The sequence below is a fragment of the Lepisma saccharinum genome, chromosome 19 (assembly GCF_977018435.1).
Source record: "Lepisma saccharinum chromosome 19, izLepSacc3.1, whole genome shotgun sequence".
Lineage (NCBI taxonomy): Eukaryota > Metazoa > Arthropoda > Insecta > Zygentoma > Lepismatidae > Lepisma > Lepisma saccharinum.
In genome coordinates, this window is record NC_139247.1 from 5,278,759 (window position 1) to 5,350,847 (window position 72,089).

At 39.0% G+C, this 72,089-nt stretch overlaps 1 protein-coding gene across 1 annotated transcript; it reads left to right on the top strand.

The window, feature by feature from the left end:
* The first annotated feature begins 15,129 nt into the window (after window positions 1–15,129).
* On the top strand, window positions 15,130–55,038 carry LOC146002760 (uncharacterized). Its single transcript, XM_083140695.1, has 3 exons — window positions 15,130–15,800; window positions 22,811–22,946; window positions 54,934–55,038. The coding sequence occupies exons 1-3, from the start codon at window positions 15,130–15,132 to the stop codon at window positions 55,036–55,038; spliced, it is 912 nt and encodes a 303-aa protein (XP_082996821.1).
* The last annotated feature ends 17,051 nt before the right edge of the window (window positions 55,039–72,089 follow it).

Sequence of the window (72,089 nt, forward strand, 5' to 3'; positions counted from 1 at the left end):
AATTGCACATTCCAATATCTACCGGTATCGTGGGTATTTCTTGTTGCAGATTTTTGCGAGGTGGAAGATCTCCAACGTTGCCAGTTCTCTTCTTTTTGGCATCTTCGCTGTCATTAGGGGTGTGAGGGGAAGATTTTTTTGGGTCGGACGGGAATTTTTTAAATCCCGATATTCCCTGCATTCGGGATGTGAAAAATTAGCCATTTCCGGACTAGTCGGGAAGTGATAGAAATTTCCCGAACAATTTCCGATAATTTTCACACACTTCATTTTAAAACGACCATTTGGCATTTCTCGACTGCTTATAATAACGAAAAGTCGGGAAATATTTTCCCGAATTCGGGATCGGAACGGGAAATATTTTCCCCGATATCCGGGTCCCAACTTTTCAGGATCCCGCACACAGCATTTACATCATTTGAGGAATGTGCGGGATTCCAAAAAGTCGGGACTGGGATCGCGAATAAAATATCTCTACAATGTCACTATTCGAATTACGTTAATTCTTTCCAGATATCTCAGGGGAGGCAAGTGCCCTCCCCCCCCTGCGGTCACCCATGCATAATGTGGACTTTAATCAATCAACCATGCATGCTAACGGGTAGATATTAGAATGTGCAATTGCTAATTAATGACGCATTAGCTTGGTGAATGCGAAACGAAAATATGCTGGCAGCACCCCTGTTCAATCCCTACGCTTTTGATGGCCAATTGTTCTCCCATTTAAATACATAGGGAATTTGATGCAGAGCGTGATTCTATTACATTCATCTTAACTTTAGAAATTATGTCAGATCATGATAGACGATTAATCAGTGCTGTGACACTAAGAATTTTAATGAGACAATTGTCAACAGAACAGACATCGGAACTCAAAAAAAGCCTTAAATTTTTCACAATTTAAGGCCGTACTAAAGGCAATTTTGTGGTAATTTTTCGCTTACAGATGGCAGCACCGTTTGCCATGGCTACCGAGAGCCATGTTGCCAGATCTCCGCGTAAATATAACCAAGGTAGATACATACAGGTTGGTCGATTAGGGTACTCGATGTGAGATGACGCCATATTGGTTAGAGGTGAGTTAGTGGATTAAAAAATAGTAGTAAATCAGGGAAATTGATAATCATGATATTTTAGTTATATGTTCTTCTTACAGAAATATGCAATATCATTAGTGGAAGGTAGTAATAGTCGAAATATTAAAATAAAATCCGTTGTTTTATATTAAGTATTTGTTTTAATATTTAGAACGCAGAGAAGAAAATGCAATAATAAGTGTAGTTAAATATTAATATAAAATCCGTTGTTTTATGTTCAGTATTTATTTTAATATTCAGAACGCAGAGAAGAAAATACAATAATAAGTGTAGTTAATTCAAACACGAAACGGACCAAGTAAGGACAGTAATTGAAATAACTGAAAACATTTTGTGAACGCGTTTGAAGAGAATGCTGCGTTGACTCAGACACGTATCCAAGGGGGCGTTCAGGCGGCTAGAGCCCCCCCCCCCCGAAAGTTTTCGGTTTACACTAGATAAAATGAGTCTTTTGGGTTTCTTGTGTGTGTGACGAAAATTTAAGGAGAGAAATAATTATCGAGGCAAGGTAAATTTTTCTACAACCCTGTAATTGATAATAGCACGTGTCCAAGGTGGGGATAAGGTGGGTCGACCCCCTCCCCAAGAAATGTTTCAGTTTACACTAGATAAAATTAGGTTTTTGGTTTCTTTAAAATGCGACAATTTAAGGAGAGATATAATTATCGGGGCAAGATAGAGAATGTTCCATAGCCATTTTATTGATAATAGCACGTATCCAAGGTGGAGATCAGGGGGTCGAGCCCCCGCAGGAAATCTATCAGTTTACACTGGATAAATTAGTTTTTTTGGCTTCTTGAATAATGTGACGATAATTTAAGGAGAGTAATTATCGAGGCAAGACGGAGAATGTTCTATAACCCTTTCATTGACAATATTGCACGCAAACGTTTCTTGCGCTTTCAATGTTGCCGTCGCAGCGAGAGCGATCATTGTGTAAAGATTTGTCATCATTTGGAAGCTGCACAACAAAGCGTGCCACGAGTAGGACTATTCTTTGTATTACTTATTCTTTGGAAAGCGGGAAAGGAAACGTTCTTAAGTAAGAGGTGGAGTCGAACTACTGGTAATATTAATGAAACGTTTTATCTGCGGAACATTCTAGAATATAATGAAGACATAAATACCTGGCTTCAATTTCTCGGTTGATCAGTACAACAGAATCTGTTAGTAATTCGAAAATGAAGAGAACTAGTGACACAATTTCCCGTAAACTACCGAAGTCTACTTCTAGTTCGTGTCCAAAGTTGAAGATATGGACGTCTGTGTAGTGTTGCCCACGGGACGAGACGGGACAGGCTTTTAAAAATTCGAGACGAGACGAGATGGATCATGTGTCCCGAGAACAAACGAATATTTTCGAGACGAGACAGCATTTCACAGCATTTCCACGAGACGAGACAGGCCAAAGTCTCGTCTCGTGGGCAACACTACGTCTGTGGAACTCTAGGAGACTCAGTGTAGTGCTAGTTCGGGGCATGAGCCGAAGAATTGAATTGAATTGATGTTTTAAGTCCACTTTATGCACAGTAAGGCTAATTGGGACTGGACCTACAGTTTAAAGTGGGATCCGAACCACTACGTGCCTCCACCGGGTATCGAACCCGGGACCATGAGACGAAGAGATCGAAGGTCTAAAGTGAATATTTCAGGAGTACCGGATATTGGGGCGGTTTATTAAGACATAAATAAGTTGCACAGATCAACTGTAATTTTATTTGTGCCCCAAAAGGACTTTTATTTAAGCCAACTGGGTTCGACACACACTCAAACACTTAACCACTACAAAGGGACAGCCGAAAATTATATGAATGTCGAGAAGAGAAAGCAGGAAGATGTTGCATATGTAGATATTTTAGCGGAATTTTCAGGCTCTGTCAGGACCCGAACCAGGGTCTCTGGCATTGGCGTAGCTACGAGGTGTGCCGGGTGTGCTTAGGCACACCCTAAAGGGCTGCTTTATCAAAGAGAATTAGAGACAGATATTTCAATAAGAGAGAAAATAAGCGGCAGTTTGTAAGGAGTTGAAAATGTCATTACTTGGTACAAACGTGTGCATTATCGCTGATGAAACGGGTGTCTATAGATTTTCGATTTTTTTATGTCATTGGAGAAAGAAGATATTTACTGCATTCTACTCTGTACTGCAGCGCCATTATTCTATACCTGTCACAAGCTGCACGTGTGAGAGAGAGCTTTCTCCAAGCTTACCCAAGTTAAAACTAAATTAAGAGCAACTCAGAAGCAGGATAGATTGGAAGCCCTGTTCTTGCTATTTGTGAAACAGGAAAAAGCTGTCTTTTATATTGATGTAAATGATGTTATTGAGGAGTTTGAGAACATTGTACCTTTTGACAGACGTCTCTTGTTATAGATGACGTGTATTTTAATGTATTTGTTTGTAACATTTATGAACATTTTGTGTGTGTGTAATTTCTATGCAATTTGATTTTTCTATTACATATATTCAGAAATTTTCAACACTGTCATTTAGTGAATTTATATTCCTTTACAAACATCAGTGCAGTTAAAGAGCAAATGATTGTGTTGCAAAATATGTTATTAGAAAGGTACAAGAACTCATTTTTTTTTCTTTGTGCACACCCAAATAAGAAAGTTCTAGCTACGCCTATGGTCTCTGGCATGTCGTGCCGTTGCGCTCTACTGGCATACCTAGGATTTTCGAAAAGGGGGGGGGGGGTACGTATACTTTTTTCGGTAGTCAGTCCTCATTTTGCCATATTTGTCTGCCTTTGACGTTCATTTTTTTTTAGAAATACTGGGCCAAAGGAGGGTTATGACCCCCGTCACGCCACTGGAGATAAATGAGTGAGCATTTTATCATATTGAAGTCGAAACATTAGATGTGTTGGGAACGGAAGGGTTTTCACTGTGCATTAGCCTAATTGTTTCTCGATGCAGCTGTGTTCGAGAAGACTTCCTTTGTTTCGTGCCGATATATTATGACAAGACTGTGGAAGCTGTGTGACGGACAATTTTGAACACTTGCAAGTGCTTAGGCCTGAATATGAACAATTTGGTGGGTTTCAGCTGTTATAAGAGCTGCATACATGGGAAGACAAGACACATTAGTGGTGTTCAGGCTCGAATCAGGGAGAACTATTCGAGAACTATGTGCGTCCAGTTCGCAGCCCACAGTTTGAATCTCACATCGTCAAGTGGATTGTGTGAAGAGACTTGCTTTCGTTCGCTTGGTCCAGCGAAGTTCTTTTCTTGTGTATGTTGCGACCGTTCAAAATATTCTTGGGTAGAACGCAACGCAACGCACCGTGCTTTCATTGTTAAAATGCCATTTGCAATTCCGCACCCTGTATTAGTAAAATGAAATTAAAGATAAAACAAGTTTTCAATTTTTTTAATTATAAACATTGTTGGAAAATGCTTAAAAGTATTAATGTTAATTTTTCCACAAGGCCGTAAATTTCAGTTTCTTAATGTATTATTCTTGCAGAATTCCAATTGATACAAAAAAGTGTTCCATTTTCTCAGGATGATGATAAGACCAAATAATCTTTGCTTATTGTCAATTTTGAATATTCGTCTGATGAAGACCCTGTTAGAGGGTGGAAACGTTGCATTTTTATGTATATTTTTTATACTATAAAAGCTTTCCTTCAACATTTTAATGACATGGAAACAAGGCTTAACAGTGTTACAATGGAAATTAAAGCTCAAATTACTATACTTTAAGCAAATTATTTTTTTGAAAACCTTGAATTGATGATTTAAGTTCTTTTTATGCACAGATAGGCTAATCAGGACTGGACCTACAGTTTAAAGTGGGATCCGATGTTTCCTTCTTCCAACATTTACTGGGATTCATTATTCTCTAGTAACTTGGTTTAACTTTCACAATTTCGAAGCACTCGCATTGATCATATCGTTAGAAAGCACGGAGTGAAATCTCGGCAACAGTGTTGGCTAAAATCTGCACCACGGACTAAATTGCGACGAAACGCCACTTCAAAAATTTTGATGATAAGCACTACTCTCTGAAGGTCCGAAATGTTTGCATTTTTTCACATAGAATTTCAGATGCTTGGGGGAAGAAAATGTGATCTTTGTTTCACCACGAAATCTTCCATACTAGTCATACAATAAAAAATGCACCGGTATTGACAAAACTACCACTTCAGCGCCATCTGTACGCAGAAGTTTGAACATGACGGAGACTTTTCTGTTATTTTCTTATATACCTTCAATTTTTACAAAAATATAAGGCTCACATTTTTTAGTGAATAAAACAATCTTTTATATCGGAAAATTTCTTCCTTACCGAATCTATATTAGTTGTACGATTATATTTTGAAATTTGGGCCTATGCTTTAACATGGCTTTAGAGCCCCCTTAAGTGCTTTATTCTTGTGAATCTGGTAAATAATAATACATAATACTTCCACGCGACTGTATTCTTATTTTTATAGTTGTTATTTCGTAACTAACTTTTTTTAACGTGATATCATACTTTTCCCTCATGACTAGTAAATATGGTTTTCTATTTTATACATGCACATTTATAGAGAAAAGTTATTGCCAAGAATATTGTATATTCTGTTTCATGTCTCGCAATCTCTACCGCTTTCTTATTTACAGGAACTATAATTTTAAAATTGTTGAAACCAAAGAAATATAGGACGAAAATAGGAGGGGAAAGAATTAATATTATAATATCGGATAGGGTACAGTGTCATAGTGTATAATAATAAAAAATATCATGCGCTTACGCACTTAATACATTTTCGTTTCAATTTTGAGAAGTATATATCAGATTCCTACTTCCGCTGTTGAATTAGTATTCGCAACCAGAAAAAGAAAACATTAGGCGTAGTGTAAAAAGTCTAACTTTTTTTATTTTCGACCCATGGCTGCTAGGCAAGGCCCAATTACATCAAAGACCTATGCATATTCTGCAGAGAGAGAGAGAGAGAGAGGGGTAGGTGGTGGAGGAGGGTTATACCATAGAAAATGGTTATACCAGGCTTGATGACATTGGGAAAGACGCGCGGCTTCTTGAGCCCATTGTGCATTGGGAACTCCAACATGGGTGTCCCATCTGGTGCGGTTTTTGTCAAAGGGGAGGTAACTGAAAACTGGTTACAACTAAATACGAATGTTGCCACCCACACATAGGAACAAGTTTTCCGTTTTATGGTAGTGTTTATTGCAACTCGGATAAAAAGGGAGTCCACATAACGAATGCAGCTAAAGGTTATGGTTACAAAAGCTCTTAGTAAAATGTCGATTGATTGATTTGGTTTATTTTACTTCGCATTTCTGCCACTTTTGGCTAATCGCGAAGACGAGGATGAATGATGATATGATGAAATTGATAAAGAGATAACCGTGCCCAGGCCGAGATTCGATCCCGAGACGGCCGGACCCTGGGGTCGAGTTTTTAGCACATCGCGCTGCGACGCCAAGGGTCCCGGGTTCGAATCCCGCTCGGGCTTGGTTGTTTGTGAATGTCCATTCATCAATTTCATCATTTCATCACTCATCCCCATCGAATTTGCCAAGAAGCACAAAACGCGAAGTAAAATAAACTAAATCAATCAATCAATCAATCTGTGCTAACTACTCAGCCACGGAGGTCGGCTTAGTAAACTGCTGTTGCAGACTTATACCTATGCTTGTACGTCGCAGTCTCTTAACTTAGAAATAATAGTTCATGTTTTTATTTAAGCCATTTCTGAGCGTAACTGCTACTACAATTGTTCTTATGTACCTTTATACTCAATCAATACTGTGGCGGTAGAAATTCTCTTTCCCGATTTTATACCAGATAATCCTCGAATGCAAAAGGCGATTTAATTAACATTTACATTGTCTGGAGTGACTGGGAAAAAAGTTGAAGAAAAAACCTGCGACTTGTCTGATACTGGTTTCCGGGTTCGAATCCCGGACTGGCATGGGTGCTCTTTGTGAGTGTCATCAATTTCACATCTTTATGATTAGACAAATGTGGCAGATGCGAAGTAAAATAAACCAAATCAATCAATCAATCTGTGTAATACTGGTTGGTTACCTTCCTTGATTGAAAGTAAAATTTTAATTGAAGGATATTTCGGGGGTTCAGGCATGATAGCCCTTCTCCATTACCATCAATGCGAGTATACTTTGAATGTGTTGTTAAAAAAAAACTGTGGGCGTTCTTACATCCTCTAACTTTGTCTAATTTTAAATAAAAGCAAGCTAAGGTGTTATCAGGTAGAGTAATTCAAAAATATATCCCCGAATGCGTAATGGCTGAAGCTCTAGTCTTAGTTAACACAAAAATCACGAAATGTTTCCATAAACTTTTAAACGCCAAGTACATAAATCCATGCACAGTCACAACCATTTATTTTAGAATATTTCTGAGAGATGAACAGAAAATAGAGGTCGGATTTTTTCCAGTACTGTCACTTGCACCCCCTCTGTTTTGGCACTCGATCATCGCCACTGGTTGGGGGAAACTACCTTTACCTTAGGTGAATTAAGGGGGTGGGGTTATCGTACCACTTGAAGTACAAATTCATAATAAAATTTGTAGTAACATAACAGTATTATCTTTTGACATCTAAAATTAATAATTAACGTTCAATAATGATAGTGGGAAGCTTTTCCCACTCAACCCCCCCCCCACCAGAACGTTGATAATACGCTATTATTAGTTCTTCTGATTTTTAAGCAGATCTCCTGATTTTTCAGGGGACGATCTCCCGATTTTTGAAAATATGACCTGGCAACGCTGAGAACAACAAGCAAGCGACAAGCGAGACGTGCACCTTCGGTTTGAAGAGTTTGCTGTGAGCAAGATTTCTGCACACCAAAGTTACAGGCGACAAGCGACACGAGTCGTTTGGAAGCGAATTTTCAGTAGTCAATGAAACCTTTCGAACAGAAGACACACGAAAAGCTGCACGTGTCTCTTGTAGCCTCGGTCCGTTGTTCACGGATGCGGGGTGAATGTTTTCCTTCCGACTGAAGAAGATTGTGTCGCTTGTCGCTTAGGTGTGAATTATACGTGTCACTTGTCGCTTCGGTGTGAATTTCCACAAGATAGCTTTCAGGTTGAAGCGACAGGCGACAAGCGACACAGGGTTTTCACACCAAAGCAACAAGCGGCAAGCTCCTTTAGGGAGATTTCAGACCGGAGCGATAAGCGACACGCGACACATGTTGCTTTGAAACGAGACAATCAACAGCAACGTTTCACAGCGTAGGAGCATGGCAGGCAGCACAAATCTGCATTCGATTGGTGAAATCCTGAAGCGACACGTGTTACGGGTCGCGTGTCGCTTCGATGTGAAATCTCCCTTAGTCTATAAGCAAGCTTTCGCTGTGAATTCACTACCAACAGACAGAGGCGACACAATGCAAGCTATTAAAAAACTGCCCAGTCCGAACGCCACGCAAGCGACAAAGCAACGCTTGCCGGTCTAGTCGCTTCCGTTCGGAAGGTTGCATTTATTACTGTGGGTTCATTTCCAAGCGACACTTGTTGCTGTCGCATGTCGCTTATTACTCCTATGACTTCATGCAAATTTTATGTTCGTTACGTCAAAGCAGAGTATCTAATTGCACTAGATTTTTAGAGCCGCGGTGGTGTAGTTGTTAGGGCGTCTGACTGCCGGCGGGAGACCCGGGTTCGAACCCCGGAGTGGGTGAATAAAGGTCGGAATTATTCCGCATTGTCCCCGCATAAAGTAGCTCCGGGGCTCAACAGCCTCATATCAATGGGTGCATGTGGGCAATCCTGGAGGGCAAAAGCGGCCGGAGTGTGATGGTGATCACTTCGCCTCCAAAATGACCTTTCCCCCACATCCCGTAAATATGCCTTCATGGCACTGTGTTATATGCACTTGGAACTTTACCTTTACCTAGGTTTTCAGTGCGAAATCTATGAAGTTTGCAACCAGCACTCGAGGCTGCTGTGGATTTTGAGAAGAGGGTCACAAATGAAAGAAGGGTCTGTTTGGGCGAGAAATTTTATAACGATTGTCGCCAGTATGGCTGGAACAGGGCCGTAGGAAACAATGGCAGTGACTACCTCCGGATCGTTTTGCGCAAGGATGAATGGAAGAGAGCTCTTGGGGTAGCAGATAGTTGCCAGATTTAAGGTATTCTGAGGAAATTTCAGTAGGAAGATACAGAGACACGAGGCTAAAGTCTGGGCAAATTCGTTCCGGACAACGTGCGACGAATTAGGATTTTTCGAGGGGGAATTTTACAGATCTCTATTCCTGTAATAGAAGCTGTTTTGGGTTTCCAAGGAAAATGCTTTATTCCGAATAAATAAATATTTGCAATTGATTAGTTGTTTTGTTTATATTTTTTCGAGACTTTTCAGGAGACGTCTCGTCCCGTCTAGTATCTCGTCTCGAAAACGAGACGAGACAGGTAGTCAGTCTCGTCCCGTCTCGAATTTTAAAAAGCCGTCCCGTCTCGTGGGCAACACTACAGAAATAAATGCATTTTTTTAAAAACCGAAGCGACACGACAAACTACACGTGTCGCTTGTCGCTCGCGTGTCACTTGGATACAGTCGCTTTTCCAACATCATGCGTAGTGTCGCTTCGTTGTGTTGTTTGCTCAACTGCGGTAAATATTTTGCTTTGGGAAGAATTTACACCGAAGCGACAGGCGGCACGTGTCGCTTGGGTACGAACCAATCAACAGCAACGTTTCACACTCTAAAGGCGTGACAGGTCGCACAAAGCCTGCCTTCGATTGGTGAAATCCTTAAGCTACACATGCCGCGTGTCGCTTCGGTGTAAAATCTCCCTAAAAGCAAGTATTCACCGCGCATGCGCTACAAACAGACCCAGGTGAGACGATATATGTTATTGGGAAAACGGACCAGTCTGAGTGACACATGGAAGCTTGCCGTGTCGTTTCCGATCGAAAAGTTGCATTGATTTCTGAGGGTTTGCTTCCAAGCGGCATGTGTTTGTCGCTTCGGTATGAATAGATACAATTTCATATCGAAACAACAAGTGATAAGTACCGCTTTGAGGATTTCACCAATGCAAGCTTCTGCGGCGTATCTTGCCGCTGAGGCAGGCTGGTGTAAACGTTGCCAGGATCGTCCCCACGTCGCGTCTACATTCGATCTTAAAACACCATTATTAGAGGCGACAAGCGTCACAGGCCACTTCGGTCTGAATAAAAAAAATGACCATGCATGTGCCACAAACAGACCAAGGCGACCCGATGGACTGTTGTTAAGAAAATGGCCCAGTTCGAGCGACACGTGCAGTTTGGCGTGTCACTTCAGTCCGGAAGGTCTCATTTATCTATGACATTTGGTTTCCAAGCGACACGTGTCTCTTTTTTCATGTCTGAAGTCTCTTTGTTGGTTACGAATTTACAATCCACATAGTTCGGAACATGTATAAACATTCGCAATAGTTATCTTTAGGAAACTTGCGAACGATTTTTGCTATTCCAATATGTGGTAATTTTTTAATTTATAATTTTATACATACCGTTAATAATAATATTACTAAAAACATCACAACAGAAATGCGTGTATAATAAAGGTAAATATGTTTTGTAAGCATGTTTATCTGGGAAACGTAATCTTCTTGGACCTCTAAATTCCTTTAAAAAAAAAAGTTCTTGCAACGTCTGTTGTTGCATCCGAAAGCTCCGCAGAGAGGCATAGCTTCTTATTTATTGTTTACTCTCAGTATCATTGAAATGTGCAGATATTAAGCCGCGTCCACATAGGCGTAACAGAATACCGTTCCGTAACCGCATAACGCATCAAGGTTGATACGGGGCAAGGCAATGCACGCGCCGATGTTATGGCATGAATGTTTTTCAATCCGTACCGGAGTCCGTAACTGCAACATTCTCGAGTTTCACCAGTTGAGTGTGTACGAACATGGAAGTCGCTGCAGCGTACATTTACATGCATTACGCATTGAAAAGGAAAGGAAAACAGATATGTTGGTGGGGGACACCATTATACAAACGTAGAACTAAATATGGAGGTTCAAGGTTTGTGCCCCCCCCCCCCCCAATCAGGGGTCAGCGCACGCCTATGTTCGGCATCCTCGGCCGACTCCCGCAGCCCCCTAGCTATGTATCTGAACTTGACGAGACTGAGAAAAGCAGGTATTGCGAGCGAAGCGAGCAAGAAAATTTTACGAAATGTATTCTTATTTGCATAAAATTTGAAATCGAAGGGGACAATTGTTCCTCTGTGCCTCCCCCTGTAGGTGCCTTTGACCATCAATAATTGCCCCCTTCCTATTTGCCCTTATAAGGGCGCACATAATATCACGGGGCGCCAAGGCATAGTCTCTTTGAAAACATTTTTTTTATTAGATCATTTGGAGTTCATGGCCGCCGCCCTCTAGCTACGGATCTGAACTTGACGAAACTGAGAAACGACATTGGGAGCTATGCGAGCAAGAAAAATGTTACGAAATTTATCTTTACTTGCATAAAATTTGAAAACGAGGGGGGGGGGGGTAATTGCTCACCTGTGCCCCCTGCAGGTGTCTTTGACCGTCAATGTTTGCCCCCTAGAATTGACTTCCGTCGAAGGTTGGGGGAGGAGCAATGCCCCCTGTGGTCGCGCCACTGTTCTTGGGTGTCTCTCTTCGACTGTCACGGAATGAGTGTTACACGTCTCTGTTCTATGCACGTCCAGACTTGCTGCAACTTAAACGAGCTCAGTGGCGCAGGAACGATGGGGGGGGGGGGGTTACATTGTATCCCCCTAAATTTTTCAAGGGGGGTACTGTACCCCCTAAATCCGTAAATCTAATTGTACCCACTGTATCCCCTTAGATAATTTGACAGACGCAAGGTGCTACTGTTAAAATAACCTATTTTCAATTAGCTCAATAAAAGAAGTTTAAATTGTTTATAACTTATAACCATTATCTTCCTTACCACAGAAATTCAAACCACTGTAAACTTATTTTACTACATTGTGCTTGCTATGATTTAGTTCATTGACCTGTGTTCTTGGAAACTTCTTTAAGGAGATGAAAATTGTTTAAAATGTGTGTGGAACAGTGGAATCAGGTAAAGTTTAGCCTACTCTCAGAAAATCACTCTGCAGGCGAATGCTCTTTTGCTTAAGGGGAGTACACTTTTCTCAAGAAACGGTCGCGTCTATTCGAAGATAAGATATAAATCTTAGTCAGAACTCAGAAGAATATATGACTGACCTCCTTTTCTTTTGAATTTTTCAAATGGAATTTTCCGAAATGAAATACACAAACGAGACTAGAGACGACTGACCAACTTGGGGGGGGGGGGGGGGTACAATCTACTCCTGTACCTCACTCATAATTTTCATAACTTTGTAAGAGGGTATTTGGAAAACTATACTTAAACCTATATACCTCGTATTAAGAGATTTGTTGAAAATACAGATGTTACTAAGACAAGAAAAATCTGTTTTTTTCTCAAATTTCAAGACGAGAATGAAATAAATCTCTGCTAAATCAAAGCAATACGGTACTTGATGTAAGAGACGATCTCGTTGGAAACTCTGGTTATCATGTTTGAAGAAATTGCTTAAAATAAATTTAAAATGGTATATCTTTTTCAGACATACCAAGTGTATATCAATATATTTTTGAAATTAGCTGTGTATTTTATTTATTGTAATTGCAAAGTAAATCCAGTAGTGACAATTGTAAGCCTGTGCTGCCCGTTTTAATCTATTCAGGATAAAATTCCATGTTTCGATGGTTCGCAGTGTCGAAACAAGATGTAAAGCAGAAAAACGTTATGAACTAAAGTTTTTGCTTTAATGAGATATTGTACGTTGTGGGAGTGGTGACACAATGTACATGTTGGTTATACTAAACATTTCGTGGGACAGGACGAGACACCTCGCCTTGTAATTAAGGGGTCCCACACGCACACACAGTGCTTTGGATTCCACTTTAAACTGTAGATCCAGTCCCGATTAGCCTATCTGAGCATGAAGTGAATCTAGAAAAAGTTTTAATAACTTCTGATCTGAAACCGAGACAAGAATAAGCACAAACAAGAACGACTTCGCCACACAGGAGACGAAATGAGGCTGTGACAATTCTCGACTCGTCTCATCGCGATATCATTCCCATGTACATTGAAATGCTTCCTACACATTAAAACGGTGCGATTTGTGATTTTATCAGATGGAGGAGGACTTATTTTTACCTATGTATTAGGTATACTGAGAATTAGACACTAATTGCTTAAAATCTAATTTGATATACAATGAAACACAAACACAACGCCATTTTAAGTTAAACCCTAAAGTCAAACTGTAAGAAAATCAGATGAATGTACGAGAGAAATTGAATCACTGCAGGTTCTATGGTTTGACAGTTGGACTGTCAAAGGCACTGTGATGCTTAGACTTGATCCAACTTCTTGCAAATTTTTCTGCATGAAAACAATGCACTGTGGGTCTATTTATTGAAAGGAAAAGTAGATTTGAAACTTCTAAATGATTTCTCTAATCAGTTAAGTTAGGTTTATTGCATTGAACCCGCTTTCACATTCAGTTGATTTTGGATTCGATTCACAAGGTCTTTGAGTGAGATGGGAATATTTGATTGATTGATTTGGTTTATTTTACTTCGCATTTCTGCTACTTTTGGCTAATTACGAAGATGAGGATGAGTGATGATTATGATGAAATTGATGATGAGACACTCACAAATAACACCCATGTCCAGGCCGGGATTCAAACCCGGAACCTCTGTCATTGTAGCGCGCACTGATAACCACTCCGCCACGGAGGACGAAGAATTGGCATGTCACCCTAAAACATACGCATGTACGTACATTCTACATTTAATACCACTACATGTGAAAAGAAACCTTGGCTGGCTCTTCATATTGTCCACCAAAGATTGAAATGAAATAAACTTTCGAGCGAATGGTTTTCCTTGCTTGCTCTGAGATCTGAAGGATTTCGGTTTTGTATGTGTAATAATAGTACTTTCAGTGCTTGAACAGCCTCATTAGGTACAGCTAATTATATTACAAATAAATGCTTTGCCATGAATTTTTTAATGATATTTTTATATGTAGACATGGGACATTAAAATGATCTGAACTGAAGTGGAACTTTATAAGTATGATATATTCAATAATATGGTTTCTATATCCAGTAAGTGGGAGATGATTATTCCTGATTGGAATGGCTCAAGATAGGGGTGGGGGCGGGAATCTTCCTCACACCCTTTAAATCGCAACCTGCATTAAAATGAATAGACGTATCTTTATTTTCACATTTCGAACTCCTGATTTTCCGTTCCATTAAATTCAAAATGAGCCCAGAACAAGGTTCAGAGCTTTATATGTTTCGGAATTATTATCTGATCTTAAATTATCATAAATTCTAAGAAAAACAAAGAAATAAAAATTATTTGTTCAAATTTAGCATTAAATAACAGGAAATTCGTGCGTGCTGTTCTAAAATGGAATATTCCCCATGCCTTAACATTATACAGGAATGGAAACCTGTGAAGTAATATATATATATATATAGGGGAGTAGGGGAGGCTGAATTTTGTACCCCCCCAAATGAAAAACGTTCCTGCGCCACTGATACGAGCTGAACCCTTTGTTGCGACGTGGAAAAACCGACAAGTCATGGAATGGAGCGAACCCCGACTCTTAACATAATTGTTTCGGGCTCAGGTTGCGCGTGCAAGATTCGCAATACCGTCCAAATCCCTACTTCCACCAATGCTTCAGCTGTGTAACTGTGACACATCCCAAGATGACGAAATTTACCTCACCCCCTTCCCCTCGAGCAGAAAACATGCTTAGGCTCTCTCTATTCCTTCTATACTCTTAAGTTTGCAGGGCTGGAAATCGCACGTCGACGTTCTGTTTCACGTTCTGGACTAAGCGGTTCTTTCTAGTTTGCTAGTCATTGATTGTTGTTGCCGTTTCGGTTCGTTACTTAACATTTCGAGCAGTGTACGTTTGGCGCGATATTTAGTGTAAATTAAGTAAATTTTATAAGTTTCATTCAGTTCAGTTTGTGTGTATTAAAATGGCTGGCAGAAGAGGCGTTCCTGCACCGACTTCCATAGTCAATCCTTTAGAGATATTGGGGAATGACGTGATCAGGAACGAAATGGTTACCTGGGATGATCTGGCTTTCCGAACATCTTTGGAAACCATCATCTGGCTGACAAAAAGACGTCTGTTGCACAATTCGTATTTGTGCCAGAACTGCCAAATACAGATGTCATTTATTCAGCGAGCTGAGCGAGCTGATGGTTATCGCTGGATGTGCAAGCAGTGTCGCAGTGCTGCTAGTATCAGGAATGACTCTTTTTTTAGTCGAAGTAACCTGACACTAAAGCAGATCATTAAAATAATGTACGGATGGTCCAGAGACTACCCCCAGCGTGACATTGCGTATGAGGCTCGGCTTGGAGTTCATTCCGAACACACTATTGTGGACTGGTGTTCTTTTTGCCGAGATATTTGCGAACAATATTTGACAGACAATCCCACAGTGATTGGTGGGCTGAATGAAGATGGTGAGTCAAAAGTGGTGGAGATCGACGAAAGCAAGTTCTTTCACAGAAAGTACCATAGAGGTCAATGGCGAGAGGGGCACTGGGTCTTCGGAGGTGTTGAAAGAGGTACCGGAAAATGTTTTATGGTTGAGGTTCCGGACAGGACAGCAGAAACCTTATCCAACATAATTGAAAGGTGAGTAGGGTTCAACTTTTGAAATAATGCCTTTGTCTGAAGTTTCTAATAACCTACATGGTGTGTTTTCCTTATGCATGTGCATCTAATTGGAGCATATATTTTTGCTTAGGACACAATTTTTTTATTACAAAATTCCAGTAATATTGTACAATAGGGGCGTAAGAATGCGCATGTGCGAGATACACGCGTTTCGCGAGGCGGAAGACCTACAACGTTGACAGTTCTCTTTTTTAGAGTCTATTATCTAAATACGTTTGCAGGGCTCATGACCTAATGTAACCTAACCTAACTTCCGCCTCGCAACACGCGTGTATCTTGCGCATGTGCATTCTTACGGCCCTATTGTACAGTGGCTCTCAAAAGTTTTAGGACAACGACATTTTATAATAGGCAACCCAACTTACAAAGGCGTTGGTGGGTTGCGTGTAGAGTTAGGCTTAATTTCAGGGTTGCCACATGAAGAAAAGATATGTATGAAATACGCAAAAGGAATAAAACCAAGTATTATGTGCATAAAAATATTTAAAATATCAGTATTATATTGCAAGTGACAAAATACTTTCTGAAATAACGAGAATCGATGAGTCTACACGAATGGAAATAAGAGGAGACAGGAAGCGAAAGGAGAAGAGGAAAATTAGAGGAGGGAAGTAATGAGAGCATAGGGGAGTGGAGAAGAGTGGGATGGAGAAAGAAGACGAGAAGAGGAGGGGAGACGATATGAGATAGAAACAGGGGTGAGAAGAAGGAGAGAAGAACATAAGAGATCAAAATTTTCAAATAACTCTGTACTTCTAGAATTACTTTATTGTATTTGAAAGTTAACTGTGAATTTCTTTCTTTGTAATAGTATTAATGTGCCTGTGGATATTTTATTTATAATTTTATAACGGCGCTACGCGAGGTTAGGCCTACGTGAATATCTACGAAATACTTCGTTTAAACTTGCAATTTATTAAATCGCCATTTTCATGTCTTCATATGAATTTCAAACCACTAGATTTTTGGCAAGGGAATTGTGTCATCCTGTTTCCAGTCAAGTGTTCCTGTAGCAAACATTTAAAACTCTATATGGAATTTTCAGTACAAGATAAGTTTCTTTATTTGATACATGTATGCGAATTACACTACGTCTCGGTTATCTATGTAGCAGGCAATTGAAAACAAGTGACTGCGCAAGTACTGACGCGAGACGGCCCCACCAATGAACACGTGAGAAGATCGGGATTGCGTGGAAGGAGCAAAGAGACTGCAGTTTCCAGCAGTACTAGAAAATCTTTCTTTCGGAAATACTTTTGTCATTTGCGATATAATGCTGATATATTTTATAGTTTTATACAATAATACTTGGTTTTATTCCTTTCACGTTTTTTCATAAATATCTATTGTGCATGTGGCAACCCTGAAATTGAGCCTAGCTCTACAGCTCTACAGGCAATCCACCAACACCTTGTGAAAGTTGGGTTGTCTATTATACAATGTCGTTGTCCTAAAACTTTTGAGAGCCACTGTACATGATTACAGAAAAGGGTAAAATTCATAATTGAGTTTTATTTTATTCATTATTTTCAAATATTTAACACTACGACGGGAGGAGTCACTTTTCTCCTTTAATAACTCTCTCGTTTTTCTGATAATTTTCTTGAAATTTTGTGACTTTTCGTAATTTTTTGCTCTTTTATCTAGAAAGTACAATTTATTTCAGTGAAATTTCACGTTATACCCCTAGAACAGCGGGAGGGGTCAATTTGACCCCTATAAAGTTTAATTTATGCATAGCACTGAAATATCGGCGTTACGTAGGTTGCGTTTATAGCATGTTCCCACTTGTCGCAGTTCACAAGTCGTCATGTAGGTAGAGTTCTTGGACAAGGAAGGACGTCCTGAACTGAACATGTCTCATCAAGTCAAGGTCCGTGGAATCTGTTTTCCCCCCTGCCTGAGAAGGTCCCGCCATAACTGGGCTTTCTGACAAACCCCGCGGGCGAGAATTCTGTGACGTCATCGTGGTAGCACCTTCCTTCCTTCGCCAGTCTTTTTACATGGAAGCGCATTGGAGGCACGAATGTTTTCGATTAGTATTTGTACGCAATTGTTGTCGCAACAATGCAACGTCGCATTTAGAGGGAGGGTTCGGGAGGTCAAGCTCCCCCGGAAAAGTTGCCAAGTACCTACTAAATAAGCAAAATACTTGATTACAATATGATCACAGACAATTGTCTGTGGTATGATCAGTGAGCCGGAACGCTCCTTAACTCTGTTCGTTGTCGAAACTCACTCAGCTCCTGCTGCGACATAATACACGAAAGTCCATCCTTTATTACACCTTGTTAATAATAGGTAAAGAGGAAAGAGATATATTACTTGAACAAAACTTTTCTTTTGTCCGTGTGTGGCCCGAAAAAAGAAATAAAAATAAAGAAATTCGATCAGTGCTGTTGGGGACAATTACAAGTACATATTGATAGTACATACTGGCAGCACAACATGGAATCGGACGCCAAAACCTTGTTAGCCTGGATAATGCAGTATGGTGAGGTTGACATTTAGGTGTATTGAGAAAGGGTCACTAATTACACCCCGCACGATCCTTTGTGATCATACCACAATATTTAGAGTAGCTTTTATGATGAACATAAATAATAATAATAAAAATAGAAAAAATCACTAATGATGATAATATTAATAATAATATTATAAATAACATTACATTTTTAATACGATTTTATTATTATTATTACTATTATTATTATTATTATTATTATTATTATTATTATTATTATTATTAGTTCCCATGAGCCGGCCACCGTGACGGAGTGGTGGTTAGCACATCGCGCTACGACGCCAGGGGCCCCCTCCCGGGTTCGAATCCCTGAATGGGTGTTTGTGAGAGTCGATTCATCAATTTAATCATATCATCATCACTAATCCCATCTTCGTAATTAGCCAAAAGTGGCAGAAAAGTTAAGTAAAATTAACTAAATCAAATAAAATCAAAGTAGTTCACATGTCCATTCATTTGTGGTTGGCGTTCCGGCTATTGAATGAATTAGTTTTGTATGGACATTGTCTGTGGAAATAAGTGCATGATGATAACAATAATACGTTATATTTTTATCACCTGGAACTAACAACCTTTTCGTTTATCTCGTCGTCGCTGTAACGAGTGCACTCACGGCCCCCGAAATGACGTGTCAATCATACCCCGGCACGGGGCCAGACGTCGTTATGTGTACGGGAAACCGGTCGTGACTCACGGTCCAGTTATCAAGTTCGGTACTGAGACGGTCGTTTATTGTCATACTATTGCGAGGCGGAGATTAATACCTTGAAAAGTTACACTGTTTTGTTTACCTTTGATATGTAGATTCGAACAATCATAAATACACTAATAGCATAATATCTGGTACCTGAAAAACGTCAAATAACAACACTGACGAACGGTAAAAAAGTGAATATATATTGTAACAACCAAAAAAAATATTGCAATCAACAACTGTCTACAAAGCCTCCTCACTCTCACAACATTCATTCTATCTCTCTTTCACACTCATGAGGTATTTTTTACATGTGAAGTATGGATACAAATCATGGCTCTCATCAACATACCATTCCTTTTAATTTTTAAACCTTTATGTGAATTTAGGGCATTTATCTGCCAGCTCCTGTGCTCTTTTAAATTAACTTAAGTGCCAGCCCTCGGAAAGCGGTTAACTAAGACAATGGGTCGGCGTGGTTAAATCTTTCGTTCGAATGAACGTGTGCATCGAGTCGTAAGGACGACATTATACAAGTTTCTCGGACGGGGGTCTTACACACGAGCCTCTCTCGTCCAATGAGAACAACTACTCAATTACATAGTGATGCAAAAACTTAATTGGCTCCAGCTGCCGGAATACACTAATCAATCGTCGGCGCGAGCAAAAATTACCTTAAAAACCACTATGCAACAAATAATACTATTTCACGCACACGACCTTGCAATAAAAACAACTACGCTTTCCACAATTAAAAAGGACTCATCGGTCAACTATTGACAAAATTAAATGGCGCGACGGGGCGGTCGGTTACACAAGAAATGGAGCACACTTTGACAATTTATACTAAATATTAAAGAAATGAAATGGAGCTTCTAACGCTGAATGCAGACAATTAAATTAGCACATCTGAACATGAAATAACTCTTTTTTATAACAATACCTAAAATTATCAGACGCGGGGTTAGGTTTAGGTTTTTCCTGAGTAACTTTGCGAATAAGTGAGACTTCGGCGTTAACTGTACGGTGTTGATACTAACGACGCACGTTTACATGTACATGAGACCCTCTGAAGTATACTGTACCAGACTCTGCTACATGGCGTGGTCATTCATCTCTCCTGGACGCGGGACTTGCACACGGTTCCTTTGTGGCGAAATTGTCCTCCAAGGTCGATCGCGACGAAGAATAATTGCGACGATCTGTTGTACTTGCACCTCCTTAGTACTTCGGGCTTTCCTCTTGTCACTAGCGTCGGGTGCACGTGGTCACGCGCCGGTCGGGATATCTCTAGCGTCGGGCATCAATTGGATGTCGATCTGCAATCATCTCTCTCTGGTAGCGGGCTTCAGTTGGAACGTCGAGCTGGAAAACGTCCTTCTCTCTCTCTCTCTCTCTGGTAACGGGCTTTGGGCAGTGTTTGGTTTTGGCGTCGTCTGGCTGGCTTCTGCGTCGTTGCAGGCGTCAGGGGGAGCGACGGCCCCCTTCTCTATCTTCTTTAGCCCTCCATCCTTAGGTAGTCCTCGCTTGGCAAAAACAAATCACCGCGTAATCTTCACCAAAATAAGGCGCACACTGGTAACTCTATCTGCAATTCGCTCACGGTACGTAAGGAAACAAAGTCCACGGACACAAAACAATGATCACGCGAGAGTGTAGCGCGGAGATGCTCTCTCTGTGAAATCCGGGTAAAAACTGTGTCTGGGATGGTAGCACCGCGTATTTAAGAGAGATTCGAATTCTTCCGTTGAAAATGACGCTCAAGTGGCTTGGCTTCTCTTTTGGAGGAGATGCGAATGACCTGTGTCCATTGTCTTGAAACTCGGTCACCGAGGCGTCTTCGATCCTTGCAGGCTCGGGCTCCAGCTGGTGTACCTTTTCATCCGTGAACATGGGTTCGACCGCCCGCTGACTTGAAGCCCGGTCTCGACGAAAATATTCCTTTCGTATCTCCGTGTCGGTGCAAATATGTCATGTCCTAAGCTGAAAAGACAGTTCCGCTGTCACTCAAGAAAAACCCGTCCCCAACTTCCGACGTATGGCTCGGATACAAATTTATCCACAAAATAAAGAACCTCACACTTTTATATTTGAACATAAATGAATCAATAAACAAAAATAATTTTTATCGAACTGCGTTTTACATGTCACTAGATACCGTGACATCGCCTTGTTATCATGTGGTCTCGAATTCGATACCCGGTGTAGGCACATAGTGGTTCGGATCCCACTTTAAACTGTAGGTCCAGTCCCGATTAGTCTATGTGTGCACAAATTGGACTTCAAACAACAAATCAATCAATCTTTTTGTTAATTTATAAATTTCTCATTTCATTATTTATTTATTTACATTAATTTTCTAAGTAGAACACATATCTCTGATAAAAATAATGAAGGTAGATAATGAATGTGTTTTGTTACGTATTCTTTCACCATCTCTTTACTGTTCATATAGGTAAGGTAAAGTTCCCATTCCACATTACACCGTGCCCTTAACCACACATATTCGATCCCATCACGCTCCCGCTGACTTAGCCCACCCCAAGGGTTGTCCCCAAGAACCCAATTATTTGAGGCTGGATGAACCCCAAAGTCGCTTCATGCAGGGACAAAGCCGGAAAATTTCCGACCTTAGATCACACACATAAGGGATCGAACTCTGTCTCGTAGCAGTCAGACGCCCTCCCGGCCTCTATTCACATAGCTAATCCATAATTATTTCTACCACTTTTGGTTAATCGCAACGATGAGTGATAATTGGATGAAATTGGTGAAGAACAAGCATGTCCAGGCCAAGACACGGGAACTTCGGTGGCGAGATCGAAAGTCGACCATTTAACGCTTTTGGTCTTATAGTATTATTGGCAGATATTGTAATATCAAGACAATTTTGCGAGTATTATTACATGTGATATAATTGAGCAGCGTCCAAGAACTCTTCCCGAAACATATTTCTATCTATGCCATGCCCCAGAAATAAAGTAATAATAATAATAATAATAATAATAAATTTTCTTTATTCAGCGGGCGAGGTTCAGCCAAGGGCTGCTCTGCCACCTAACCCTTGTCAATATGATAATACATATGAGATGATATAAACTTATGGAGCAGTAAGCTAAACGTAATAAAAAAATAACATACAAAAAAATTAAGAAAAAATACATAGGAATTAGTTGCATACAAAAAAAGTGTAACTAGAAATACAAAAGACAATAGTAATAATAATACAATAATACAATTCCTTATAGTGAGTAAACGATATAATGAGTCAAAAATTAGTTGTAACTATTGGAAAATATTGACAACTCATCGTTGTTTTCAAATGAGTTTTTCAAGGCAGAGGGAAAGCTTGCGTCCGCGATGACGTCACAAATTTACAATCCAAGCCTCTCGCGAAAAAGAGGCTGTTAAGAACAGACCTCTTCAAGGGGGGTAGGAGAAAGTCTTCATGGACATTGGCATCAAGTAGCAGTTTCCCGTAGTGAAATGTTGCGTATTCTGGAGTATTCAGTTGTTGACGATTATCATTTTTATTTGATATCAAAATATATCATAAACCCACCTAAATACTGTGATTATAATACCTAAAGCGCAGAAAATAATACAAAATAAAAATATGTTCCCATTGTAAAATAATTATAATTTTAAATGCATTCCTTATGAGGGGTCAAAATGGTCCCTTTCCGCTGTTCTACGGGCTATCAAATCCTTCGCCGTTCTAGTGTTAAAAACATTTTATACCTCTTTCAGGTTTATACTACCTGGCACTATCATTGTGTCAGATGCCTGGAGAGCCTACAACCGTATAAACGAAATTGGAGGCGGCGTCTACGAACATCAGGTTGTGGTCCACCAAGAAAACTTTGTAGACCCCAATGATGCACAGGTCCATACACAAAATGTTGAGAACATGTGGATGAGAGCAAAAAGGAAAATTAGACGCCAGTTTGGTACATCTGAAGCCCTGTTTCCCTCATACTTGCATGAATTCATCTGGAGAAACCAGTTCCCCCACACTACCATTTTCAGTGAATTTTTAATATGTGTTAGTAATCAGTACCCAGTGTAACGCAGGGGGTGCTCGTTGCTATGTGAAGTACGTATGCATTACGTCATCTGGGAGGATCGGGTTTGACCAAGACCATCTTGAGAGAAGGTAATGGTTTGACGGTGCTCGTTGCTATGTGCAGTAAGTTTGGTGTGGGGTACATTTAGCTACTAACACGTCGCAAAAATCGGAACAAGCAGGTTGTTGATTATGTAGCGTTCAATTTATTTTTATTGTATTTTTGTACTTGTAGACTGCAATCATGTCTAATTGTGCTGTAGCAAGCTATGAAAACTATAACCAGAAAACTAAAGGAACTGACATAAAATATCATAGATTTCCAGTCGATAATTGCATAAGTAAACAGTGGATTCATGCTTGTAGACGAAATGTAAAAAAAATGCAAGTGTGCAGTGCCAATTATTGTGAAGAAGACTATGTGCGAGATCTAAAATCAGAATTTCTGTATTTTCCACCAAAGAACGTGCTGAAGCCAACTGCAGTGCCATCGCTAAAATTACACCCAATTACTTTAGTACCAAATAATCGAGGAAATGGAGTAGTTCTCCTAAACACTTATCTTCACAATATGATTCGCTTGTAGGACGTGTTGATAAGGTTTACAGAGATGTACGCTACGAAAGATATGCAATAAGGAGACGTGCCCTAAACAAGCTAAAGACTGTGCTGCCAGAAAAGAGAAAAATATATAGACAAAGGTATATGCACAAATTGCAAGCAATGGTTCGTTGTTGGAAAACATATTCAATCGTTTACAAAGGAGGAACACACATCTGCTTAATGAAGCAAATAAATTAAATATTACAAACAACCTCTATCAACCTGCTATAACTGAATAAAGAAGTTCAAAATCTACAACGTAACCTAACCGACAGTACCACAAGAAAAGTCATCAATATCTTGAAAATGTGTTCAACTAGTGCGAAGTACGTAGTGAGCCTAATTGATTTGTTATGTACATTTTATGTAAGTCGGATTTATAATTATTAACAATTTCATTTAACACAGACCGATGTTGATTGTGATTTGTATGTTCACATTATTGTGAAAAACGTTGTCGGAAATGGGCATTTCTCGAAATGAAATTCACTTAGTACATCTTCAATTCGAGTTACATAGCGTTGTATGCACGATGGTAAATATTGCATGAGTGAATATTACACCCATCATTGAAATTTTTGCAACTTTGTTCAATTTTGGTATTTCACAAATATATTGTGAATAATTTTGTACTCTTGTACTCAATATAAACCAATGGATGTTACATTATTTCTTTGTAGTACATTTCTGTCAAAAAGAGCAAGATCTAAGATTAGTGTAATGCAAGTTACTTCGTTAATGTACAAATGTGTGTCGCATATCAGCCTTGGAGTATATTTTCCGGTTATACAACTCAGACATGGAAATGGAAATGGAAAATCTGCGGACAAAGTCCTTTAACGAATAATGATTCGTACAGTTGCACGGTCAATCATTGTGAGTTCATGTAACTTTTCTCCTTTATTGTTTAATTAAACTAAGATATTTTCATAGATATTCTCAAAGCGTTTCATTTACCGTGTGAGCAGAAATCTATTTCTATAGGCTTGAATTTAATAGGTTAAGACATTTAAGTTTGATGTTCCTTATTTTTTAGCACTCATCAAGTATTTAGAGTAGGTTAAGTTAGTTAAATTAGTACTTGTACACTTTGGCTCGTCTTCTGCACGCGTTTGTATGTAAAGTTCTTAATACGAAAAAATACTTTTTAGAACTATGACAACGATAACTTGCAGCCAAATTTGAACCAGAGAAATTAAAAATATCTGCAAATTACAAACTGGAATTGCGTTTTCAAAGTCTGGAACTACTATCTTACAAACTATTTCATCATTCTTCCTCCACATAAAACTTCCCAAAAAATGTTTGCATGTGGAACTTTGATCCGTACGTAAATTATTGTACAGTAAATAAATATATGAACAAGGTTGGGAATTCTTTCGAATTTAGAGTAAGTTTCAAATGCAGAGTAAAATTTTATCTAGCTCGTATATTGCTTCTTTCACTTGGTAATGTCAAAAATAAAGTTACATTATGGAGAATGGTAAAGATTGGATTTTAAGTATATCAGTATAATTTTAATACTTTCTGATGTTATGTAAAATTTGAAATGTTCCTGGAAATGATTGCAACGTTCTGAATGAATAAGAAGGAATTATTCAGTCAGAAAACTATATATTAGGCTTTTTACTGCGTTGTGTTAAATGTTGTAAATAGATTATACCAGAGTACTATCGGATTAAAAATTACGGATATTCAAGTTTGGACTCCAATTAAAAGTTAATCAGTAGAACAACATAAAAAAGAGTTACATCAAAATTAAGCTTATTCAATTCTGTGTCAATCTATAGTTACCAATTTATTTTTGATTATGCCTTCTATTTTTATCATCGTGAGAACAAAATAGGATTATTTTTTAGTTTAGCAAACTATCGCTCTCTTTGAGATTCTATAAATAAAGAACGGGTGTTTTTTTATTTATATATTATATAATTTATTTATTTATTATCCAAACTCTAATATCCATAATTTATAATCCGATAGTACTCCTGTGACGTTCGGTGAGGCCCGTAGTGTCTCGGAGGCCTCTGTCGATATCCTTGGCGTAGTGGTTAGCACATCGCGCTTCGACGCCAGGGGTCCCGGATTCGAATCCAATCGGGTAAGACATTGATTTTTCCTTAATGAGAAAATTGAGAATTTAGTAAATGTGATAGTATATGTGAAAACAAATATTGATTGATTGATTTGCTTCATTTTACTTCGCTTCTTGTGCCACTTTTGGCTAATTTGCGAAGATAGGGATGAGTGATGAAATGATGAATGAACACTCACAAACATCCATGCCCAAGTCAGGATTCGAACTCAAACCTCTGGCGTTGAAGTGCGATGTGCTAACTACTACGCCAAGGAGGCCTGCTTGTGGAAACAAAGAAAGAAATCGAAGGGGGGGGGACTACCTCTTATGGGTTTTCCTTTCACATTTAAAACAAGACAGAAAAGCAAAAATAAACCAAATCTGTCAATCAATTCTTTCTTTGTAACTATTTCACTATGCAATTCTTCTTTAGCATGCAACGTTTCTTATTAAAATCATAATACGATTTATGAAATGATGAAATCTGAAATTCTAATGAGAACACGGACAACCTTCTTTGTAATATATCGATCAGGAAACATGAATTTTTACAATACGTTTCCATGTGCAATTTTCCCTCTTTTAAAAGTAGCATGTTTTAATTATGTTACTAATCATTAAAGGAATACCTCAATACCGTCCCGAAGTATGATAATTAATATTTACCCCTCAAAGTAATGAAACACTTTCCCTCTCTGAAACTCGCATAGAAATGATAGCGGCCGTTTGCTTCGGCCAAGCCTCGAACGAACATAACCGAAGGGGCACCGAGCATAACCGATCCTCCCACATGACGTCACGCGCTCGTGCATGATCGGCAATTTTCGGATGGCGCTACCTTATATATTAAGTTACCTTGAGTGTAACGCCCGATTGTATAAAACAGTTGATACTCGATTAGCCAGTAAAATTGATTTGCAGTCACGCTGAACTCTGATTTTGTGTTGTATAAAAGTTGAACTGAGATTCAGTCCCTGCGATCAAAGTTGATCTGCGATTTTTCTCCGATCAGCAGACATTGACCGTAGTTCAGCTGTTGTAACATGGCTCTACTAACGAATATTTGCTTGTAAAATGTGTTGCAAGTGAACGTATGCGGCAAGACGGGAGAATCAATACGTAAAATCCTGTTTCCATAATAATAAAGAAGAAGCATGCACAACGAGGTGAACAATGATAAATATTTCTTCCATTCTTCTTTGTTTCCATATATCGTGTGTCATTGTTATTTACTGTTTAAAATACCATGTATTTTTTTCTTTAAATTTGCCTTAAATGACTGCAATAGCATATTGTAACATTGTTTAATTGTACGATCAGAGAAAAGTAACTTGAGAACAATCGAGTGTTGATACAAACCGAAAATAGACCCGCTTACATTTTCTTGTTGATATCTTTGTAAAACTTGCGTTGGGATGAAGAGGGAGTATAAAAATATTACCATTTCGCTTTACTGCATCCAGCCAAGTGTTATTGCAATTCAATGTTATCCGCAGAATGGAACAGATCATGTAACTTTTGTTGTAGTGTATATATTATTATTATTATTATTTATTTATTTGTTCAGCACAGGATACATTTCCCAATTATGTTGAACATAATACACTGTGAATAAATAACAAGAGAGAAGAGAAAAAAATAATACATGAAACTATGATCGTCTATGTACACAATATTTACATAAATTTATGAACATATTGTTTTGATTATCTTTTTTTTTCAGCACACTACGTGAGTCTGTGAACATGTCGAAGCTTTATGAACCGAGCACGTTGCATTTTACTTGGTAAAGCTTTCTCTCCTCCCGATATATAAATGACACATATTTTACTTCGAATAAAGGCGGTCAGGGGCGTGGTGCTGATCACATCACCCCTACTCACGACCGGATCAAGAAAGTGTGGGGCGTTACCCCCACACCCCCTATACGCCTTCATGGCGTGGTGCTATGCACAGGGGAACACTTTACTTTTACTTTACTTTTACAAAATTTACATCCAAGAGGACAAGCGCCACTGTTGTTTCAATATTTCTTTCCATTCGGGAAAATGCAAACAAATTTTACATCTCATAACGTAGGCTATTCAAGTGCAAGGAAAATTCCGTATATTACTTAGAGGAACTAATGGTCCACCTGTAACATGTTGTCGTGTAATCACAAAATAAATATAATAAACATTTCCTTACATGAACAATAGCTCCAAATCCGAGTATAAGAAAGTTGTTATATCTCTTTTAGTAATTAAAATAAATACATATTTATTCAAAAATTCTATTTATGCAAGCTTATTTTCTCCTCTTTCTGCATTCGTAGAAACATTAAGCAACGTGAAACTGAAAATTGGAAGACAATATATTTTACGATTCCAGGTAACATTTGTTCAATGTGTATATAATAATGTAATGCTGTTTAAATGCAGATGTATAATTTGAAAATTGGAAGACAATAAATTTTAGGATTCCAGGTAAAAGAAAAAAATCTTTATATAATAATTAGGGGTGTGCGGGACCAAATTTTCTGGGTCGGGACGGGATGGGGACGGGAAATGTTTGAAATTTCCCGAATATCTGAAAATCTCGAAATGTACACATCATTTTCACCTTAGTTGATTGTTTTCTCATTTCTTGTACACAAAGAACGACTATTTAAAATGACCATTCGGTATTTCTCGACTGCTCGGGATCCCGAAAAGTCTGGATCGGGACAGGAATGTTTTTTTCGCCATCCCAGTCCCGACTTTTCGGAATCCCGCACATCCCTCAAATGATGTAAATGCTGTGTGCGGGATCCCGAAAAGTTGGGACCCGGATATCGGGGAAAAAATTTCCCGTTCCGATCCCGAATTCGGGAAAATATTTCCCGACTTTTCGTTATTATAAGCAGTCGAGAAATGCCAAATGGTCGTTTTAAAATGAAGTGTGTGAAAATTATCGGAAATTGTTCGGGAAATTTCTATCCCTTCCTTTCCGGAAAATTTCCCGACTTAGTCCGGAAATGGCTAATTTTTCACATCCCGAATGCAGGGAATATTGGGATTTAAAAAATTCCCGTCCCGACCCAAAAAAATCTTCCCCTCACACCCCTAATGACAGCGAAGATGCCAAAAAGAAGAGAACTGGCAACGATGGAGATCTTCCACCTCGCAAAAATCTGCAAAGGCAGTGTCTGCTGCAACGTTCTTTTTGTGCTGGAACCTCAAAAAAAGATGCGCGTGGCAGTAGACTCGTTCTTTGTTTTATCGTGATTTCATCATGCTATGTATGCAATTACGTCTGTAACACATACTGTAAAGTTGTAGCGATTACTTTCACAAAAATGTTTTAAGATTAGCTCCCTCAGCATTCTTCTAATAATAAACCTAAATGCTCTCGTAGTTAGGTTAAGATCTATTAGCATTAAAATAATATCGCTAAATGCTTTCTAAATAAAAAGGTTCTAAATTACCTGTAAATTCATTCCCACTAATCATAAACTTGCATTTCTCTCGTCTTAATATGTTCTTAAGATTTGTAACATCCTCTTAGCAGACGAATTACGTGGCAGCAGCAAATTTGATGCTTATTCTTACTGCTGACACGTGCGTGGCAGCAGACTCGGCCAACAAGAAATACCCACGATACCGGTAGATATTGGAATGTGCAATTGCTCATTAATGTGGGTGCTGCCCCCTACACACCCCTAATGGCAGCGAAGACGCTGCAAAGAGATCTGGCAACGTTGTACATCTTCCGTCTCGTGAAATGCATGGATCTCGCGCATGCGTATTAATACAACCCAATTGTGCAGGATTACCTCAAATAATAATGTAAAGTACCGTAGTACTGTATGTACGCATGTTTTATTCTTATTATGAAAAAAGAAGAAACTCCAGGCTGTATATACTTTCAGATAGGTAGTTTCGTGCAACGTTTTATGCTAGTGCAATGCAAGAACGTATATATTGCTTTACAAAAAACACTAATATTCACCAGGAAAATGTACCTTGTACATACGTACAAGCTGTGGTCCTTTTTAGACGAGCGGATAGGGACAGTATTAGCACCTTGGGTAATACATGCTAACAACACCAAGCATGGCCTGCCTAACCTATCCACGTATGTATATAATAGCTTAAATAAACAAATTTTAATTTGCCAAACCTATTTACATGCTTATTTATGCTATTATATGCCTACGTGGATAGGTTAGGCAGGCCAGGTTTGGTGTTGTTAGCATGTATTTCCCAAGGTGCTAATGCTGCCCCTAGCCGCTCGTCTTTTTAGGCCAGTTATTTTGAAAAATCAAATACAAGATCATGTGTATTGCATATGAACGTTAAAAAAAACAACAGAAAAAAACTTGAGTGAACGTTTTATGCATCTTCACGTATGTAGATTCGTGCAAGGTTTATTACAATGGTGCATTTTCTTTGTATCTACGAAACGTAACACCATTCGGAAATTTTTCCTTGTATATGCGCATCAACGCCGTAAAGATACTGATGTACCTGTCTCTATTATTATTATTCTTTGCCAGTTTTAAAGTTAAAGTACAAAATCTCACACAATGTAATTAAAAATATGTTACTTCGCATGAAACGTTTCCTCTAAGTAGTAAATACCTAAAAAAAACTTTGGCATTTACGTCTTAGGCTATGCTCTGCCATGAATATTAGGGTAGGGTTGGTTAGGTTAGGTACAAAACCAGTAGGAAATTGTTCCTTGTACATGCATGTCAACATCGTAAGGATGCTTGTTAACTTACTTACTTTGACTTAATTCCTTTTGCTCCATCAGGAGCATAGGGCTTCAGTGGTACGCCTCCATTTGGCTCTGTGACGTGCCAACTCCTTGACCTCTCTCCATGTTTTTCCTTTCTCGGCTGCTTCTTCTTCTACTGTTCTCTTCTATATCTTCTTAGGACGTCCTATTTTCCGGGCTCCTTGGGGGTTCCAGTCTAAGGCTGCTTTCTCTATTGCTCCAGCTGGTTTTCTTAAGGTGTGTCCTAACCAACTCCATTTTCTTCTTTTTATTTGGGTTGCAATTGGCTGTTGTTTAGTTTCTCTCCATAATTCTTCATTTGATATTATTTCTGGCCATTTTATATTGAGGATACGCCTGAGACAGCGATTAATAAAGGTTTGTATACTTTTCGTGTTAGCTTGTGTTGTTTTCCATGTTTCACAAGCATACAGTAAAACTGACTTTACATTTGTATTGAAAATCCTTATTTTTGTATTTCTAGAAACATTGCAGGTTTTCCAAATGGGATACAGTTGTATAAATGCCACATTGGCTTTCTTGATTCTATTTTCTATGTCTTCATCTGAACCTCCTTCTTTTGTTATGACACTTCCTAAGTATGTAAATGACTCTACTTGTTCAACCAGCTCATGACAAACATTCAATTTTTATTTTCCTCTTGTATTGACTCTCATTTCTTTAGTCTTGTTCACATTAATAGTGAGTCCTGCTATCTTTGCTTCCTCCTGTAGTCTTTTTAGTTTCTCCTTCATGTCGCCAAGTCTTTGAGATAATAAGCAGATGTCATCCGCAAAATCTAGATCTTCTAGTCTATCTTTGAGTCCCCATTGTATATCTCTTTTGCTGCAACCCATCGTTTTCTTCATAACTGCATCTAGTACTAGCAGAAATATTGTCGGAGATAGAATGCAGCCCTGTCTCACTCCATTTGTAACATCTATGTATTCTGTAAGCTGTCCTTCATGTAGGATTTTGCACCTGAAACCCAGGGGGTGCTCGTTGCTATATGAAGTACGTATGCATTACGTCATCTGGGAGGATCGGGTTTGATGGTGCTCATTGCTATGTGCAGTAAGTTTGGTGCGGGGTACATTTAGCTACTAACACGTCGCAAAAATCGGAACAAGCAGGTTGTTGATTTTGTAGCGTTCCATTTATTTTTATTGTATTTTTGTACTCTAGACTGCAATCATGTCTAATTGTGCTGTAGCAAGCTATGAAAACTATAACCAGAAAACTAAAGGAACTGACATAAAATATCATAATTTCCAGTCGATAATTGCGTAAGTAAACAGTGGATTCATGCTTGTAGACGAAATGTAAAAAATGCAAGTGTGCAGTGCCAATTATTGTGAAGAAGACTATGTGCGAGATCTAAAAGCAGAATTTCTGTATTTTCCACCAAAGAACGTGCTGAAGCCAACTGCAGTGCCATCGCTAAAATTACATCCAATTACTTTAGTACCAAATAATCGAGGAAATGGTGTAGTTCTCCTAAACACTTATCTTCACAATATGCTTCGCTTGTAGGACGTGCTGATAAGGTTTGCAGAGCTGTACGCTACGAAAGATATGCAATAAGGAGACGTGCCCTAAAGAAGCTAAAGACTATGCTGCCAGAAAAGAGAAAAATATATAGACGAAGGTATATGCACAAACTGCAAGCAATGTTTCGTTGTTGGAAAACATATTCGATGGTTTACAAAGGAGAAACACACGTCTGCATAACGAAGCAAATAAATTAAAGATTACAAACAACCTCTATGAACCTGCTTTAACTGAATAAAGAAGTCCAAAATCTACAACGTAACCTAACCGACAGTAGAACAAGAAAAGTCATCAATATCTTGAAAATGTGTTCAACTAGTGCGAAGTACGTAGTGAGCCTAACTGATTTGTTATGTACATTTTATGTAAGTCGGTTTTATAATTATTAACAAATTCATTTAACACAGACCGATGTTGATTGTGATTCATATGTTCACATTATCGTGAAGAACGTTGTCGGAAATATGCATTTCGAAGATCGCGTACTAACTTCCAAGCTATTGGAAATTAAATTCACTTAGTACATCTTCAATTCGAGTTACATAGAGTTGTATGCACGATGGTAAATATTGCATGAGTGAATATTACACCCATCATTAAAATATTTCAACTTTGTTCAATTTTGGTATTTCACAAATATATTGTGAATAATTTTGTACCCTTGTACTCAATATAAACCAATGGATGTTACATTATTTCTTTGTAGTACATTTCTGTCAAAAAGAGCAAGATCTGAGATTAGTGTAATGCAAGTTACATCGTTAATGTACAAATGTGTGTCGCATATCAGCCTTGGAGCATATTTTCGGGTTATACAACTCAGACACACATGGGAATGGAAATGGAAAATCTGCGGACAAAGTCCTTTAACGAATAATAATTCGTACACTTGCACGGTCAATCATTGCGAGTTCATGTAACTTTTCTCCTTTATTGTTTAATTAAACTAAGATATTTTCATCGATATTCTCAAAGCGTTTCATTTACCGTGTGATCAAAAATCTATTTCTATAGGCTTGAATTTAGTAGGTTAAGACATTTAAGTTTGATGTTCCTAGTACTCATCAAGTATTTCGAGTAGGTTAACTTAGTTAAATTAGTACTGTACACTTTGACTCATCTTCTGCACGCGTTTGTATGTAAAGTTCTAAATACGAAAAAATACTTTTTAGAACTATGACAACGATAACTTGCAGCCAAATTTGAACCAGAGAAATTAAAAATATCTGCAAATTACAAACTGGAATTGCGTTTTTAAAGTCTGAAACTACTATCTTACAAACTATTTCATCATTCTTCCTCCACATAAAACTTTTCAAAAAATTTTTGCATGTGGAACTTTGATCCGTACGTAAATTATTGTACAGTAAATAAATATATGAAGAAGGTTGGGAATTCTTTCGAATTTAGAGTAAGTATCAAATGCAGAGTAAAAATTTATCTAGTGTAGCGTGACGTCGGGTAAGGTACGGGATCGAGTCACGCCGGGACGTAGCTCAGATAAATACAATAGGTCTTAAGTTTGACTTGGCTAACCACCTCTACCCTTAAGGAGGCTGATGAAGGATTGTTGGGAGCCTGTGTTGTTGAACGCTACTCACCCCTTTGCTGTTGGTCTGGCCCTCGGCTTCTGGCGTCGGCGATGGTGACAGGTGTCCGCTGTAGAGATCGAAGATGACGACAAGAGACGGCAGGCAATTCGGCGACTTGTTTTATTCTTACAGATTCTTCGGTTGGCTATATCCGGACTGCTATGGACTTCTCGCTTGTTGCCGCCTCGTACTGTCGCGATGTCTCAGCAGGCCGTCGTCCTCTTCTCGTCGATCAGTTTGGTGGTGATATTGGAGCGAAGTGAGAGATCGATTTACTGTCTCCAGCGGTTTTATACATTGGATTTGAGTCATAGGTTGGTGGACTTTGCACCTCCACTGTGCACCTGGGGTATCCCTGGATGCAGATGGAAATTTACAGTGGAGGTGCACTCACCACTGGCGAGGGCCGTTGCCTTGCTGACTGTGCAGAGCCGAGTGGAAAATTCTTGTTGCTCGGCTCTGCATCCGGTGGAATGTGGGGTGAATGAGCGTTCAACTTGCGAGCTTCTGAGCGATGTTGGAGGCAAATTAATGTTTCGACTTTTATGCTCCCAATTCCTTCATCATTCCCCTGGCCAAGATGTATCCACTGTGAGTGGTTACGAAGCAGAGTAGAGATGGTTATGGAGAGTATATTTGAAATAATAATTGAAGGTACATTGAGTAATGAAAAATAAAAACCCTGTATATAATAAAGTGTAAAAATAAAATAAAAAAAAAGTTGGAGCTGTCGGTATAGCTGGTACTGCACGGGTCTGGCTGCATGTTCAGCTGGAATGCTGACCGCTGGTGGTATTCTGAGCTGCAGGCTGCCTGTGGTCTGCTGGCTACATGTTTATGTGCTTGCTGCAGGATGGCGGCATGGTGTCTGGCTGGCTGCATGATGTCTGCATGGTGTGCTGCAATAAGCCAGCTGCTGGCTGGCCGGCTGCATGATGTCTGCTGCAATAGGAAGGCTCCTGGCTGGCTGGCTGCATGATGTCTGCATCATGATGTCTGCTGCAATAGGAGGTCTCCTGGCTGGCTGGCTACATGATGTCTGCATCAGGATGTCTGCAATAGAATATGTGCTGGCTGGCTGGCTGTATGATGTCTGCTGCAATGGGAAGGCTCCTGGCTGGCTGGCTGCATGATGTCTGGCTGGCTGCAATAGGATGCCTGCTGGCTGCATGATGAGCCACATGAAGACTGCATGATGTCTGCAATAAGATGTAAGCTGGTTGGATGGCTGCATGGTGTGTGCATGATGTCCACTGGCCGACTGGCGGGCTGCATGATGAGCTGAAATAAGATATCTGCTGGCTGGCTGGCTGCATGGTGTGTGCTGGCTGCAATAGGATGCCTGCTGGCTGCATGATGTCTGCAATAGATGTCAGCTGGTAGGCTGGCTGCATGGTGTCTGCATGATGTCCACTGGCCGACTGGCGGGCTGCATGATGAGCTGAAATAAGATATCTGCTGGCTGCATGATGTCTGCAATAGATGAGCCGCATGAAGACTGCATGATGTCTGCAATAAGATGTAAGCTGGTTGGCTGGCTGCATGGTGTCTGCAATAGATGGCTGCTGGCTGGCTGCTTGTACAGCTGCTCCAGGATGACTGCTGCGCCATGATGATTCCTCGCTGACCGACTGCTGGGTGACTGGCTCTATGCGGAACTGCCGAAGAGATGCTTGAGAAACGCCGTGAGTGTAGTATGGCCAGATGGTGACGTTGTGCAAGGGGGAGCCGACAAGCGTAGGGAAGGGGAAGTTATAATAAAAGGTGTTCGCCTAAGTGCGGAAGAGTAAAGGTTGGAGGCGAAGGTGACATAAGTGAAATGACAGGGGTGGGTAGACAGTAGCCATCATCGAAGGTGATACGTGTGGGAAGAGGAGGAGCTAAGCGAGTTGGAGTGGTAAGTTGACGAAGAGTGGGAGGGGGTGGTGGGGAATGTGCGGGACGTTGAGATATAGCAGTTACGGAAATAGGAGGACTAATAATAGGGATGGAACATGTCTTAGGAGGAGATGGGGTTCGTCGGTGACAACATGAACAGCAAGAAGTGTGACGTTTTAGACGTAAGTACATGTAAGTAATGCAAATACAAAGAAGCAGGAGAGCTATGAAAATTAAGAAGAGATAGGAGGTTGTATGTGCAGGAGATTTTACAAGGTCATGAGGGGTAAGTGCACGAGCCTTAGAAGTAAAACATAAGAAAAGGGGAATGTGGAGAAGTTTAAATTGGTATATGACACCTAGAGTGAGACATGTGAGCCAGACAAAAATTATAATGATGGGAAAATCCGCATGTCTGTAAAGTGGAGTTATGGGAGGGATGTCAAGAACTTTATATTGGGAGAGGTTAAGGTGAGGGATATGAAATGTCCATTGTTTATGATAAAGAGCCGTTGCATTCACAAGTGGGGAAATTTTATAATGGGTGTCGAGTAGAAAATTGGGATTGTTAGTCCAGGCAGCAGGAAGGATATGAATGGTTCGGTGGATTGTTGAATGATCGAAACCGCAAGGAAAGATAGCATGAATTTTGATATCGGGGGTGATAAGGACATCTGTACGGCAAGCCACGTGTAACAATACTGCACCGGGTTCGTGAAAAGTGGTAAGATTGTAATGTAAAGTGGAGCCATTAGCGTAAAAAAGGTGATGGTAGGAGGAGGATTAATTATTGCATAAATATTTAAATCTAATTTGACCACATCAGTGAGGTGGGATTCGTGACATGTGTAGGTACACCCATTCATCGTATCAGCCACGGTTGTTGCTTGAATCAATTTGGAAAAACAGAAATTGAGCCCATCGTGTCTTCCTGTGTGAGAAGGCAGAAGGCACAATTTCTGTGTATGGACCTGACAATTTTCAAGGTCTGTACCACTAATAGTGACAACATTATGAGTATCATCGATGGCGATATACGATGGATTATGTGACACTACGCACGTTAAATTTTGATACGAAAAGGGTACAGGGATTGCTAAATAAAGTTTGTATTTCTTCTGAGTGGAAGTGATAGGCACTTTCAACTCAATATTGACAGCATCAGCAGAAATTCTGCATTGGGACAGTGGTATCTGATAATACATGTCAATAAGTGTGAGAGGAATCGCTATATCAAATCCAGTAGGAAGAATATTTTTTGAATCTTTTTCAAGTCTCGGTGCAGTGTTGTTTTAGATACAACATGTTCAGAGAGAAAATGATGTTTACAATTGCTAATGGTATTCTCATATTCAAAAAGGGTGAAAAATTGGCTAAGCTGCAAGGTTAGGGTCATAAATTCGATGAGATATGCCTGTGCTTGATGCGCATCTTTGATTGTTAAATTTTTGAGTTTATTAATCAATGCTTCCTGATTTCTAGCCAAACTATCAGAGTGGTTAGCATATTCAGTAAAAACATCCTCAATTTGATGTTGGAAAGAGTGAATTTCACCAGTTAAATTTTGATAAAAAATATGATTAGCTTGCAGTTGTAATTTAATGTTAGATATCGTCTGTTTTACTTCATGAGCATTTTGGAATAGGGGTTCTAGTTGCTTAGTAGTGGCAAAATCACAGCAATAGTTCGCAATGCTACTGATAAAGCCAAGGAGTGCACGCTTTTGTCTAACTACGGAAGTGTTGGGTGTGGTTCGTGTGAAGAGGGAAAGGTGTGAAAAAAGGTGTGAATGAAAATTTTGGAGTTGGACCGCAAGTTTACATTGGTTGTAATCTTCTTCGCCTTTGTTGCACATGGCATTATGTAGTGTTGATGGGAAGTGCTGGGGTTTAGGCATTTCTAATTTTACATTATAGTAGATGGGGATGGTATAATGATAAGGAATGGTGCCTGGTAGTTCTTTCAGATAAATTCCCGAGATAATTTTCACATGTTCAGTCGCCGTGGTGACCGAAAAAATGAGGGAAAAAAGGGAAAGTAGTAACATTACTGCCATTGTCGTTAGTGAACCCTGAAAGGGACAAAGATACAATTTTAAAACTGAGTTTGCATAAAAAAAAAAATTTCATGTATTAAGCATGAGATTTGTGATTAAAAAAAAAATTGTTTTCCGAGTAAGCTACTCAAATAAAAAGGTAAAAGATCACTAATGAAAAATTATAAAAGAGAAGGATTAACAAATTGTAATGCAAGAGATTCTCGAGACTGAATAGTTTATAATATAAACTTCTGCATTTTTATTTGTTTGTATTTTATTACCATTTGTTTACGTTTTGCGCTCCGCGATGTATTTGCTCGAGCCGAAGCGATTACTAAATCGTCAGCTGTGCGAGATTCGTCTACGGGTAGGTCGCGCATGCGCAGATACTTGTGCGAGTTTTTTTTTTTGTACAATCTGCTTGCTGCAGACAGAAAAAATCGCGTTGTCTTTAGCGTGTGGAAAATTCACGTACTCAACCAGTAGTCAGTTGAGAGACTACGTTCCTGATTGGCCGTTTTTACTTTCTACTTCTTTATTATTATTACTTTGTGGAACATTAAAAGTTTATTTTAGTCTTCGAACTTGCTTTTAAAGTTAATTCCCGACTCTTTTATGTGTACAGTGTTGAGGAGGAGGGAACAGGAAGAAGAGGGTACTACGTGAATCAAAATGGCGGAACTTCCGTTTTTACATGTGCTCGTTCTTGTGTGCGGCTTGGTGAAAAAATCACGTTGCGAAAAAAAAATGCGAAAATACAAGTATTATATTGACATGTGGGTGCGAAAAGTATAGTTATAAAGTGTGAATGGACTGTGCAACGGTGAAAAATGGAAAAATTGAATATTTAAGTGACAGACTCGTCCGAGTCAAGGTGCCTTGGTTTCAAACGGTGAATCGTGATAGCATCGGTTTTCAGTTTGCCACGACCATCGGTGTATTCCACCAGATAGGAATTGGCGTCGTTTTGTGAAATTATTTTCCCTTGAAATTTGTAGGAGGAGGAAAATGCCTTGGGTACGTGGGGATGAGGGGTAGTGTCCAAAATATACACTAATTGTCCAGGGGAGTAGGTTGTTTGTTGTGTCTTTTTGTCGGCACATTGTTTTTGCTGCTCAAATCGCTTTGCTAAATGTTTGTGTGCTAGTTCTCGAGCGGCTTGGAGTTGTTCTATTCTCTGTTCATTAGAGTGGATAGTGGTGTTGGGATTAGTAGGGAGAACAGCATCTGCAATTAACCTAGGGTGTTGTCCAAATAGTAAAAAATAGGGGGAGTTGTTTATGCCAAGATGTGTACTTACATTGTGAGCATGGGTCGCGCTAGCCAAAAGTTCATGCCATTTACCTTGTTTTTGTACCACATAAGTTTTCATGATGGATTTCAAGTAGTGAAAAGATGATTCGACTACACCATTTCTGAAGTGGGCAGCAGTATCAACAAATTTTAATGTGACACCAGTAATTTTGGATAATTCCTGTATTAATTTGCTACAGTTGGGGGAGCTTCTGTCAAGCATAATCGTCTCTGGAAGACCAAAAATGAGAAAAACATGCGAGACAAGGGCGTTAGCTATTGAGTTGGCATCATGGTTGGGGAGGGTTGTAGTTATGGCAAATCTGGTACAATTGTCAACAACGGATAGAAAATATTTGTGTCCTGTGTCAGAGTTTGAAGTCAGTGGTCCACACACGTCAATATGTATTTGGCTAAAGGGATGACTAGCGGGTGGGCTCGTTTGCAGTGTATGTTGTACGGCTCCGTGAGCTCTTTTTGCTACTTGACATTCATTGCATTTGCGTACTGCAGCGTACACATATTTCTTTAGATTAGGCCAATAGTAGCGTAAAGAGAGATGGGAGTATGTTTTAGCAGCACCTTGATGTGCGGCCATCATTTTGTTACAGTGAATTAATTGAAACACTTCTTTTCTTAGTTTTTGGGGAATACATAACTGTCTTCTATAGCCTGGTGAAAATTTAGTGTTCCTATAAAGGATTCCGTTGTCAAGAACAAATGAGTAGGCTGTTTTCTCTAATTTGTGATCGGCATCTGGGTGGTTTTCATGAATTTTGATTAATGCTTGTAAGTATGGGTCCTCTCTTTGGGCCGTACCTATGTCAAAGTCATCGGATTGTAACACGAAGACTTGATTTAGTATGTCCTCCTCGTCTGTGTCAAGGGAAGTGTCTTGTGCTGTGTCGTTTGGCAAGGAAGGGGCTGGGTCTACAGGATTCCTCGATAATGCATCAGCAATACCATTTTGTGATGATGGGATATGGTGGATTTGGAAGTCGAACTCTTGGAAGAAGAGTGATCTTCGAGCAAGGACCCCGGACAACTGTTTTGTTGTTCTAAGGTAAGACAATGCATGGTTATCTGTGAAAACTATAAAGGGTGTGTTGATTAAGAAGAATTTGAATGATTTTAGGACATAAAAGGCTGCTGCAATTTCAAGAGAAAAGACATCTGCTTTTTTCTCAGTGTCTGTAAGGTGTCTGCTGCAGAAAGCTATCGGATGCAGTATTCCATCAGTATCTTTCTGCATAAGACAACCGCCCATACCCTGGTATGACGCGTCGATGTATACGCATGAAGTCTGCTTTGGGTCATAAGGTCTAAGAATGGGTGCGGAAATAATTTTGTCTTTTAATGCCTCAAAGCTTTTCTGATGCTCTTCATGCCAATGAAAGTTTACTTTCTTTTTGAGTAATTTGAACAAACATTCTGCGGGTTCCGCAAACCCTTGTACATAGCGTCTGATGAAATTGCATATGCCTAGGAAAGATTTCAAATTCTTCTTAGATTTAGGTGGAGGGAATTCTTTGATTGCACGCAGGATGTGATCAGAAATTTTAAATCCCTTTTGCGACACGAGATGGCCTAAGACTGGAATTTCCTCAAAGCAAAATTTACATTTATTTGGCCCTAGTTTCAAATTGGCTGCACGTAATTTAGCAAAGACTTTATGTAAAACTTGTAGCATTGCGTCAACTGAGTTTGTGTAGCAAATTATGTCATCCGTATATGCTGATATCTCGGAACTATCTATGCCAGATAGAGCCATAGACATTACATTGTTCATGACCTGACTACTTGTCTTCAATCCCATTGGCAGTACTTCATACTCGTAATTTCCACAATTACTAATTGCAAATGAGGTCATTTTCTTCGACCTTTCTGTTAATTTTACCTGAAAAAATGCCGATTTAAGGTCAAGGGTTGTGTAATATTTCTTGCCTGCCATGTCTGCTAAAATGTTGTCAATGTTAGGTGTTGGGAGAGAAGAGGGCTGAATAATTTTATTCAGTGCCCGAAGGTCAGACACCACGCGGAACGAATTGTCTCGCTTGCGCACTAAGAGAACTGGGTGTCGGAATGGACTACCTTCTGACCTGCGAATGATGCCATCTTGTAAGAGCTTGTTAAGCTCAATTTTCATTTGCTCTCTAAGATTCAAAGGGATGGGGTATTGTCTCATATAAGGAGGGTGATTGTTGCCAATGTCAATGTCGTACTCATAAATTGGGGTTGTGGTGAGTTTATCGCCTTTCCAAGCTAAAACATCAGCATAATCAAATACTAACTGTATGATTTTCTGTTTGTCTGCCTCTGATAAGTCAGGGTTAATACTGATGCAAGATGGGTCAAATTTTTTCTGACTTTCCTTCAGTCTTGTGTTGTCTGTATTGTCTTCTGTGCATGCGTATGTCGTGGTAGTCATATCAGTGTTGGATGTGTCTGTCATGTCTACTAGAATGTCACATGGGGTTGCTTGGCCAAGTGGGGTGTTGGATTTGAGTGTGACTGGTTTCTCTGAGGGGTTATGAATTAGTAACAGGGGGGAAGAAGTGTTAAGGAGAGCATGGGGTATGAGGATATTGTATGTAAGGAGTGTTTCCTGAGAGGGTGTGAGTAGGATATTGTGGGGGAGGGGGGGAGTGATGGAAACTGGAACATATGTTCGGGTTCTAGGTTTTAGGGTTACATTTTCTGGGATTGTTACTAAACTGTGTTGGTTGCTAGTAGGGTGTAGTTTAGAAAAAATTACATCAGGGATGGTGTAGGTGTGTGATTTTGTGGGAAGGTTATAGTTCGGAATATGGCCTAAGCGTCTAAGAGTTAACAGGTTAGTACTAAGTGAAATGTCACAATTTTGTGTCTTCAAGAAGTCATTGCCAAGGAGAGGAGGTAATTCTTTGGATTGCACAACTCTAAAAGGGTGGGAGTACCTATATCTTCCTATGTGAAGGGGAAGTATTACAATTTCTGAGATAGGAAGTCTGTTACCAGTGACGCCTTTAATAATGCTGTGCATTTGAATTTTCTTTGCATTGGGTGGAATTAAATGCTGAGGACAAATACTAATTTGGCTTGCGTTGTCAATCATAATTTCTAGGGGGTTATTATTTACATGAGCTTGAATGAAGAATAGGTTGTTTTTTTCAAGGATAGGAACTGTGTCAAATTTTGTCTTGCGTGTGGATCCGTCCCATCGATTCACACGGTTTTTCAGTTTAAATCGCCCTTGTTTTCATTGTTTGGATTATAAAAACAGTCCCTGGTAGAGTGATTTGACCGGAAACAGATCTGGCATTGCGAAAACTGTGAATTTTGTCGCCCCCCGGCTGAATTGTTATTTCCACCTCGAGATCTGAAATTACGTCTCATGCCGCGAGTAGAACCTCTGCGATTACCATTCCCCTGGCCGTAAAAAGTAGGCCGGGTCTGAAATTGATTAGTGTTATTTGATTGTATTTGATCTGCCAGGTTCTGGACAGTGTGACACAACGCTTCAACTTTATTTTCTAATGTTAAGGTTTGCAATTGGTTCGTGACTGAATCTAGTTGGTTCGCTGTTGAACCGCCAGATGGCAGAATTGCGTTGCAAGACTGGGAAACGGCCGCGCTGGGAGAACTAGCAGACTGCGTGTTTGGAGTTTGACTTGAGGGGAGGGAAGGAGAGGCTGTGGGCGTGGTTTGGACCTGCCACGAGTTGGTCGGGAGAGCTGCTGTTACTTGATAAGGTTGCTGCGAAAGAAAGTTGTATGGAGCTTGAGAGATCTGCGGGAGGGGGGTAGGGGGGGAATACGTCACAAATGACGAAGCAGGCTGAGGTGTGGGGAAAGGATGAGTGTTGCTGACCTGTGGTTGCGTACAGCTGGGAAACTGAGGGGAGGCTGTTGCGTAAATGGAATGCATGTACTTAGCGGCATCTATCAGTTTCATCGCTTCACTTTGTTCCTCATTGCGTCTAGCTTGAATCAGCATGTCTTGCCTTTCTTGATTCTGCAGATGTGCAATAAGAGAACTTGTGTCGGTGAACTCTTTGTCTCCTATCGCAGAGATGTGTTTAGATCGAAGTCCCGACACAACATAAGAAAGGATTTGAGGGTTCGTCGCTTGCGGGAAGAATTGAAGGACGAGATTTTTCTTACGAATTACGTAATCATGAATGGGTTGGTTAATTTCCTGCTTTGTCTCTAATAAAATTTGGATGGGCATGCTGACTAGGTGACTGCCTTTAAATAATGAAATTAATTCTTTTTTGATTTGCGGAAAGGTGAGGGTGTTGAAGTTTGGCTGCTTCTTGAGATCGTTCAAAAATGTGAGCGCTATGTCTGCGAGGAACAATGGCAACATTTCGCGTTTTTTATTTTCCTCCCACGCCAAAGCGCCCGCAATGCTATCGAACTTTTCAAAAAACTGCTCAACTTCTTGAGGGTTTTTTCCTGTGAAGGGGGCGGGGTATAAGCCATGGGGTATATTTACGGACATTATTGACGGGGATGGATTGATAGTGGTAGGGGTAGGATTGATGGTGGTAGGGGTGTTAGTTTTAGGTGTACTGGTTTGGGGTTCTGGGTGTTTCTTTTTTCGTTTGGGAGTTTCTAGACCACCTAGAAACTGGGGATAATCGGGATGTTGAGCCTTGGATCTGGTTATTCGGGGGGAAGGAGCGGGGGAATTAATAGCGGAGGCTAAGGAGAGAATCTGGTCAAGAGAACGGTCTAGCTCTTCGTGAAGAATAATTTGGGATTCGTTCATGCGAATTTAGGGAGGGGGAATTTTTTATGCACTTATTCACAAGAAATGAAAGATAGTGAGCGGAAGAAAAAAAAATTACAAGTGGGGAGTTTATAATACGAAGTGTATTATCGAAAAAGAAGAATTTCTAGGGTTGCTGCTGTGTGCGGCGGGGATTTTAGATTATGGGGTTTTGAGTGACGTAAAAAAAAAAATTAAAATTTTATGGAAATCCACGGAGTGGAGCCGGCTATCTCCACCATGTAGCGTGACGTCGGGTAAGGTACGGGATCGAGTCACGCCGGGACGTAGCTCAGATAAATACAATAGGTCTTAAGTTTGACTTGGCTAACCACCTCTACCCTTAAGGAGGCTGATGAAGGATTGTTGGGAGCCTGTGTTGTTGAACGCTACTCACCCCTTTGCTGTTGGTCTGGCCCTCGGCTTCTGGCGTCGGCGATGGTGACAGGTGTCCGCTGTAGAGATCGAAGATGACGACAAGAGACGGCAGGCAATTCGGCGACTTGTTTTATTCTTGCAGATTCTTCGGTTGGCTTTATCCGGACTGCTATGGACTTCTCGCTTGTTGCCGCCTCGTACTGTCGCGATGTCTCAGCAGGCCGTCGTCCTCTTCTCGTCGATCAGTTTGGTGGTGATATTGGAGCGAAGTGAGAGATCGATTTACTGTCTCCAGCGGTTTTATACATTGGATTTGAGTCATAGGTTGGTGGACTTTGCACCTCCACTGTGCACCTGGGGTATCCCTGGATGCAGATGGAAATTTACAGTGGAGGTGCACTCACCGCTGGCGAGGGCCGTTGCCTTGCTGACTGTGCAGAGCCGAGTGGAAAATTCTTGTTGCTCGGCTCTGCATCCGGTGGAATGTGGGGTGAATGAGCGTTCAACTTGCGAGCTTCTGAGCGATGTTGGAGGCAAATTAATGTTTCGACTTTTATGCTCCCAATTCCTTCATCACTAGATTGCATGTTGCTTCTTTCACTTGATAACTTCAAAAATATAGTTACATTATGGTGAATGGTAAAGATTGGATTTTAAGTATATCAGTATAATTTTAATACTTTCTGATGTTATGTAAAATTTGAAATGTTCCTGGAAATGATTGCAACGTTCTGAATGAATAAGAAGGAACTATTTAGTCAGAAAACTAAATATTAGGCATTTGTACTGCGTTGTGTTAAATGTTGTAAATAGATTATACCGGGCTACTATCGCATTAGAAATTACGGTTATTCAAGTTTGGACTCCAATTAAAAGTTAATCAGTAGAACCACATAAAAACGAGTTACATCAAAATTCAGCTTATTCAATTCTGTGTCAATCTATAGTTACCAATTTATTTTTGATTATGCCTTCTATTTTTATTATCGTGAGAACAAGATAGGATTATTTTTTAGTTTGGCAAACTATCGCTCTCTTTGAGATTCTATAAATAAAGAACGGGTGTTTTTTTATTTATAGATTATATATTATATAATTTATTTATTTATTATCCAAACTCTAATATCCATAATTTATAATCCGATAGTACTCCTGTGACTTTCTGTGAGCCCGTAGTACCTCGGAGGCCTCTGTCGATCTCCTTGGCGTAGTGCTTAGCACATCGCGCTTCGACGCCAGGGGTCCCGGATTCGAATCCATTCGGGCAAGATATTGATTTGTCCTTAATGGGAAAATTGAGAATTTAGTAAATGTGATAGTATATGTGAAAACAAATATTGATTGATTGATTTGCTTCATTTTACTTCGCTTCTTGTGCCACTTTTGGCTAATTTGCGAAGATAGGGATGAGTGATGAAATGATGAATGAACACTCACAAACATCCATGCCCAAGCCAGGATTCGAACCCAAACCTCTGGCATTGAAGTGCGATGTGCTAACTACTACGCCAAGGAGGCCGGTTTGTGGAAACAAAGAAAGAGATAGTCCCCCCCCTTTCTATCTCTTATGGGTTTTCCTTTCATATTTAAAAAAGACAGAAAAGCAAAAATAAACGAAATCTGTCAATCAGTTCTTTCTTTGTAACTCTTTCACTATGCAATTCTTCTTTAGCATGCAACGTTTCTTATTAAAATCATAATACGATTTATGAAATGATGAAATCTGAAATTCTAATTAGAACACGGACAACCTTCTTTGTAATATATCGATGATGTTTCAGAAAAATGAATTTTTACAATACTTTTGCATGTGCAATTTTCCCCTCTTTTAAAAATAGCATGTTTTAATTATGTTACTAATCATTAAAGGAATACCTCAATACCATCCCGAAGTATGATAATTAATATTTACCCCTCAAAGTAATGAAACACTTTCCCTCTCTGAAACTCACATAGAAATGATAGCGGCCGTTTGCTTCTGCCAAGCCCCGAACGAACATAACCGAAGGGGCACCGAGCATAACCGATCCTCCCACATGACGTCACGCGTTCGTGCATGATCGGCAATTTTCGGATGGCGCTACCTTATAGTATATTAAGTTACCTTGCCTGAAACCTTCGTACATATCTTTCATTAGGTTTAATATCTTCGTTGGAATGCCATATTCTGCTAGTGTCTGCCACATGACTCTTCTATTTAGTGAGTCAAAAGCCTTTTCAAAATCGATGAACGTAAGATATAAGGTGGCTTGCCATTCATTGTTTTGTTCCAGAATTATTCTTAGAGTATTTATTAAATCGACACAACTACGTTGTCTGCGGAAACCAGCTTGTTCTTTCCTCAATCTTGATTCTACAACATCCTTCACTCTATTTAGGATTATTCTCGATAGTATCTTGCTTGGTATACTTAGCAAAGTAATTCCCCTCCAGTTTTTACAGTTAGTTGTATCTCCCTTTTTTGGCAGCTTTACTATTAAACCTTCTCTCCATTCTAATGGAACTTTTTCTTCATTCCATATTTTCTCTAACATCGGTTGTAAGAGATCAATGGAAGTTTCCACATTAGCTTTAATTAGTTCCGGATTTATGTTATCCATTCCAGGAGCCTTGCCATTCTTAATTTGCTTTATTGCTAGCCTAACTTCTGCCCTAGTTGGGGGCCCTAATTTAATTTTGGTATCTTTTCTATTTCCTTCTGTTCTTGTTCGATTACAGGTTTCTTCTTCTCTTTTCCCATCTCTATTCAATATGTCTGAAAAAAATTCTCTCCATCTTTCCATTTGTTGTTCTTGGGTTAGCAATAGATTATCATTTCTATCTCTCACCGGTTTACTCTTCCTGAATGTTTTTCTGGATAATTTCTTAGTTATGTCATACAGCTGTTTTAAGTCACCTCTCTTTTCTGCCTCTTCTGCATTTTGTGCTAAGTCCTCTACCCATTTCCTCTTATCTCTCCTCACACATTTCTTCACCTTTTTATCTATTTCCGAGTACTCTGTTTGGGCTGCTGCTTTCTGTAGTCTTGTTCTGCTTTGGTTTATTTTTTTGTTTTGCTTCTTTCCTATTTCTTATTACTTCCCAAGTGTCTTCAGACATCTAGTCTTTTTGTAGTTGATTTCTAATTCCAAGTACCTTCTCTCCAGTTTCTAAATAGATTCTCTTCACATTTTCCCAATTTGTTTCAATATCTGGTTCATGCTGTGTACTTTCCGAGAGAGCTTGGAATCTATTATTTATTTCTAATTTAAATTCCTTTTGTTTTTCTTTCTCTGTCAATCTTTGAACATTAATTTTCTTTTTTCTTCCTTCAAACTTCTTGGATGTTGACATTATTTTTAGCTTAAATTTGGCTACCACAAGATGATGGTCGCTGGCTACATCTGCTCCTCTTTTATTTCTTACATCCATTAGCGATCTCCTAAACTTCCTGCTTATTGTTATATGGTCTATTTGGTTTTCTGTAATGCTATCTGGTGAATCCCAAGTTACTTTGTGACAGTTTTTATGAGGGAAGATTGTTCCTCCAATGACCAATTCGTGATATGCACATAGGTTTACCAATCTTTCTCCATTATCATTTATGTCTCCCAAACCATGTTTCCCCATTATATGTTCCAATCCTTCATTTTGCGAACCTACCTTGGCATTCATGTCACCCATGAGGATCAAAATATCTCTCTTCTTCACATTTTTTATTGTCAATTAGTTGTTGGTAAAATTCATCTTTCCTCTCAATTTCTGTCATCTCTGTGGGAGCATAACATTATATTATAGTTATATTTCTAAAGCGGGTTCTAAACCTAGCTGTAATAATTCTGTCGGAGATGGGTTTCCATTCTATTAGGCTCTTCTTTGCCAGTCTGTTTAGGAGTATCCCTACGCCATTCCTGTGTTCTGCATTATTTCCTATTTGTCCTGAGTACAACATTGTATTTTCTTCTTGTGTTGTTATTTCACCAAAGTCTACCCATCTCACCTCACTCAACCCAAGAATTTCTAGTTTGTATTCTTTCATTTCTCTTTCCACTTGTTTTAGTTTTGAACTTTCTTTCAAAGTTCTGATATTCCAACATCCTATATTCGTTTTCCTTTTAACATCAAAGGTTGTCGTCAAAGCATCCGTCCGGTTTCGTTTCACTTTAGTTTCTTTAATAAAGCAATTTAAGGTGTGCAGGTTATTGGCCTACAGCACCCGAGCTTGGTGGTGGGGCTGCCACCTGAAGCATCCAAGCATGCTGTTTTCTGTCAGGGTTGTCTCCCTTAGCCTTCGAAGATTCCTCTTCACCACAAGGCAGTGGTTCCCTTTTTATTCAACACCAAAAGGGAGGGTTGCCTCTTTCGCCTTCTGTGCCGTACCAAAAGACTCCTTCTCCGCCGCATCAGCCCTTGAGGTCTTCGCCGTAACCCTGGCAAGGGGCCCTTACAAGGTGCTACCATCCGGAGCCAGATGGACCAAGGATTTTTAAAGAGGTATTACTCCTCTTGGTCTTCCGCCTCCTCCGCCGTTGAGATGGTCGGTCATTCATCTTCTTCCGCCTTTGGAGCCGTTAGGTTGCTTCTTAGCCTGGTTCTTCCTTGCCAGCCTTCCCGGCATGGGTGACCCTGCCAGTAGCAATGCTACCGCCGGTTTAGCCTGACAAATCATTAGAGCACGCAAGCCCCACCACCAACTACAAGGTCATGCAACCACTAGGTGGGGATGCTTGTTAACAGTAAACTTTTTTTTGCCAATTTTGGAAGTTAACATACAAAATCACACATACACAATGTATACGTTTCTTAAAAGATTGGTATTACGTCTTATGTACTACTAGGTATGTAGTTTCTTGCAAGGTTATTATTGTAAATGTGTGTGTTTGTAAAAAAAAAACACCACCATTCGGAAATTGTTCCTTGTATGTACATATGTATGAACTGGACGGTAAGAGTAGCTACTGCTAAATATTATACGTGCATTCTTTGCCAGTTGTTATTCGGAAACAACACATTACTTGTTTATTTCCAATGTTACATTCACACCAATGGCGACGGAAGTGACTCGAATAATATTACACGTGTTTTAATCTTAAAGATTACCTACTAGGATTGCGAAAAAGCAACTGATGCATGGTGTACATTTCGTGTATTGCGTTTGGTTGAAAAAAATTGTTACAGCAAACACACATTCATTTATTTGGAACGGCATTTTAATACAATTTTGCAAGCATCAAACGCATTACTTTAACCTGGTTTTATTTTCTGTACCCGCATGCACTCAAATCCTACATACGAAATTACAGTGAAACTGCTAATGCTCAGAGGGGGCTACTCCGCGACTTGCACGTTATTGGCTAGATCTTGTGATGTCACCAAGGGACACGAGTGGAAGAAAGCTATGCGTAGAATGTAGCAGATGGCACATGAAACGCTGTGTTTTCATGCATCTTTTGATATTATACACCAAAGCTGTTAATTTAATTTGACAACAAGACATGAAATACGCGATAGAAGAATACATTTATTCCAAAACAATGAATAGTTTATTTCTCAGACATTATTATGCGTGATATCTTGTCCATGTAGGCTATAGTCCACTGCCGGCTTTTCTTTCCAGCTAACCTATTGCATTTATTTTAAATGTCTAATTCTAAGAAAAGTTCTTGTCCGTGCATATTCTGATATGAATTTTTACTGAATGTCCTGGAATTTCCCTTTAATAATTTTACGCTACTTTTAAGATTCTCCAGTTGATCGCCACGATGAGGATAAATTTGTTTTTGTTATTTAGCGTCTTCTTCCACTTTTGGTTAATCGCGACAAACAGGTTGAGTGATGTTTAGTTTAAATTGATGAAGGGACACTCGCAACAGGCACGTATCCAAGGGGGAGCTTAGGGTGCTCGAGCCCCCCCCCCCCCCGAAAGTTTGCGGTTTACAATAGATAAAATGAGGTTTTTGGTTTCTTGTTTTGGGAAATAAAATAATGTGACGATAATTTAAGGAGAGAAATAATTATCGAGTCAAGCACGTATCCAAGGTGGGAATCAGGGGGCTCCAGCACTCCCTTCAGGAAATTACGCTACATAAAATTAGGTTCATGGCTTCTTGAATAATGTGATGATAATTTGAGAGAAATAATTATGGAGGCAAGACACAGAATGTTCTATAACTCTGTTATTGTTAATAGCGCGTATCCAAGGTGGGAACAGGGGGCTTGAGTCCCCCCCTTAATTTTTTCAGTTTACACTACATAAAATTAGGTTTTTGTTTTCTTGAATAGTGTACCGATAATAGAAGGAGATAAATACTTACCAAGGCAACACGGAGAATGTTCTATAACCCTGTTGTTGATAATATTGCATTAAAACTTTTTTTGAGCTTTCGGTGTTGTCGCAGCACTATGTAAAGACTTGTCAGCATTTGGAAGCTGCAAACGTAGCGCCACACGTAGGATGATTCATTGTAATTTTTTAATGTCTGGAAAGCGCGAGAGAGAACGTTCTTGAATAAGAGAAGGTCCAAAGACATCAACGACAGCGGAATTTCCAGAGCCTCAGTGTAGTGCTAGTTCGGGTCGAGGGCCGACGAGATCAACAACAATCCAACAATCAACAACCAACAATCTGTGTATTACTCTGTACTGTTTGTGATCCACATGGATTTGTGATCATCCCTTCATCCATTTCATCTACTCACCATTGAAATAAAACAAAAGCAATACAAATACAAAACAAAAATAATGGAACGATTATGCTGTTACATTTTCCTGTATTTTAGGCACGTCGCATTTATCAGCCAACAGTCAGAGATTGCTTTTCGGTCGAATGATACTTCTAATAATCGGAGGTAAATGCAAGCTGAGAATTATAATTTGGTCTCTTATCCACCTGCGTTGAGGATCTTAATTTTTAGATTTTATTTGTAACAATATTTACTACTGCGAGGAATTAAAAAGAAACTTACGGCTAATTTCGGCACTGGCTTCCTATTCTGTAATAGTTACATTTTTTGTAAGAACATAATACATTCATTTACTTTATATAAATATTACATTATCCATCGCTTTTCCTAATTAAATCTCATACCATATCCAACACACACAAAAAATGTGTTTTACTAATAATACAGTGAGCAATTAGAAAATAAGTCTTGTGAAGCAACGCAAATATGGCTTCCCCGATGGCCTAGTGGTAGCGCCGTCGCCTTGTAGTCAAGGGGTCCCGGGTTCGATACCCGGTGTAGGCACATAGTGGTTCGGATCCAACTTTAAACTGTAGGTTCAGTCCCAATTAGCCTTTCTGTGCAAAAGGCGGACTTAAAACGCCAATTCAATCAAGCAACACAAATATGAAATATTAAATCATTTTTTTATTTGGTTTATTTTACTTCACTTTTCTGCCACTTTTGGCTAATTGCGAAGATGGGGATGAGTCATGATGATGAAATTGATGAATGGACACTCACAAACATCCATCCATACCCAAGCAGGGATTCGAACCTGGGATCCTTGGCGTCGTAGTGCGATGTGCTAACCACTCTGCTATGGATGCCGGCTATTAAATCTACATGGAAATAGTTTCTGCAGTATGTTTGAGTTGAGTCAAACAAATTTCATAATGTGTATTCGAGCGGCATGTATTCAAATGTGGACTAATACAGGGCTAATACCGACTGCCGGCAGGAGCAAAACATCAATCTAACAGTACTCACATATATTGTCATCTTCATCTGAAAAAATAATTTGTAGACAAGTTCATAGCTGGTATGTAATGAACATCTATTCCAACGTGTATGTGGTATCATCATAAGTTCCACATTGGCATTCTTCATTATTGCCAACCATATCTTAAGTTTGCTATCACTAATTTACATTGATCTGTTGTGTAAATTAACAGTTTCTCCTGTGTTTTCTTTTTATGCTATGAGTGAGCAACATTGTTGAAAAGAACAAATTGTTATGCTGTGCCTCACATCTGAGGTAAGCAGTTGAAGTCTTGCTGTCCACGATAAAGGCACAATCTGTTGTGAGAAACAATTTATTTATCACTGCCTACGAGCTAGCTGAACCCAACATTCTATTTATTTTATTTGTGTGAATAAGTTTGTAATGCGAGCCATCCAGTATTTAGGTTTTTGGACATTTTAATTTAAAAATCAGTTTGACGTGTATTATTTGGTGGTTGCCTTTCAGTTTCACTTGTGAAGGAAAGGGGATCCTCTTAATCCCAATCCCTGAGAGAAATGTGATGCTTTGAACTGTCTAGCTGGCAGAAGTAGTATGTTGCTAAATTCGTGACTCCATATCTTGGAGTTGCGATTGTGGTGGCACATTGCACTGTTTTTGTGGTGCCATGGTGATCGTTGGGTACTCTGGAGCACTGAACCATCCAAGACATCAGTAGCATGCTGTAGCCAGCCATGGAGCGACGTGACAGGATACCATTGTGTGGACTGTCAGCTGTTTTATGATGCAGATTTTTTTGCGTAGCCAGAGACTGCTGTGAAGGAAGGTGAGCAGGATGCCGGAAATGCTACGAGGTGTGACTTCAGTCAACTCCTTTTATTACTGTTTCATCTCAATCATCAGTGATGCCTGAGTGGGTCAGTTTTGTTATTTTCCCTCATGGAATGGGAGAGAAAAGGACATGAACTGCTGATCGCCGTTTTCTCAGAGAAACAACGAAAACAGGAGGAGAAGTTAACAGAAAGGGACAGAGAATATGAGTATAGGTTGAAAATTGAGAAAGAGGAGAGCAGGAAAAGACATGAACTGCTAATCGCGGGTGTTCTTGGAGAATGATTGAGAACATGAAGAGAGATTGAAAGGTGAAAAAGAGGAGGAGAGGTGATGGCATGGACAGCTTACGGGCAAGTTGTCTGAAGTGGTGCAGCAATCTAGTTTTATACCTGCCTGGATTCAGTTAACTGAAGAGTGGATAACCCAGGTGGAGTCGGCACAACAAGAAATCGTTTGCAAACAGATTGCTTTAAAAACAGAAGTGATAGAACTTAGTGGTCGATTGACAAACAAAATCTTGGGTCTTCGAACTCATGTGCAGAGTGTGGTGACAGATTGACATTTGACTTTGATGAACTTAGTGAACAAGTGACAAATTTATCACTACCTGCAGATACAGTGTTGCATGAAGGTATTATTTTCACCAGAATTTCCAGTGACAAACAAGCGTGACCAAAACAGTAAGTCAGTTTCTGGTGTGCAAAACAGCTGATAGACTTCGTAATATTAGGCGCATTCAGAAAATAAGTTTTCCTGGAGTCGTGCACAAAAAGGAAACATTATTTCATTCAATGATTTATTGCCACATATACAGCACTTGTCCAGTTACTTGTCAACATAATTCCCGCCGGAATTCAGGCAGTTGTCATAGCGTGGGATCAACTTGTATACCTGTGTCATAGAAGTCCGCTGCCTGGGCGCCGAACCACTGTGTGACATCTGTCTGAACCTCTTCATTGCTGTAAAAATGTTGACCGGACAGGAACATTTTCAGGTGAAAGAACAGGTGGTAATCACGGGGAGTGGGATCCGGGCTGTACAATGGATGATCAAACACCTTCCAATCGAACCTGTCCAAAAGGGCTGCAGTACACCTAGCCATATGCAGCAAGATCACACTGGTACTGAGCTTACCGCGTCGCTTATTCTGAATGGCTCGTCGCAATGTCCACAGTAACGGTTAGCATTCACAGTCTCACCTCTGGGCAGAAACTCGATCAGCAGAATGCCTTGTCTGTCCCACAACACCGTGCATATCACTTTTCACATCGACGCAGTTTGTTTGAACTTCATCCTGCATGGACTGCTGCTTGCTTTCTGGGGTGCTGTATGCAACCCACGTTTCATCCCCTGTGATGATCCGGTTGAGAAAAATCGTCATCATCACGGTAACACTGCAGAAATGTCAGCGCTGTGCCCATGCATTTTCCTTTGTGTTTGAGTGTAAGTTGTTTTGGCACCCACCGGGCACACAATTTCCGGAATAAGAGGCATTTGGTAACAATGTGGAATAAGAGCTGCCATGTTTCATCGCTGCCACGATGCTACTGAGGACTTTCGGGAGGCGTCTTCTAGGACATTCACTAGCCAGGGCATGTGCCTCTCATACATGTGTAAAACTGGTTTCAATACGCATGGCCTGCCACCTGTGGGGGAGTGGGAAACTTACTTTCTGGATGCGCTTAATATATGTACCAATAGATAGGCAGATAACTACTCATGTACAGGTACTTGTATTTTTTTTTCAACTGAACAGAACAACAAAGCAGTGATCATCAGCATGGAATGAGATAGAAAGATCTTTCAGAGAAAGACAGTGTCCTATGCCAAGATTTTGATCTCAATTTCCCTGTGTGAAAGACATGAATCTGCTGCCAAAGTTGGATGGAAACATGAAAGCCCATTCTGCCAAGAACTACCTCCGCAAGTTGAACTTGAGTTTCGATTTGATATGAGTGTCGATTGGACGTATCGAGAATTTTTATTGGCATAGCAGAGCACTGGCTCTCAGTGAATCGTGATCAGTTTCTCAACTACGAGGATTTTTGCAATCAGTTTAAGGCACAATTTGCTTCTATTGAAGTGAATCAAAGGCAACTAGCAGCCTTCCAAAGATGGCGGTACTCACGGTACACTAATGCGGGCATGGAAAGTTATGCCTGGATCATGGAAGCAAGTTTTAAAAATCTATAGGAACCGAAAGTTGTCACTCTAATTATATGGAACAATTGCCTTTCTGTGTGAGTCACTTGTCTGGCTAATGCACCTAGAAACATTCGAGATCTTACCACTTTTCTGAAAATTTACGAGTCATGTGAAGAAGCATATGAAAACAATATGAAAATGCATAAATTCATCATTGATTTTGCATGTGTGTGTTACATGACTTTAACTTTCTTTACCCAGGCCAGTGCGGTGAGTGAAACTTCAAATGATAACAGTGATTCCAATCAGTCTGAAGAGAATGGCTCTGCAGTGGAGAATTCTAACCCCAGCTTTGGTAATGACTGAGTCACAAGAAGAAACCTTGAGGTATGTGATATATTCCATGTAGCATGTTATGAGTAGGGCACAGATTTTCAGGTTCTGTAACGTATAGTTACTGGTTCACTTGTGAGTACTGTTACCAGTGTCATCCTTCTCTGAAATTGAAATGTGGAGCATAGAACAATATATTACAATTTATTGTAAGCATCAGTATGACAAAATATTCAAATACTGACCAAGGCAAAATTTGTTGTATCAAAAATGTACACTAAAATGTAACGTTTCCATCCTCTAACAGGGTCTTCTTCAGACAAAGTTTCACAATAAATGTATCTCATAAATTAATAACATAAAATATATATTAATGAATCTTTGACTGATGAAGACCCTGTTAGAGGGTGGAAACTTTACATTCTTAGTGTATATTTTTTATACAATAAATTTTGCCTGGATCAGCATTTGAATGTTTTATTAACATGGAAACAAGGCTTAACAGTGTTATCCGTATGATGTATAAATCCATACTTTACAGAGGTTATTTAATTAGCATTTTTCCTTCTTTGCTAGGTGGGGTTAGCAGTTGTGGAAAATGCATCCTTGTGTTGTTACTGTGCCAATTCAGAAATCATCCTTCATGATTTTGAAGAAATTATTTCTATTGTGTGCTCACATTTCCCTTTAAGTAATTTTTTCACATGATATATTTTTAGAATAACATTTTCATAACCCAAAAGGAAACCAGAAAAATGTGATAACTGAAATGAAAATGAAATGAAACATATATGGAGACTTACTTACTTATACTTTAATAACATGAAGAATGTAAATAACACTAAGTATAATGAAATGTTCCACATAAATACATAGGTAAATGATGAGGAGTACAACTCCTGCACGTCGTCTCTCGACTTGACTCGTACACACACTGCACATGCGCAGACTGCATGGCAACAAGATTAATTCGAATGACAATTTGTCTGAACAAAAGGCTTTCAGATAACTTTTGCAGAACTGTACATATTATTGAATATCTGTTCTTGAAAAGCAAGAGAGTGTGGTTTAGTCTCACACTTAGTGTGTGTACTCACGGAGCTTTACATTGCTCTCACTCTCAGACCCCTACCAGACCTTTTCTACAGCTTTCAGAATATAAGTGAGAGTAGGGGAAGTTATTGACATTACATTTCCAGCATGTGCAAACCATGTGCTTAAGCCACGTACTTGTGCTACGATATTATCTTGTCAAGGAAGGCTATGAGGAAAGCAGAAGAACCAGTGACCACCAGGCAATCAAGCTGAGAAAATTGAATTAACAATGCTGAAGACAGCAGAACATGCTTGGTTGTACAATCACCCCAGCAAATAAAACTTACTTAACCCATCCGCATACCTAGTCGTCGAATCGACGGCCTGTCTGGACGTTCGCTTGCCGTACCTAGTCCTTGAATCGACGGGTTCCCAATTTTCATCACGTAGTTTCTTTTTCTGTCAATAGATGGCAGAGGTTGTATGATCTTTCAAATGTATGACGTGTATGTTTGTGCTGCTAAGTTTTTCATACCATTTCAAGCGTGTTTTGTTCAGTAATTTCTCATGTAAACAAACCTTCATTTGCTACGTCTTACAAACATGTTGCGTAAGAATGTTGTAGAAGATTCTGTGATTGAAAAGTTGCTTTTCGATAGCGATGAAGAGGAAAATGTGGATTTTGGAAGTGGAGATGAACACGGGGATTCATTTTGTGTTAGTGAAATTGAAGAATGTAGTGAAAGTAGTGAAAGTGAGGAAGAGGTGGCTGTGGCAGGAAAAAAAAAAAAGGTTGAGGAATGGAAATGGACAGATGTGTGTGATCAAAATTATTAGGCGAGTTTCTATTTATTGTTTTAGTAAACTGCATATGTGCATACTTATTACTGTACTTCCACTTCAATATATACAATTTTCACATAAATTGCTTGGATAGTTTTCACAATATTTGACATCTTGTCTTGCTGTGCAACCATCATGGGAGATAGCCCAATTTAAATGGTATTTAATGGCAAAAAATTTGGCATTTAAATGGTATGGGGATGGGTTAAGCCACAGTGAGACCAGAAGACTGCTAGGCAGTTCAGCAGCAGAAAAGAAACAAGCTACCACATGGAAGAGATTTGAAGCAGTGGAGATAGAGAGCATTGAGATTGCAGGGCTGAAGGCAGCAGAGCATGTGAACAGGGCAGGCAATCCAGTTCAACAGGAGAGCTTGTGACAACCACACTTAAAGTGAACCAAGGCAGTGAAGGTAACATTCAGATAGTCATATGTCGAAACACAGAAGGTGTAAAGAACCCCAAATTCCTGCCACATATATTAAATGGCTTGTGTGCGAGCTCTAGTACCCTCTTAGTCTCATCACTGTGGATAACTTTTCTTTCTGTTGCCACACTGTAATTTTTTGAGACAACCATTCCAAATATCTATCTCTACAGGGATATAGATGATTAAAATCATCTGCAATGGCATGTGGAACTCTCACCCTAGATGTCAGTATGATATTAATGCATTTCTGACACTTTAGAAGCATTTTAATGCTTGTTGCTGATATCTGGAAGAGGTGGAAATGAGAACAAGCATTCACTCACAACTTCTTACTGGTTAATAATAATAATAAAAAATAAAACAACAACAAAAAAAACCCATTCAGCATTGAATTTCTTGTGAAATTCTAGCCTGATTTGATATATTGTATCACCCCCTTTCTATTTTACATTTTTTATATGGATTAAAGATGGCGTCCAAGAATATGGTGGAACTCAGTTTAACACAGGAAACTATGGGTCCCCTTGGTCTAACCTGTTTCTATGATGACCAGTTGTACCCAGAATAAGTCGTTTACATTTTATAGAGAACATTAAGGTCCTTTTGACTCATCCTGTATTTTGGATCCAACCATTACCCACTTAGTGTGATTTTACCTAACTAGAGTATATTTAGGTTAAACTAACTGTACCTGCTCAGGGCCTGAACAGGGTATAATATTTAAAAAATGTGGGAGAATATATTTTACATTTCACATCACTCCCACCTTCAGTCGTGATCAAGAAAGTGTGGGGCCCTAACCCCACACCCCCTATACGCCTTCATAGCGTGGTGAGCACTTTATTATTTTTTACTTTTATACGTAATGAAAAAGGCAATCATTTTGTAATATCTCAATATAGAATGTATACTTTGGTTCATGAAGTCCACACAAACTGAATTAATTTCTTCTTTGTCAAAGTACTTGGTCTGTTTAGATGTCACAATGCATGGAGATGATGTAAAAATATTCTGCTTGAGTTTATATCGACAAATACCATTCCTTACTTTTTCTTTCTTTCTCATCCTAGGGGTTCATCGGAATCTATGCACATGAAGAAATCTACATCCATAATTAATGACATTCATCAGGTTGATAAGTCCCCCACCTGCAGAATTTGTAATAAAACATTGCCTGGTGAAAGTGCATGGAAGAGACACACATGCACTCTAACAGGACAGAAAGTGTTTAAACCTGACGATTGCAATAACAAATTCCTGAATAAATGTTCTTTGAAAAATCAATCACTGATGCACTCAAAGGCCCAACAATATTTTTGCACGTTGTGTGAAAAATCATTTGCACAAAAGCGTGGCTATGATGAACACTTATGGAGACATACTGGTATGAAGAAGTACAGCTGTAGTACATGTAAGAAATCGTTTTCTACAAAACATCACTTAGACTTCCATTCCCCTTGTGTAGAAAAGAAACATCAATGTAAAATATGTGGGAAAAAATTTAGTGTAAAAGGTACACTAACAGTACATTCCAATGTTCATATGATTGAAAAACCATTCCAGTGTGTAATATGTAAAAGGTCTTTCATGCAGAAGATACACCTTAAATATCATATGAGGTGTCATACAGGTGAAAAACTATTCCAGTGTGACATGTGCAAAAAGTCATTCCAGCCCAAGGAAACCCTTAGTGTCCATATGCAGTGTCATGTGGATGAAAAACCACATAAGTGTGACATGTGCTGAAAGTCTTTCAAGCTAGAACATACCCTTAACATCCATGTGTTGTGTCATGCAGATGACAAACCTTTCAAGTGTGACATTTGTAATAAGTGTTTCAAGCTAAAACAAAACCTTAACATCCATGTGAGACATCATTATACTGACAAACCTTTTCAGTGTGACTTATGCAATAAGTCTTTCATTCAGAGAAACCGGCTTAACAAACACATGCTGTCTCATGCAGATGTAAAACCATTCCAGTGTGACATATGTGAAAAGTCTTTCAAACGGAAATCACATCTTGAGTCACACAAGCGTTGGCATGTGGATGAAAAACCTTTCCACTGTGATATATGTACAAAAGCTTTTAGGGATAAATGCTACTTTCGCATCCATGTGCGTTGCCATACAGATGACAAACCATTCCACTGTGACATATGTAACAAATCTTTCAAGCTTAAATCAGCTCTTCACAAACACAAATTTTGCCATTCACTCGAAAAGCCATTCCAGTGTGAAATATGTAAACTGTGTTTCAGTCATAAATCACGGATTAGATTCCACATGCAACGTCATTCTGTGGTGAAACCAATCCAGTGTGACATATGTACAAAGTCTTTCAAGTGCAAATCAGAACTTATAAGCCACATACAAAGTCATACAGTTGTAAAACCTTTCCAGTGTATTATATGCAAGAAGTCTGTCAAGAGTAAACCAAACCTTAAAAATCACATGCTGTGCCATTCAGATGAAAAGCCATTCCAGTATGAAATATGCAAAATGTCTTTCAAGTGCAAATCACAACTGAAATACCACGTAGTGTGTCATTCAGATGCTCATCCATTCCATTGTAACATGTGTACAAAGTCCTTCAAGCACAAATCAATCCTTAGGGCCCACATGCTGCGACATACAGATGAAAGACCATTCAAGTGTGAAATATGTAAAAAGTGTTTTAAGTTTAAATCAATTCTTAATGGGCACATACAGTACCATTCAGGTGAAAAACCTTTCCAGTGTAACTTCTGTAAAAAATCTTTCATGAAGAAATCACATCTTAAACGCCCCATGCAGTGTCATTGCAGATACCAAGCCATTCCATTGTGACAGATGTAAAAAGTATTTCATGTGTAAATCAGCACTTAACATTCTCATGCAGTTCCATTGAGATGAAAAAACATTCCAGTGTGAAATATGTAAGAAGTCTTTCAAGCTGAGGCAAATGAAAAGTTCCCTGTGCATGAGGCACTGAGTCATGAAAGCACATTTAGGGGATGCGGAGGTGGGGCACTACATATTCTCGATCACTGCCATTTTGGAAGTATTATGGCAACACCATGCTTCAGCAGCCTCCCCCCCCCCCCCCCAGGTAGCCATCATTCACTATGCAGTGTAACCTTATCCATCACGTATATCTCCACTGCAAGAAAAAACCATATGAATTTGACTTCTGTGTGTGGGTATTTCCCATCACATATTGCCTAAAGATTCACAAAGAATTCACACGCAATGTGAGGAATTGATGTGTGCCTCATGTTGTGCTGTAAACCGTCGTGAATCAAGTGTTAAGATCCATTTGAGAAGGTGCAAGATTTGTGAAGAAAATTGAAAACATTTTATCAACCGTTTCCATGCAGTGTTTGGAAATGTAGGCATGACTATTTGTCCTGTGTTGAGATAATGGGTTTAAAATGAATAATTGACATACTACTTGACCTATTCCATTTAGACATATTTCATGATATTAAGTAGTTATGTAATAACATGTTGTAGTTGCTTATGTTATCTTGATAATGAGAATGTAAAGTATTATTTCTACAAATGCATTGTTTATCATGAATTCTGTACATACAGGCTGCTGGTTCTGTTAACAGGAATGGTCTTGTACCATAATATCGGTTAATTTGTAGATGTTACTAGTCATGATAATTTCAAAGAAAAAAATCAGAGATTGAAAATACCTGTAAAATGTTTGATTATTTCAATTTATTGGAAGAGTTGCAGAATTTCTCTCTCTCTGTGTATCTCAGTTCATTTTATGTGAGAAGCTGTCAAATATACATGTCATAGAGTGATGTAAAGGGTGATCTGTTTCAGATGTCAGAAAATTAAACTGTTATATGCAAGAGATTAATGTACAGTTCTGATCAGTTTGTTGTAATATAAACAGAAAGGATATAAGTTTCGAATGAGTTTACACTTCAGCCATGTTGTGATCTACTGTGCATGGTAGAAAGTGATAGTGGTCATGCCACAAGAGCATGTACCATATGCTGTATGCAACAGCAGCACCAGGATTAATCATCTAGGTGTGTGGAATGAAATTTAGGAGATGCAATGTTGAAAGTAAGAAAAACATCAAATAAGCAAGCAAGAGCACCCACAGGATTTTCTCCATGAGGGGCAGAGGAGTAAGATTTCATATCTGTCCAAGAACTTATGTTTTACCTTTATTATTGCTGATGTTGTTATACATATCATAAAATTGAAAGTGAATTGAAAATTCTTTGGCATTGTTCAGGCTTGAGCCCATTATTTAAATAGAAACTGGATTCACCTTAGCTATATCCTTTCCATAAACATCTAATATTTTGTTGATGAGCAGTTCTTTGTCTTTTTGTACTGTTTCACCATGCACAGATAATAGAAACCACTGCTGAGTGCTCTATTTGTGTGTGTTGGGTAAAAGAAAATCGCTACGCAACATGAAGTTCCACTATTTGCAAATAAAATAACATGTCCAAAGTATGTAGTCATGTAATTATCAGCCTCCATCCCTAACACAGAAGTGTGCATAATCAACACCAATGAAAAACAACCATCTCACATTAAATTATTTCCTGGGCTCAACCCGATGATTTACTGAGGCAACTAAATTTTTTTTTCCAGTATGATTTTGAGAAGGGGGGAAGAACATATAGGCATAAAATTAAACTATTTTTTATCAACAATTCAACAATGCTAAAAAAAATTACAAACATGAAACAACTCACACCGAGCTGTAGGCAATTATTGACAGGTTACCGGAATAAACAAAAGTGGAAACAATTCTTAACAATGTTGATGAAACAAAGACAACAGTTGCTGATATTTGTATAGATCTCCACCACTACAGGAAAGTAAATGTGATTTCTCTTTCAGAACCTGTTGCAGTATCACTGCAATACGTAACATTCTACATTTGCGGAAACAAATTATGGGGTGGCCAAGAACCCCTTTGCACCCCCCCCCCCCCACCTGGATGTATGGTATGCAAAACTAATGAGCATTACATGGGTGCTTGTTCTGCTATATGGCCCATGTCTGTAAACCTTCACTTACTCTAAACTTACATCCTTTTTGCTTATATTACAACAAAATTATTAATATTACATAACCTATTACTTCTCTGACATCTCAAAAGGATCACTCTGTATTGCTGCAAATTCTTATAAAGTTGCAATTTTAAATCTCAACAGCTCACTGATTAGTACCGATAAAAATAAATACATGACATTACCCCCATCTTCAGCTGTGATCAAGAAAGTGTAGGGCACAAACTCCACACCCCCTATATGCCTTCAAGGCATGGTGCAAGGCACAGGGGAACACTTTACTTTTATAACTTGTAAAAATAAATTCATATTAGGGTCATTCCATGTCAATTCATCCAATAATTTATTCAAATGGCACCTTGTGAAGAGCTAAATAACATTCGTTCAAACTTATTTGTTCACAAGAAAAATTGTTCAAACTTATTGGTTTAAACCGGGATCTTCCGCAGCAGCAACGGCTCAATAATTAAGTTTCAACAATCTTGTGAAAAGCTAGAATGGTTTTGCCTGATAACGCTGGTAACGCCTGCCAATTACCGTGAAATAAAATTCTATACCTTAGGACGTCAAGTTCAAAATACCAAATTTACAGATCACAACACCCACTATCAATAATAGCAACACTAATCCATTTGTCGGACACATGCGGAATTCATCCCTCTGAAATGAAAGAATTAAACATTTATGCACTATCGCGATTAACGAAACACATAAGAGAGTCAATGTAAAAGAACAGTAATATATATACAAGAAACAATAAGTCAATTTATTGAATTAACCAGACACACATAAGTTACATGCTCTAGGACCTTGAAAGATCTTCAGTGTGTCTTGGGACTACTTGGTTATTATTCCAAATTTATTCCCTCCTACTCTTCATTAACTAGCTTCCTCACGGACAAAAAAAAAAGGTATTTCCTTCACTTGGTCCGCAGACGACTAACATAAATTTGAACATTTAAAAGAGGTTTTTCTTAAACATACTGTTTTGGCTCTCCCTGATTTTTCTAAAGATTTCGTGCTCCAATGTGATTCTTCTGGTCTCGGTTTAGGGGCTACCCTTAATCAATGGGAACCAGATGGTTCCTTATGACCAATCGCCTTTGCTTCACGCAAACGTACTGATTTGGAACACCGCCAGTCAATCTATGAGGCGGAATGCTGTGTGATTGAATTTGGGTTTAAGAAATTTGAAACATATCTTACCGAGAAGCATTTTACCTTGCAAACTGATAATCAAGCTCTATCTTGGCTCCTTCGTCACCCAGAACAATATGGCATGTTTGGTCGGTGGGTATTATATCTCTCTAGATTCTCTTAATCAGTTGAACATATAGCCTCCAGACATAATCCCGTTCCGGACTGTTTATCCCGCATGTATTCTCCTGAGGATTTTCAAACTTTTTCGCCACCTATTACTTCCGTTTCTTGTGCTGCTCTTAAATTCCAGATAAACCCCTTCAGTAAATCCGATATTTTGAATCTTCAACAAAAGGATTCTTCCTTGTTACCTATAATATAACAACTTCGTTTGGGCCAAACATACAAGAATTATCCTCTTTTCCAAGATTTACTTGCGGGGTAACCTCCTCGTGCACCTACGTCCTTGGTAGTAGTACCGCAAACCCTTCACCATTTTATATGCTGATATTACCACGAAACCCCATTAGGTGGTTCTCATCTGGGTATCCATAAATGTCAAAAAAGATCTTATCTTTATTTTGGTGGCCTTCTTGTAGTAAGGATATTAAGGCATATATTAAGCGTGTGATGTTTGTCAAGAAGCTAAGTTGGCCATACGAAAACCCCCGGGATTTCTCTCTTCAGAGGTCATAAAACATCCCTGGCATCGCTTGTATATCGATTTGGTCGGATCTTTAGTACGATCGTCAAAGGGCAATTCTTTCATCCTCGTTGTTGTAGACGCGTTTTCGAAATATGTTCCGTTGTATCCTTTGCATTCTTCCACTTCTAATCAAGTAATGGATAAGCTTCGTTCTCTCTTTCTTACATTCGGGGCTCCTTGTGAACTCGTTTCAGATAATGCTTCCTATTTTCGCTCCCGATTGCTTAATAATTTTCTTTTTGAATCCCAGATCAAACATATCATATACCAGCGCCTATTACCCTAATCCTTCCCTTGCAGAACGTTTCATCCGTAACCTTAAGGCTTCGTTAATAGCATATCATTCTGATGACCATACCAAGTGGGATACCTATCTTTCTGCCATCTCATTTGCGTTCAACACTGTCGTTGACGACATTATTCAAACCACGCCCTCTCAAATATTGTTTGGTCGTGATATAGACGGACCCATGAACTTCCATTGGGAATTGCAGTCGGATTTAGAACTTGGTGCCCCTCTCTCATCAGAATGTGCAAAAGATTTGACGCTAGCTTACCGCCACTTACAAAATGCCTGGAACGCTCGCAAGAATAAATATGACCCCAAGAGGCAAGTTTCTAAATTTAAAGTGGGTGATTTAGTGCTCTACAAGACATTCCCACAGAGTAATGCCCTGCAAAAGATTTTGGCCAAGCTTCAGGAACGCTGAGTGGGACCCGCACAAATTTTTAAACTTTTGGGTCCTGTTACGGCACTACTCCTGACACTCAAATGTTTTTGCAGAAAGTGCATGTGTCTCATATAAAACATTACTTCATAAGAGAACCACCCTCTTCAGAGATTACACGTGCAGATACGCAAGTGGCCTCCCTTTTTCAAGCTAATGATCGACAGACCCTGGCTGCGAATAATTCTGCAAATTTGACTCCTGTTCGAAATTCAACCCCTCAATTAATGGATCGCCCACATCTGTCTAACAATCAATTGTTTTGTTCATTTTGCAGCCTAAGAAGTCACACAGTGGCATTCTGTCATCGTAAAAATGCAAGAACGGGTACTAACTGAATAACCTTATGGTTTGTACGTGTATATATGGTTATATGTGTGCTTATGCCTTATTCATGCATTGTAATAGTGCATAGTGTATTTTGCGTTTTAATATGACCAGATTATTTTATGTGTATATTTTTGTGTCAGTTTCATATATCCTTTCTCATCTTATACCTACTTGTGTCATTTTGTTGCTCTCATATCAGCAGTGATTGCTTTCTTAATTGTTAGGTGTTTCACCAATTCTAGTCTAACCTATTTATTCTAGTTGAATCTCTTGATGGTAGAATTATTGTTAAGTTACTTAATTGAATGTCAGCAACCTTAAATATCAATTATGAATTGGTAATCATGTTTGTAACCTTCACAATTGTAAGACACTCATTTCCTTGTTCCTTCCTGTAGTAATTATTCCTTTTCCTCAGGTCTTTCCTATTGCCTCTTCTTTCTCTCTTAATTGTTATTTTTTTGTTTCATGTGTTTATGAGGAAATTACTCTACAAGAATATACCAACTTAAGGATTTGGAATATCTGTCGGTTACTATCAGATTCGTGCGTTTCCACTGGACCATCGCGAGTGATTCAATTCACCAGGATCATGGAAGAAATGTCTTTATGGTCAGATAAATGTGTACATGAATTCAACTTTACAATTGCTTTACTTCATAACTTATACCAATCATCTGGAATTGGGAATTTTTGTTATTTGCAAGTTTATTTGTCAATTGATTTTCAGGATGCAACAACCTTACTTGTTACAATTATGAATGGACTGTTTCGTGTATATATAATGTTCAAATGATTGAGCAATATTTTTCGTGTCTTCTATGTTGTATGATGGTTGGTATTTATTGGCACAGTTTTGGTTTTGTGCTATATTAATTGTGATAATTATCATCAGGCTTTATAGGCTCCTTCATATTCTTAGTGTCATTACGTTTTGGAAAAATGTGTTTTCAATCATATATTGTCATCTCTCTTTTTTGACTGCAGTCCTCATCTTCATACGAGGGTCACTATTTATATTTTGAGCCTAACAATGAAAAAACAGGAATTTGGCATTGAAAACTGCTTTATTGTTTTTCGAAGTATTCTCCTTTATGGTCAATACACTTTTGCATTCGTTCGAACCATTTGTCAAAGCAGTTTTTCCAATCTTCTTGAGACACCTCCATAATATGGTTTTTGAACGCATCAACGGCGTCTTCCGCCGACGAAAATCGTTGTCCACGCAATTTATTCTTGACATTCGGGAACAAGAAGTCATTGGGTGCCAAATCAGGACTGTACAGCGGATGACCCATCAATTCGATTTTGTGACTGTTCATAAAGTCGGTTGTTAGACGAGATGTGTGACAGCTGGCATTGTCTTGATGAAGAATGATCCGACGGCGTTTGTTTGTTTTCCGTATTTGACCAAAGACCTCTGGCAAACAAATTGTTGTGTACCATTCAGAGTTGACCGTTCTACGTTCCTCTAAAGGCACAGTTGCCACATGACCAGTTTTCCCGAAAAAAACAGGCGACCATTTGTTTCGATGTGCTTCGAGCGTGAACAACTTTTGTTGGATTGGGTTCATCTTGAAACACCCATACAGTCGACTGCTGTTTACGTTCCGGCTCATATGCATATATCCATGATTTGTCACCTGTTACAATCTTATATACGTCTTTTGAAGCACCACCGATTCTATTTATTGAGCATTTGTTTGCACCAATTGACGCGAGCGTCTTTTTGAGTTTTTGTCAAATTGTGTGGGATCCAACGAGAACATACCTTTCTCACAGCTAAATGATCATGTAATATTTTATATATGCTGGCGGAACTAATGCCTATGGTTGCCTCAATCTCACAGTATGTCACATGACGATCTTGCAGTATTAGGTTTTGCACAGCATCATTGTTTCTTCAACAACAACTGATTTTGGACGACCTTCGCGAATCTCCTTGGTGAGCGAATGGCGGTCACGATTAAATTTGTTATACCAGCGTTTCACAGTGGCAAAGAATGGGGCTTCATCGCCAAATGTGGAAGTAAGTTGATCGATGCACTCTTGTCTTGATAATCCACATCGAAAATCGTAAAAAAATCATCGCACGAAAATGTTCACGAGTTAATTCCATTTTATTGTTGTCGCGCAATCTCCAAGGCAACATAAACAACACAAATGAAGCTATTGACAAAACATTTGAAGTACGTTATGGTCAATAATGCCAGACGATTCCGTGCAATCGTCAAATCGCGCCTAACTTCAATCAGTGTTGCCAAGGCTCAAAATATAAATAGTGACCCTCGTATTCATATATATATATATATATATATATATATATATATATATATATATATATATGTATCTATTTTGATAATGTTTGCCTGAAGATTTTCATGGTTTATTTACCACTTATTTATTAATTCAGCCTTGCATGCTGTCTTTTAAATATTCTATATTGTGGATTTTGATGATTTTTACACCTGAGATTTGATTCATATAAATTTTGTATTAGAGGTCTTCCACCCTTATGGTGATATTAATTCTTGTTGAATAGGTGTGTTAAGTATTTATATGTTTTATGGATTACTTTGGTGTGGTAATTTTCACCTTGGGTTCTTTTTGTAAATGACACTGTTTTGTCTTGTTACACCTGGTTAGGTTTCTTTAGGCAAGCTGAGGGAGATTTGTGACAGATTATCTTCATATATGTATTTCGATAATTACCGCACAACTTTCCAGCGCCTTGCTCGGAGAAAGTATCGCGTGAACTCGTATTCTTTTGGTTGTGTTTCCTTTCTCACTCAGGAGATGTCGCCACTGACTTCGTTACGCGATTCAGATTATCTATCAGTCTCGCCAGTCGTTGCAGCTCGAGCGTGGCAGTTACATGCAAACTGACGTGCCTTCCGCTATCGTCGAAGCAGCTTGTGGCTTCGATTCATTGCCTTGCAGCATGTTAAAGGTATAAATTGAACTTTTTAAGATTTCTTCTGTGCAACCACTCAATTGAATACCACGAACATTGTAAATATGTTTGATCAGTGATAATTGAGTGCAACGAATAATTAGTGCATTCTGCCTTGAACAGTGTTTGACATTTAATTTTTGCAGACGTATTAAATCATTCCTCCTGAATAACTTTGTAATTATAATGCATGCATGCATTAATCGTTACTGCCGCGATGTTATTTACAAGCTAAACCTTTAACAATCGCGTGACGTAATCAAGAAGTAGTGTGCTCTATTGGTAACCGTAGTAATTGCACAAATGAAAGTATGAACTACACGTGTTTGAAAATTACTATGATTGTGGGAAGGCGGAAATACTGAGTTTTGGAAGTTATGGAAAGTGCGACGTTAAAATACGTGAAACTTAATTGCTGCGAAGGATGATGAAAGATAAAATTGAGAAAGAATTGTAAAATTTCCCCTTTATTCGTCCATTAACCTATTAGATACACACTTCCATAATATGAGTGTCATTTGGCGAAAGATTTGATAAGACTACAACGTAATATATTAAGGTTACTAGTTCCTAAAAATGCAATTTGGCTCAAGCAATGTAAATGTATTGGGAAGAGTATTTATTCCCATTGTTAAAATTGTACCAAAGTAGAGAGAATGCTTCGTTCTAGGCCATTTATTTTGTATTTATTCTTTTTATCCCGATTTCAGCTAATTTTCCAAGGGGGAAATGTCCAAGAAATCCAAATTTTACTATTTTTATAGCATAAAAAATAATTGTTTGTTTTAATCAAAGTTCAACTAGTTATTTTTATAGGGCAAAATTTTACAATTATCCAGATTTTAAAAGAAATAGATGTGTAGATACTGATTTTGAGTTATTAGTAGTGCAGTGCAGTGGTGTGTAGTGCAGTGTATATAATTATTTCTCAAATTTGTGTATTCTGATTAATTGATGTCTCAAAATGTAGATACTGTTTTAAGTTATTAGCAGTATAGTGCAGTGCTGTGTAGTGCAGTGTATATAATTATTTCTCAAATGTGTGTATTCTGATCATTTACGTCTGAAATGTGTAGATACTGATTTGAGTTATTAGGAGTGCAGTATATATAATTATTTCCCAAATAAATATATTCTGATTAATTTTACGTCTGAAATGTACATGTGTGTATTTTTTAGAAGAAAAAGCTATATATAAAAATATATATGCACCTCGGTATATAGAATACTAATAACATATAAATTTATAATTAATTTTTATTAAGTATAAATTGTTCTAACATTTTTTTTTAAAAAATTGAATATATAAAAAGTAGTGTTATTTGTGGTATTATTGGCACAAAAATCATACAAATGAAGAGCTTTTTGATTAACAGACCCGATTTGGCTACACTTAAAACTATGCCAAGATGCCCATATGCCCCAATTGCCCAAGTGTGATATGCTCTCAATCCCAAGAACCCTGAATTCTAGTGTACAAATGAAGAGCCTATTTGATTAACAGACCGATTTGGCTATACTTAAAACAATATCAAGATGTCTATATGAATCAATTGGACAAGTGTGCACACAGTTAAATCTAAAGAATCTTGAGCCCTAGTGTACAAATGAAGAATCACACAGTGTTCAAATGAAGAAGCCTCAACAGATTGATTTGACCATGTATGCAAAAGCTGAATCTGTGAGATTGTTGTTTGTAACCTGCTAAAGATATCTAATACAATACAGGATTACCTTGGACAAAGGCAGGCTGCAAATTGAACTGTTACCTGTTTTCTTCCTAATCTTTGATCAGTTTTATGCCCAGGGCAGTAATTACTTAGCTCAGAAATGCATTAGTCTGTCAGACAGTTATGATCGGGAAGATTGATGCATTGCTTGACCTGGTAATAAATTATGCACGCTTGGGGGCTTTTATATTCCATTATTGCTGGCACGCTTGGGGGCTTTCATATACTGGCACGCATATAAGCTGAAAGGGGGCATTATTGATATTTCTGTATAATTCCAGGGAAAATTCCTTTTGCATGATAGCATGTGTCAGGCCTGCATGCTATTGACTCCAATTCACTGGAAGGGCATGAAACTTCAATTAATATTTCTGTGTAATAGGGGGAAATTCTTACTAAAAGGACATCACCCCCTGAGTCCAATTCCAAAAGGCTATGCTCTGAAATAATATATACACACGTGAGACTTTGAGAATATTCACTGCACAACTGTATTAGCTGATATCCAGCTCATAGCTCCCAGGTCTGATACCTGGTAGAGTGTGTGGGCATTGTCCCATGGCTTATATGCCTTGTAATCAAAGGCTCCTGGGTTTAAGGCCTCCCCATGGAGAAGTGTTAATATTGCTGCCTTGTAATCAAGAGCTCCCGGGTCTGATACCTGGTAGAGTGTGTAGGCCTTCCTGATGGCAAAGTGTTGGTATTATTGCCTTGTAATCAAGAGGCTCCCAGGTCTGATACCTGGTAGAGTGTGTGGGCATAGCCCCATGGCTTATATGCCTTGTAATCAAAGGCTCCTGGGTTTGAGGCCTCCCCATGGAGAAGTGTTAATATTGCCGCCTTGTAATCAAGAGCTCCCGGGTCTGATACCTGGTAGACTGTGTAGGCCTTCCTGATGGCAAAGTGTTGGTATTATTGCCTTGTAATCAAGAGGCTCCCGGGTTTGAGGCCTGGTAAAGTGTGTGAGATTGAAATACATGTGGCAGAATAATATCCCCACTCGTGAGACTTTGAGAATATTCACTGCAGATTTAAAATCCAATTTTGACTGTATTTAGCTGATATCCAGCTGATAGCTCCCGGGTTTGATACCTGGTAAAGTGTGTTATACAACAGCATAATAGAGCAAAACTACTCTATATTGGGGATCACCAGAGCCTAGTTATTGCTGTTGTTTGGGTATAAAAGCACCAGCTCAGCCACTAACTGCTGTGATAATTGTTTTGGCATACTATCCATAGTTCTGTTTTTTTGGAGCAAGAAATTTTATATAAATAAACAATAAAAATGCCAAACTTGAAATATTGCAATCAGTGTAAAAAAAATATTTCAAGTTCTAATTGGGCTAGGCACCGGCATAATTCTGATCCAGAAAAATGCAGAAAAGCTACTAAATTGTGCCCAAGATGCCATAAAATATTAAGCAAAGCATATTACAATATTCATAAGTGTACTTGTTATGTACAGTCATCAACATTGCCCTCACAACCATCTACATCTGGTCTGAAAAGGAAGCTTGAAACACCTGTTAATGCTAGAGCAGCAAAGCAGCCACGCTATGCACCACCTATCCATAGCAGTTTTAATGGGCAACTTAGGGATCACTGTTTTGAATCAGAGCCAAGATGTGACATTAAGAATTTTTTGAACAGTATAAATCCTGATGTGCAGGCAATTCTAAATGCACAAAATGGCTCTTATAAGCTCTCCCTCAAATTGTTTACACAATATAAGAAACCAAATGGCACAAAATTTACACAGCCCCACATAACAGAAACTGAAGCTATATATTCAAATGCAAATTCAGACAAAATAATAAGCAGTTTGATAGATCAATTGAATATTAAACACTCTGAATTTGCAGCAAAAGAATCAGGATGGAGCCTATGCGGAACTCCACACAAGCTCTATGTTAATATTTCTGAATTCAGCCCATTACAAGGATCTACATATCTGCCATTACCTGCCAATATCAAAAACAAAAAAGCCGTGGTTAACATAGAAAATAATGATGAGAAATGTTTTTTGTGGTGTATTTTAGCTGCTTTGTATCCAGTTTTAAGGAATCCTCAGAGAATAACTTATTATAAACAATATGAACACAATTTTGATGAAGCTATGGAGGGCTTACAATATCCAATGTCTGTTCAGAAT

Bases quoted from the DNA above. Each gene is read 5' to 3' on its own strand.
- LOC146002760 (XM_083140695.1), top strand. From the start codon at position 15,130: ATGGCTGGCAGAAGAGGCGTTCCTGCACCGACTTCCATAGTCAATCCT. The intron at 15,801-22,810 runs GTGAGTAGGGTT...TACCTCTTTCAG, and splicing joins TTATCCAACATAATTGAAAG to GTTTATACTACCTGGCACTA. The intron at 22,947-54,933 runs GTCCATACACAA...TTCTTTACCCAG, and splicing joins TAGACCCCAATGATGCACAG to GCCAGTGCGGTGAGTGAAAC.